The following is a 72,089-nucleotide window of genomic DNA, read 5'->3' as shown; positions in this document are numbered from 1 at the left end:
ATAAACCTCCTCTAATGGAGGTTTAGCCACGATTCATTGGATGAACAATATCAAAATAGTAAAATAAAGACATAATATTATAGAAATTGAATTGAGAATGAAACAAGCTTTTATTTGAATCGGTTCTAATGGTGGCTACACTACAACTAAACTAATTAACTAAACCTAAACTAAACTAAACTAAAGAGGGAGAGAGAGAGAGAGAGAGAACCCTCATTACAACTAAACTAATGGGGAGGAAGGATATCATAAGTTTAGCATTAACCCTATTTATATAGGAGGCGGTTAGGGTTACATTTTTGTGCATGGGCCAAAAAGGGGACTTTGGGCCTCTAATGTGAGCCCAAAGTCCATTAGGTTACATTATGTCTAAAGAGGCCACAGCTGCTCAAAATTAGTTAAGTGTCCTTTTCGTCCACTTTTACAGTTATGATTAGGGCAAGGTTGGATCCATTGGAAATTGTATTCCAAGCCAGTCGGTTTGACATAAAGTAGGCTCAATTTCGAGGCCTGAGTACAAAGATATGCCTATTTGAAGTTCTATTGACTTTTCTATATTTTTCTACCCAAATTGACTTTGACTTCCCAGCTTTGACTGGACTTGAAAAGACTTTTTCTTCTTGATTCTTGGGCTTTAAACATAGAACTCTTCTAGCAATCATCTTGACTCGTTTTCCATGCAAAATGGAGTCTTTAAGCACATAAACAACTTCAAGACCTGAAATACACAAAAACACGTAAACAATACTAACTCTTATTTATTATAAATATAATTGGTCTAAATGTAATACTATTAAGGGGTTTAAACTACACTTTTGGGTGTTTATCAATAAACCTTAAAAAAGTGAAACATATCAAAAAGAGATACTCCAAGGTTTCTAAGATTGATAAACTATTTTTTGAAATAGTAGAAATTAAAGAAGTCAAGGGGTATGATAACCGTCATAACACAAAGATAAAGAAAAGTTACACCCATGTAGATAACTTCATAACAAGAAATCTTTCCCAATTAAAATGTTAGAAAGTCATGGGAATTGGTTGGAAGTGTGCTCAGGCAGAGAAAAGTGCAGGCTATACGAGATTCTAAAAAGTAGATTAGAAAACAAAAGTAATATGTAGCCTAACATACACTACCAACTAAAAGGGGAAAATGAAGTAAATCACACAAACCGGCATATTGAGATTGAATGAAGGATTTAACAGATCAAAATGAGTTTGTAAGCCTCAATGAATTATAAGTATGCATGCAAAACAAAAACTTAGTCAAGAATACAATCAAATACCTAAATTACGATTGATATGGTTGAAATTGATTGGTTTTGATTTATCAGTGTGGTGCTTTGTTAGCTTATTAGTGTACGTAAATAATTCAAGAGTAAATATACAGAAAGTGGTAGAAGTGAAAAAATAATGAGTGAGAGTTATAAATATTTATACCCGGCTTGGTTATTGGCAACGTTGATAGCAACTTCAACCTGGAATCTCCGAAAGCTTGAAATCCCGGTGATAGATCGCCTAGAAGAAGAGAAAAGAGGAGAAATTTGGGCATGGACGAAAGTACAGAGAAGAGGAGACGTTTAAGTTTCCAACTTTTTCCCATTTCTTTAAGTAGTTTCCAACTTTCCCTCTCTTTTTAGCCTGTAAGTACTCATGTGAGAGAGAGTAGAGCCATGTCAACCAGTCACTAAAACGGGCTTAATTCCCTGTCTCCCTAGAATTATTGAATTGTCAAACTTGTTTTTCTTATTTTCTTCTTTGATTTGTGCTCCATGTTTTGTGCCATAATTTGCTCCATGTTTCATGGTCCATGTTTTGTGTCCCATGATTTGTGATAATTTGTCTTTGCCTTGCTTCATTGGCCTTGAGAATGGACAAACCCAACAAATAAACCAAAAGTCCAATGGGCTTTAGTTGGGCCTTGGTGAGCTTCTGATGGGTAAAGTAGGAAGACTTTATTTCCAAACAATATTTTGACATTATTCCATGCTAAAATACAGGTTCTGCTGAAATTTGAACGTTAATTGTTGAAATCTGTAAAAGCATGAAAATCAATTATTTCACATTTATTAAACACATAACCAACCAAAATACAATGTCTCTACGGGGTTTATATTACAGTTTTGGGTGTTTATCCCTTCACATAAGAGTCCTTTCAATTCATTTATACAGTAGTAATTAACATAAATTGTCTAGATTGATTTCGATAATAGATATCCATTCCATAAGTATGCACTGTGGAAATTTATACAATAGATTAACCAAATTTGAATGATGGACTGAAAGGGTCAAGGAACAACTTAATTAATATAGAAGGTAATATGGAGTTTTCTTCAAAATTTAATAGAAATGTCAAAGGTAATGACAATTTTTATAAATTTTGTTAGCTATGATCAAAATTGTTGAAAGAATGAAGAGATCCAGCAATTAGAGTAATGCCGACGAGCTACTGCACGGTTTGGGTTTCAGGAAGCTAGCACATACATGAAGCTCCTTATGGTCCATTTGGAACACACATAAAAAACAATTGCAATTGAAGCAGATAATCACATGATCATTGGCCGGTAGCCCTACAAATATGAATTTTAATAGATAATCGAAACATACATTAGTGACAATTATACAATGTTTTGTTTAAATTGAATACAATCATTTGAACAAGGCAATTGAAAGAAGCTAAAAACAATTTAAATAGGAATCGTACATCAAATTAAATTACCATGTATGTAAAATTAACATTTAAATGAGATACCAACTTAGACTACCAAATTAAACGGCGTGAAAAGTCACGTGCAATTTTTAGTAGCTAACTGTGGTGGTAGGTTATGGGACCAAGGAAATCAACGAGCGAATGCGCCCATGGCAACTTATGGTACAGAGCCGCGGTGCACAGGATCGGAATAAACGCATGGGGTCGCGGTACGGAAACCCTACGCGTGGAGTGAAGAAAGCTGCAAGATGGGGGGACAGATGGAGGGTGAGGAGGGAGTGAGGGAGGATATAAAAGGAAAGGCGAGAGGAGAGAAGGAGGAGATTCATTTTTCTAGGAGAGACAAGACCTAGGAGAGAGAGAGAGAGAGACAGTAAGAGAAGAGGAGTGAGTGAATAGTGTTGAAAATTGTAATAGTGCTGGAGATCTAGTGAATAGTGTTTGTAATAGTAACTGAGATACAATATTTGGCGCCATCTGTGGGGAACTGAGAGCAAAGCGACGTAGAAATGGCAACAGGTGTGAAGAGAGGAGTAGGGCGACCAAGGAAGGTAGTGGCACAAGAGATGGAAACGGAAATGGTGAGCAATGAAGGAGGAGCCCAAAGAGAGGAAAAGACCGCCGCAGAGTCAGACGCGGGAGAGACGAGACGTATGCAGGAAGAGATTAGGAGATTGAGAGAGGAGAACGAAGAGCTGAGGAAGGAAATGGAAACTGCTGAAAAAGAGGGGAGAGCGGAAGAGAGTGAGGAGTCGGAGAACAGAGAAGAGGAGCCGGTCCTCGTGGACAACTCGGTGGATGGAATTACAATGGAGCAAGTCCAAGAAATGATAAACCAAGATCGGGAGGCGAACCTTCAGCAAGTAAAGACTCAGATGGGAGCGGCTAGTCAGGTGGTGGTGGGGTTGAACCGTAATCCATTGGCGGATGCTATATAGACGTCGGAGGTGCCAAAGAGGTTCAACCAACCTAGGTTTGAAAGATATGATGGCAAGGGGGATCCAGCAAATAACATCCATCACTTTAGGCAACAAATGCCGCTCTGGCAAGAGGCGCGGTATGATGGACTGCGGTGCATGATGTTCCCGGCTAGTCTGAAAGGAGGTGCGTCAGACTGGTACTATCGATTGCCTTCGCGGAGTATAAATAACTTTCAGGAGCTAAAGCAGGCATTTATAGACCATTTTATACATCAGAAGAGAAGGGTGGTGGACATCGTGGCTCTGTTCAACGTGAGGCAGCGGTCAGCGGAGTCGGTGAGGGAATATCTATGTCGGTTCAAGGCCGAGACGTTAAAGGTAGAGAATTTGGATGAAAGGACATTGGTAATAGCATTTGGAAGGGGACTGCGGCCTAGGATGGGAGTACATCAATCAGTGGCTAAGAACGAGATCGCGACATTGCACAAATTGTATCCGCGAGTGGAAAAGTACATAAGATATGAGGATACGATGCATAAGGATTCCAGAAGGTCAGGAAAGGTGGTATTGTCATTGGAAAAGAGTGGGGACCATCGAAAGGTAGAATCATCAGACAAAGGAGAGGGAGGGTACCGTGGTTATCCATCATGGCCGGAAAGGAGTAGGGAAGGGGCAAAGAAGGGAGAACAGGGAAAGGAAGCCTTACCGTGAACCAAAGTGAACACCATTGACCAAGCCACTGAGTGAAATTCTGCCACTGATAAAAAATAGACCGGGGTACGAGGGACCGCGGAGTACACCGATCGAGATGCCAAACAAACCATACTGTGCCTACCATCAGGTATGAAACCATGAGACTAATGACTGCTATGCGTTGAAATGGTTGGTTCAGAAGTTAGTTGAAAAGGGAATGATGAGAGAGTTTGTAGCGGGTGCCCCAAATAAGGAGCAAACGCAGGCACATGGAAGAATATTGGGGACCATCAATGTCATTTACAGCGGGGAGGCTCTGAGCCATAATGCGCACCGGGAAAGGATAAAAAGAACCGCGAGTATTCAGCAAATCAATGAAGCTAATGGGGTTCCACGACCAAAGCCATGGTCAGCGGAAGGAAGGGATCGGATCGTGTTCACCAGCGCGGACCTGAAAGCTATTGATTCATCCCATGAGGACGCACTAGTGAGCACAGTGGCGATGGGAAACTACATGGTAAAAAGGGTGTTGATTGATTGTGGAAGCGCAGTGGATTTATTATTCAATGGAGCCTTGGAGGAGATGAGAATTGATCCCAAACAACTCAGAGCGCCGCGTACCAATTTATATAGGTTTAATGGGAGTGTGACAGAGCCAATGGGAGAACTTTTGCTGCCAGTAACCACGGGTCCGGTGACAGTGTTTACCTAGTTTATGGTGGTGGATGCCAGTTCCCAATACAATGCAATTTTGGGGAGGCGGTGGATCCACGAGATGAAGGCAGTGCCATCCACATACTACCAGGTAATGCGATTCCCCACTCCAATAGGGATGTATGAGGTCTGCGGAGATTAGGTGGCAGCCAAAAATAGCCATCAGGGGATGGTGAAACGAATGGTCTGCGGAACGGAAGGGGAGCCCTCAAACCCCCGAAAAAGGCAGGCATAACAATTACAGATCGCGGCCATGGACGAGGAAAAGGAGCTCGTCGCAGGGCCGAAGACTCTGGATGAGATCGAGGTAGTAAACTTGGGAGTCGGGGAGGAAGAGAAGTTCACATCAATAGGATCTACTTTATGGGATGAGTGGAAGGGAAAGCTAGTTCAATGTCTGATAGAGAACAATGATGTGTTCACCTGGTCGATTGAGGATATCACGGGTCTGGATCCTGACTTCACGTGCCATCGGCTGCACATGAAGGAGGACGCGAAACCAGTGAGACAGAAAATGAGGAGCGTGAGGCCGAGGTTTGCCGAAGGAATTCGGGAGGAGGTGGCAAGACTGAAAGGGGTAGGGATAATCAGAGAGGTGGAGTTCACGGACTGGCTATCTAATATTGTTGCGGTACCTAAAAAGAATGGCAAGGTACGGATGTGCGTTGATTTCATGGACGTCAACACAAAATGCCCTAAAGACAGTTACCCTATGCCGCGAGTTGATGAGTTAGTGGACAGAACGGCAGGATTCAAAATATTCTCATTCATGGATGCATCTATGGGATATAATCAGGTCGCGATGTACGGTCCAGATAAGGAAAAGACGTCCTTTGTGGTGGAAGGGGGCACCTACTGTTACACAAGGATGCCGTTTGGGTTGAAGAATGCGGGGGCCACTTTCCAGCGGGTGGGAGAGAAGATGTTTGAGGACAAGATATGGAAGGGAATTGAAATATACATAGACGATATGGTAGAAAAGAGTATGTTAGACGAAGAGCACTTGGAGGGACTAAGGGAAACGTTCAGCATACTACGGAGACATAACCTAAAGCTCAATCTAGATAAGTGCACATTTGGAGTAACTATCGGGAAATTCTTGGGGTATGTTGTTACCCATCGGGGGATAGAGGCTAACCCCAAGCAAATAAGATCTCTGGTGGAAATGCCCTCACCTCAGAATGTCAAGGAGGTGTAGCGGTTAGCGGGGAGAGTCGCGGCACTGAACAGATTCATTTCAAAGTCATCCGACAAATGCAGGCCCCTGTATCGGTTATTGAGAAGGACTTTGGATTTTGTGTGGACGCCAGAATGTGAGAAGGCCTTTCAGGAATTGAAGAGTTACCTAGGAAAGGCTCCGTTATTGTTGCAACCAGAGCAGGGCGATAAGTTATACCTCTACTTTGGGGTTACGGAATATGCTATCAGCTCAGTCCTCGTAAGGGTAGTGGACAAGGTGGAGAAGCCGGTGTATTTCCAGAGCAAAACTTTGCTGGATCCCGAGACCCGGCTGATTAGAGTGGAGAAGTATGCCTTGGCACTGATATTCTCTGCTCTGAAACTGAAACCTTACTTCGAGGCACATTCAGTAGTGACCACTCAAGCAGGCACTAAAGGCAGAAAAATCTTGGAGAATGCTTAAGTAGGCGGTAATGTTAAGTTCTTATGAAATTCACTATCGGATCCTGACCGCGGAAAAGGCGCAGGCAGTGGCAGAGTTTTTAGCGGAATTTTCGGTGAAGGACCCTATGTGGGGGAAAGAAATGCTCATGGAGCCGAACGAGAGGGAGGGGAGCGAGATCCTTTGTACCCTTGGGATGAGCGGAATGGATGGAGGGTGTTTGCAGACGGGTTGATCACAGATGCATGCAGCGGAATAGGTATCGTGTTGGTTACGTCGGACAATAACATAATAGAACAAACTATGAAGCTGTGATTCGCGGCATCCAACAATGAAACAGAGTATGAGGCTGTGATAGCAGGACTGAAAATGGCAGAGGATTTGGGAGTGGAGGAATTGACTGTATATTTGGATTCGAACTTGGTGGTGTGCCAAGCAAACGGAGGGTTTGCTGCGCGATGTCCTCGAATGATGAGAAATTTGGAGGTGCTGAACCGAAAAGCAGCTAAGTTCAGAAATATCATATTGGTGCATCTGGGCGGCAGCGAGAATCGGCATGCGGATGCCCTAGCCTATGTAGCCGCAACTATTCCAGGTTCCGAGGAAAGGACTATCAAGGTAGGGAAGCTGATGAAACCGAGTACCGAGGAAACATAAGAGGTGTTTCACGTTGCCCCCGAGGAGGGGGGATGGATGGATCCCATCAAACATTTTTTGTCTGGGAAAGATGTGAGCGACAAGAAAGAGAGGAGAAAGATATAGCAGACATCACAAAGATACACCTTGCTGGGTGATTAGTTGTATCGAAAGAACTTTGATGGGCCGTTGCTGAAGTGTCTGGGGCCGCGATTGGCACAGGAAATGTTGGCAGAGCTTCACGAGGGAGATTGTAGGAGTCACTCAGCGGGGAGAACCACAACACATCGGTTTTTAACTCAGGGGTATTTTTGGCCCCACATGAAAAGAGATGCAACGGAGTTCGCGAAGAAGTGTGAGAAGTGCCAAAAGTTTGCTCAGCTGATATTCGCGCCAGCAGAATTGTTACACAATGTGTCTAGCCCTTGGCCGTTTACCATGTGGGCCATGGATATAGTAGGACCGCTTCCCATGGCCAGTGGCAAGAGGAGATACATGCTCGTGGCCACGGACTATTTCACCAAATGGATAGAGGTCGTGCCGCTGCAGTAGATAAAAGAGGAGCAAGTGGTCAAATTTCTTTGGGAAAACATCATATGCAGGTTTGGGTTACTGTACGCTATCGTCGCGGACAACGGAACTCAATTCACGGGGTGAAGAGTTTCCTGCAAGCATACCATGTAAAACAATGTTTTTCAGCCCCATACAATCCAGAGGGAAACGGACAAACGGAGTCCTCCAACAAGACTATAATAAACAACCTCAAGAAGAAACTGGAGGATAAGAAGGGATCATGGGCTAATGAGTTAAATCATGTGATGTGGGCGTATCAGACTATGCCGCAGACTACCACAAGAGAAACCCCATTCTCCCTAGCCTACGGCATAAAGGCAGTAATCCTATTGGAAATGGTGGCAATATCCACAACACGGACCAGGGCTGTGGAGGAGGGTGAGAATTGGGGCATACTAGCTAGGGATTTAAATCTGGCATAGGAGACGAGAGACTCCACGCGCATCAGGTTAGAGGAGTATGACCGAAGATTGCAGAGACAGTACGACAAGAGAGTGAGACCGCGACGTTTTCAGGTGGGGATTTTGTGCTTCACCGAATAACCCCCAGTACCAAAAAGATGAGCGATGGAAAGTTAGGGCCAAACTGGGAGGGACCTTATCTGGTGGTGGATGCTAGAGGAGCTGGCACCTACAAACTACAAACCACAGAGGGGAAGTTGATAGAGAGGTCGTGGAACATAAGGATGTTAAAGAAATTCCACACTTGAATGTAATGAAAGTCTATCCTAAGAGACTAAGAGACTTGAGCTATTTGTAAATATATAATACAATGACACTTTTGAGGGAGCACTCATACTTATAGTGATTGGTCTTACAACCACAAAAAGTGAAGGGGATGAGCCCTTCGCGGACAAGAGATCCAAACTAAACTGGGGCAAAAAATGAGCCACCCCATTGTGGATAAGAGGTCCGAACCGAGCTTGGGGCAAAGTGAGTTACCCGAATCGCGGACAAGAGATCCGAACTAAACTGGGGTAAAAATGAGCTACCACATCGCGAATATGAGGTCCGAGCTGAACTGGGGCAAAGTGAGTTGCCTCGATTCGCGGACATGAGGTCCAAGGCCAGCTGGGGCAAGGGGAGTTGCCCCTCGACACAGGCATAAGCAATCGAGTTGTAGAGTCAAAGGGGGGAAGGCAAATCGAGTTGCTTTCAGTGTGAGGGAGTAAACGTGGGAACATGAGCTTCGTTATGAGAGTTGCGCTACCTTTTATTGGGCCCACAAAGAGATGACATAGGCAAAAATAGATTTTGCAAAGGGAATAACACAACAACCAAAATCAAATAGAGGCGATCAATCCTCATTAACGATCCCTAGGGTTGATAAAAGAGAATAAAGGTGTAAAGTGATGAGTGTAGCAAAACACAGAAACAGGGGGAAGCAAAATATAATATGATAATAAGAACAAGACAAGGAACACGGGGACTAAGTACAAAAACATCTAAGCATCCTCGCGGATCACTTCATCAGTGGCCTCCTCAATGGCGGCATCCGTAGCAACGTCAATGGCCCCAGCCACCAAATCCGCTACCTCGGGAGCTGAGACCGCAGTAGAGGAAACAGGATCCACGGGTACCACAACGATCTCGGATCTAGGGGCCGACACAGATGCTTCTAGAAGGAGTCGACCTTCCTTGATAAGCAGGTCATACTCCTCCTTGATCTTCTTGGCCACCCTCTTGTCTGCCAGTGCCCGGAAGTGATCCTGGAGTTCATCCATGTCACTCTCATGCTGTCTGAGAATAGGGCCGCAGTGTCTGCCTGGTGTTTCTGGGAGAGAGCTGAGGTGGCTGCATTGTGCTGCGAAAGTAAGGTTTCGCACTGATGACTCAGGCGGTCATTAACCTTATCCATATATGCTAGGTGGGAGGCCTCAGCGAACTTGAGCTCGACCTGGGCTTTGAGTTTATCCAGTTCCACGGCCTCATTCAGCTGTTTGAGTCGGCGACTTCTTTCTCCAGCAATTCCACTTTGGACTTAGCACCAAACAGGCCGCGGATCATGTAGGAGATGTCCAAGCTCATCTAAAAGAGAGAGGGAGAGTCAGACTACCTAGAGTGGAGGAAGAAAGCGTCCAAGTTAGAGGAAAATAATACCTTCTCCCAGCCTGTGTAGAACGAGGTTCTGTGATGATCAAATGAGCCCCCTTCCGCATAAGTGAGGTCCTTAGGAAGGTGAGACCCATAGAACAGGGAAGAGACCATAACAGGGTTCTCCAAGGTCGAATCATTGGTGTTTACGATGCGACTGCGAACCTTGAAGGTAGGGCAGAAGGCAGGGGCAGGGGCAGCAGGCCCCTTGCCAGATCTAAGAGTCGCCTCCTTGCCAGACCGCTGCTCTGGATGAGTAGGGGCAGCAGGTATTACAGTATTGAGAGTGGCGGGGAGCTCATCAAACATAGAGTGTCGCGGACGCTTGGAAGTCGGTCTAGGAGAAGAGCGGGCAACAGTGGAGGGGTTAACCTCAGTAACAACATCCTCGTCCGAGTCGCTGTCAAATAGGTTCCTCTTGTTAGCACCCATGTCGGAGTGGGGAGAAGCCGCAGATGGAGAATGAGTGGACAGATATTGATCTTCCCAAGTGGTCAGGGATTGGTAAGAGGGATGAGCTGCAGAATGGGAAGGGGAGTTGGAGAAATAAGGTGGGGGTCTGCGAGTAGTGGCCGGGGAGTGTCGGGATTTCTTTGTGTGGTGTCTTTTTGGGGGAGGTGGTGAGTTCCGAGGTTTTCGTTCTTTGGGTGGAGGGGGACGGAAAAAGGGTGCACTATACCCTCCAATGGCCTTCAGCTAAGGATCTGACAGTAGCGGAGTGGCGGTGGTGGGATCAATGCCAAGAACCGTGGATTGGGAGGGACCCAGATCACGGATCTTCTGGAAAATGGTGGAGTAGATATTCTCGTAAGGTCGCGACTTCGAGTCTGGCCTCCAACCTGGAGAAAAGAGTTACAAGATCAGATGGAGAACCATGACACATGCATATCGAATTGTAAATAAAAAAGGATACTCACCACTGGGAAGGAAAGCCAGATGTTTAGGAGGAAGATTCACGGATAGAAAGTTTCCTGAGACATACAGCGGATAATGGTGCCATACCTTATCTGAAGAGGTGACACGGAGGACAAAGGATTGTTTCCTAGGACGGACGCAGAAGGAATGATAACCGACACTGACGTCCTTTGTACTCTTTTTTATGTAATAGTGAGCGGTCATATCGCGAACCGTTATCTTGGGTACCCCAGATTCATTACAATGGTTCGCGGCATACATGACCCTCTAGAAGTTGCCAATGCCTTGGCAAGGGGGGATGTTAAAATGGTTGCATACCTCGACATCAAGGAGAGTGAGGGGTAAGCGGAGTCCAGTGATGATTTTTCCAACCGTGGCCACGAGACACCCCGGTTTGTAAAGGACTAAATGGAGAAAGTAGGTTAGGTCAGGCATGTGTTCCAAGGTGACGTCAGTAGGAATACCATAGGCAGCCTTGACCACTTCTAGATTAGGTCTATGGCTACGGGGTGGAGGTGGCGGAAGGGTAAAAGGTTGCCCAGAAGTGGATGGAGCCTCGATTGGATCGAGGGGAGGGGGAGAGGCCACATTACGAGAAGGGGAGGAGGAAGAGGCGTCGGATCTGGAATCCGACATCTGGGAAAGACTCAAAGGGAGAAAGCACGCAGTCCCAATAGAACGGAAATGGAGGAAAGGGAGAATCACAGTTTAAAAGGGGAATGCACAATACAAAAAGAAAAAGGAAATAGAGAAAGAAGAAGACCAACCTTGGGATGGGAGAGAGTGGCTGATACTGGAGCTTTAGCAGAAGGAAAACACAGGGGACAGCCGCACGCTTGACCGGAGCAACCGAAAGGAGAAGATGAGTGAGTGTTAGAGAAAATAACTCCAGAGAAAAGCAAGAGGCTAAATGAGAAAGAAGGAAGAATCGAGCGAGCTTTTATAAGAGGCAAAGGTAAAACTGTAACTTGAGGGGAACTGAAATAGAGGGGACACCGAAAGGGACCAGCCAAGGGATGACGCGTGGAGGCTCAGAAATTGAAGGGATGCAGGCAATATGCACGTGGGAGCACGTGAATCCAGTGATGCAAAGGAAGGGGTAAGCCGCGACCAGAAAATAGAGTGAGCCGGACTCTCGACTCCCCGATCGCATGAGGATCGCGGACTCGAGAGGGGGCATCTGTGGTGGTAGGATATGGGACCAAGGAAATCAACGGGAGAATGCGCCCATGGCAACTTATGGTATAGAGCTGCGTGCATAGGATCAAAATAAACACATGGGGTCGCGGTACGGAAACCCTACGCATGGAGTGAAGAGGGCCGCAAGATGGAGGGACAGATGGAGGGTGAGGAGGGAATGAGGGAGGATATAAAAGGAAAAGAGAGAGGAAAGAAAGAGGAGATTCATTTTTCTAAGAGAGATAAGACCTAGGAGAGAGAGAGAGAGAGAGAGCAACGGTAAGAGAAGAGGAGTGAGTGAATAGTGCTGAAGATTGTAATAGTGATGGAGATCTAGTGAATAGTATTTGTAATAGTAATTGAGATACAACACTAACATAATAGAAGAGACTAATCCTGAGGAATTTTAGTATGAGGCCGGATCTTCTCCGCACGGGTGTAAAAAGGAGCCTTTTACACCTTACAAAATTATATTGACACCTGTCTACTCATTTATCCCCAAAATTTTACGGCAACTAACAGTGTTACATAAAATCCAAAACAAAAAAAAAAATCGGCTACAAATTAGGAAGATTCAGTGCGTGGTTTATCTCCACATTCTCTCTCTCTCTTCTTCGAACATAGAACAATATTCAAATTCATCTTTCCACCCCAACAAAAACCCAATCTCAAATCTTATTACTCAACTCTTTTAACCAACCCCACTTCTTCAATTTTGCAAATTTCTCAATTGAGAAAATTTTCATCTTCTAATGAGAAGGGGGAGGAAGCCCAACAATTTAAACACCAAGAAATCGAGGGGCTGGCAGTGGAACGAGATGAATCGGCACTTGCAAATGAAATGAGACAAGTTTTGGAAGGTTTAATGAAGACTAGTTATGATTTGAGTAAAGTTATTGCAATATTGGGACTTGTACAGCTTAGTTGTGGAGCTTGGGTGGCTTATACTACTCAGTGTTTGCCACTTTCGGATTAGTACTTTGAGAGAGGAATTGTGAGCAAGGTTCTGTGCAGACATTGGCTATTCTTCTGGCATTCTAAGCAATTATAATATAAGGGCACACAGTCCAACTATCGATTTTGTAGGGGGTTGTTGCTGGCTTGCTAGTCCAAAACACGCTAAAATACTTGCTTCAGTTTGGACAAGTATCTCCTTACCTGGTGAGCATTTTATTTTTTGCTCTGTTGGAAGTCAATAGGGATATGTAAGCAGGAGCTTGTGCTTGCACAGTTGGACAGCTGTTGCTGCTCATGCCTATAAGGAAGTTAATAGGGATGTCTATGGAACTTTCTGATATGTCAATCGAGGACAAATTAGGAACTATGCAATCCAACTTAGAAAGGACTTGCATCCCAGTCTGTAGCGCGCATGTCTTAAACGTTGATCTGATATGTTTACAATTTTCCCATTGTTCACTTGGAATAGGACACGATTGGGTAGATGCTCAGAAAACCGGCTGGCATGTTTCCTTGCAGCTGCTGCCATCTTAAGTCTCTCTGCTACTGGCAACTTCAGAAGTTGGAGGATGGCATTAGCATACTCATCGGCATCTGAAGCAAGGAAACCCGTCTGGTGCCCATCTTCTTCCAAAACAATGTCCATTTTAGGGCCTGCAGACTTATGGGCTGGAGAGAACACCAAATAGACACTATAAGTGGAAAAGTACGTTTGCATTTGATACTCGAGTTGTCCTACCCTCTACTTTTAGCTAAAAAAAACACTAATTAGCTAGTAGCATCCCAAGGCAGTATAATAACGTCATCGGCAAGTCATATATGTCCAAAATACCATCGTTATAATTCAAGAACACAAGAGTTAGAGTGAAAACACTCAGTTTACAAGTTCACTGAATTTTAAACAAACAACAAATAAAAACAAAATGTAAGTACGTAAGTTTTCTCATTTAACTACAAATCAAGACTTCCTACATAAATGAAATATAAAGCAAGCACTATTTTTTTTTTTCTTTCCAACAACTAAAACTAATCTAGATAAACATATTGTAGCTTCTGCATATTGGTCGGAACTGATCCAGCCCACTTGTCCAACTTTCCTTTTAGAACAGTTTCCCACATTGTTGCTTCCGCCATCTAACGACCGATCGCCAACTGGGCAAACCGGAGGTAGAGGAGAATTATCCTTTAGCACAATTGGCACAAAATGTGTTCCTTCATTTATGTGGCAAACAGTGATTATCCGGAACATTTTTTCTGGACTTGTCCTCAATGGGAAGTACGTAACACATAATTTTGGTGGCGCTATAGTGACAAAAACAACATTAAAAGCACTTGCAACTAAGGAACCCATGTCGGGAGATCAAGCCATTCTTTCTCATTCATTGTAGAAGACTTGGTACACTCTAAGTTTCTTTTGTGGTTTTCAAACCCGTCATTACCGTACAACTCTGTATAGTAATCTGCATACTGCATCAACTATTCCAGCATAAGACCCCTTACTGTCGCCATGCTAAATCATCTGTATATCCTAGCAGTGTAGCTATGGATCTATAACCACAATGCCCATCCGGGGTTACCTCAGCCAAATCTTTAATCATATCGCAGATCAAAGGATTAAAGTTGCACAAAATATTTTCCCACTTATGCTTGAGGTCTTCATTTTTTAGAATTATCTTCGACCCAATTTTTTTTTTTTTTCTGTTTCTCTTCAATTTTCTTTTGGCCTATTCTCTTTTCTTGTCGTCATTATTGCTGACAATTTGAGAGTCTTCCAAATCAAATTTTCCGTCAAGGAGTTCTTGAAAGCTAAATGAGTCAAGGTCATCAGGTGATCCACTCAACCCCAGTAATACAGATTCATTATTGCTGAAGTCCAACCTTCTACATGGCGGTAATTGATATTCCTCAAATTTGAAAGCCTATATTAGTAAAGAGATTGATATAAGCTACATTGCTACAAAATGAAAATCTAAATATTGGTATGTAAAAGAGGTATCACAACAACAAATAAAATGATATCGGGATAAACATACCTGACTGTATTGAGTTCCAATAGTATTATATTTAGGATGAACACATTCATTTAAATCAGGTAGTCCCCACATGTTGGTTGATTGTGATTGCCCTCCAATTTAGTATAAACTACATTGCTACAAAACCAAAATATAAGTATTGGCACGTAAAACATTTCAGCAACAATAAATAAAATGATATAAAGATAAACATACTTGACTGTATTGAGTTCCAATAGTATTCTCTTTAGGATGAACACTTTCATTTAAATCAGGTAGTCCTTGAGCAATATTTATATCACCTTGTTATTATAAAAAAAAAAGATGAGACAAGTTAAAATGTTAGGCAAATGTTAGATGAGAAATAAATGAAACAATATATGCGATCACATGGGCAAAATAAAAATGTACGTGAATTATAACAAACCTTTCTTGTTTCTCTTTATCTTTTTTGAAGGCACTTGTGTTGTGCTCGTTTGTTTCTTTTTCTTTTTAAGTTCCAATACACCTTTCGGTCGGGTCTCGTTCATCGGTCTCCCTTTTTCAAATCCGGATGCAACAACCAATACTTCGTCATCATTTTCTTCAACATTTGTGGCAACACCAGATCTTTTGGACTTCGAACATTGTCATGGATATATTTCTTTCGTTGGTACAACCTGCTCAACTTCTTCTAACCCCTTTTGGAGTGCATCTTTAGCTTTTAGATATCCATTTTCATTTACTGCACCCTTTGTCACAAGCTTCATTGCCAAATGACATAACTCATTGTACCGCAAAGATTGAACTGCATTGCAATTTGACAAATTTGGTTTGCTACCATTGTCTCTTATAACTTCGACTTTCACTGCTTTAGTCCACCTCTATAGTATATATTGATTAGGAATCGTATGTATATTATTATGATAAAATACCTTCAATATGTGATGACAAATAAGGCCAAGGGACTCAAACTTTTTGCAGCTATACTCAGTTTGAAAGTTAGACATGTCAATTGCGACCTTTCTTACAGACCCTTCTCTAGTAACTTCATATGTGTATGTTGTACCATCAACACTGCATTCCTTGATGTTATACATAAGATGGTCCTTATACTCAACTTCAAATATTTCAAAAATAGCATGTGTGTACATATCAGACGATTGCTTTAGCATGGGTGTAGAGACAAATAACCTTTGGGACATCTGAGATGAATTGAAATCAGCTTCAATTTCTGCCTGTCGTCGAGACTCAAGTAGACACTCAAAATGATAAACAAACTTAGTCAAACTGTACTTTCTCTTCACATAATTTTTCAAGAGACTATTGGTACTTTCCCCACGTTGAGTAGTGGTCATGTCTGCACAAAAAATGTTTCGCCCATACACTAATGCCCATTTCTTCTTTATTTTGATCAATTCAACCAACCACTTATTTTCCAAAAGATCATAATCACGCAACATCTTGTCCCATCTTGATAAAAAAATATCCTCTGTCTCACAATTATATACACACTTATTGAAGTCATTTAGAAACCCAGGAACTCTGTATACATGGTGGAGGTGCTTTCCGGCATTTAGATATATATGGTACAAACAAAGACGATGCTGTGTTTCAGGAAAAACAATTGGGATAGCCTTCGCCATTGCTGGACACTGGTCGGTAAGAATAGTCTTTGGTGGTTTTCCTGACATTGCTTTTAAAAAGGTTTCAAACAACCATTTAAAAGACTCGGCACTTTCATCTATCAAAAGCGCACCCCCAAATATAATAGATTGCATATGATGATTGACACCAACAAATGACACAAACGGTCGTCCATACTTGTTTGTTCTGTAAGTCGTATAAAAAACAACAACATCTCAAAAGTAATTATAATCCATCACTAACGTTGCATCTGCCCAGAACATATTTGATAGTTGATTTTCATCGTCACACAACTCATCGTAAAAGAAACATGGATTCTCGGCTTTCTTCCTTTTAAAATATTCTATAATTGCATTCCCATCTCCGTGCTTGCCAAGTTCTTGCTCACGCTTCTTACGGAGATAATTTTTATAATCGATGTATGTAAAACCAACATTTTCTAGTCCTCCAGCTTGATGCGTCATATATTTATAACCATCAATAGGCACAATTCCTGCAACATCTAAACTACTAATTTCTACTCCTTGTAGCTCTTTAACACGCCTTTGAGACCTCAACAGATATGTCTTGGATGGGGTTGCCAACTCGTGGTTATGTTCATGTACCACCTCAGTAACAACCCATTCGTTTTTCACATTCGAAACAGCCATGCGAGCTTTGCAACCAATTCTTGTGTCGTTACGATCATTTTTCACATTTTCATTTCACTTATCCTTTTTACGCACACCTTCCTTGAAACATACAAAGAATTGCCTCCTCACTTATCTGCTCTATAATATATTTTGTCCTTCCTAATACTAAAACCCATTTTACGAGCGTAGGAACTATAACTTGTATATGCCTCTTCCTCAGATTGAAAAACCAATCCCTCATATAATAAATCTTCCATTGTTAGTTAAAGAGATTTTCTTTTCTTTGGAGTATGAATAAAACCTCTCTTTTTCTTTTTTCGGATATAGAATTGAAGAAGAGGGCGAGATTGTGGAGATTTCCCTCCCCCCATTTTCCACGCACATAATCTTTCCTCACACACAGAATCTTGCCTTATTCTTCCTAATTTGTAGCGATTTTGTTTTGATTTTTTTGGTATCTTCTATCTAACACCGTTAGACCTCTTTGTTATAGGCGTGAAATAGGTGGACAGGTGTCACTATATTTTTGTAAGGTGTAAAAGGGCCAATTTTACACCCGGGCGGAGAAGATCTGGCCTCTTTTAGTATTAAGTGGCGGTCCGGATTTTAATAGGAAGTTTAATTTATGGCTAACATCTAAAAAAGTGCCTCGAGTTAAGTGTAAAATAAGCATTAGGAGTTTAAATAGGAAACAAATCCTTAATCAGAGCGAATCACATAAGGTCCAATATTTTAGGGGGAAATTCCATTGCCAAAGCCGAAATAATAGGAAAGCATTTACATATAAAAAAAAATCTCGTGCAATTTCTATTTAAGCAAACCCACTGTAAGGGAGTGATATCCTCCTTCAAGAATATCAGGTGTGTACTCAACATGATGGAAATACCTCACCGACCTGTAGAATCAGATCGCGTCCCCAAGATAAGAGAACGTTCTAGAACAGTTCGCGCCAGCACGCGAACTATAGGCTATAACGTGACTCAGCTTATCTTCTAGAAGCAATCATGAACAGAGATGCACATGTACAAATCACTGCCACCAGCTACTGACCACTGCCGCAAGCTACTTGCCCAGACTAATAATCCACATCATCACAACAGACCTATAAAGACAGTACTCGCACGCCTCCTTAATCGAGACCCCTCATTTGTGATACACTTTACACGTGGTGGGCGAGGAATCACTCTCAATATCTATAAATACCCCTCCTATGAACTATGCCAGACCTGATTCTTCTCTCCCTCCCGAATCGAGAGCAAGATACGTAGGCAGTTCGCTCCTAAGCCAAACTCGATCCCAATAATAGCCCTTTCCAGTTCCCATCCAACCGTATTTGTAAAGGAAAGCTGAATCACGCCTTTACATTGACGCCATCTGTGGTCTCGATTACTTGAGACATCATCTTCATATAAACCAAAAGAACCAAACACCAAAAACCAAATATCTCAAGCCCACGAAGCATGACAAGCCTCGAAGCTCAAGTTCAAGGCCTCGCAAACCAGTTAGGCTTAACCAACGAGAGCATTTCCTTGCTAAAGAAAATGCTGCTCTTCGTGCACAAGTTGACACTCAACAACAACACCCGGTAACGCCGTCGAAGCGGCATCAACGGTTAATCGCCAGATTAATGAGTATGCCGCGACGGATCAAACCGAGCCAAGACGCCTTAAAAGGCGTGTCCCAGATCGTCTAGAAAATGTTCAAGACATACTGCGCCTCCCCGTTCACCACATAGGTACTCAGTAAACCCTCTCCTCAGGATTTTGTCTAGCCACGTTTCCCAATGTACGATGGCAGCACATGCCCCGACCAACATGTAGCCCACTACATTCAAAGCCTGGCCCTTTACAGCTCCCCGGAGTTTGACCATCTTTACTGTCGGCTCTTTCCCGCAAGCCTCAAAGATGGCCCACTAGATTAGTTCTTTTCACTCGAGTCGGATTCAATCAAAACTTTCGAGCAACTCACTGATCTGTTTGCCAGCCAGTATGTGCACAACAGACGTAAAAAAGCAGATCTGGATTCACTCTTCCAGTTATCATTTGGAGAGAATGAAACCATTCGCCAGTTCCTAGGTCGGTTCAAAGCCGAACTGTTATGCATGGAGAGTGGCCTCAAAGAGTCTTTTGCCACACTGGCATTCTCCAACGCCTGTCGGGTGCGTAACACAGACCTCTCCAGGTCGCAGATGAGATCGCGTCCAGAAACCCTGTCAGAGCTGTATGCTTGGGTCGACAAATATATTAAGTAGCAAGAAGGTTTGCGACACCACGGTCTATCAGACGACTAAGAAGTCGCGGCAATCTCTGACGACACTCCACCTGCCAAAAAATGGTCCAGGTCGCAAGCTCCCAAATCAGGCAACCGCTTGGATAACAACAGAGAGTTCGCTGTCTTGACATGCTCTCCCAGCTACATACTGGAAAAGATCAAGCGAGCCTCATACTTCCAACCCTAGCATACGGCAACCCGCAGACCGACCTGACATGCCCTACTGCGCATTCCACAAAGCAAAATGTCACGAGACCGACGCTTGTTGGGGGCTCAAACATTATCTCCAAGATCTCATTGAAGCCGGACAGATAAAACAGTACACCAACATTACTGACGGCAACTTGCGCCACAAGCTTATGGCCCATCGAGTGAGTAGCAGATCTCCACCCCGCAGGGAATGCCAAAACATCCAAGCTCGCTCCTGCAGCAGAGGACGTCCCGTCGACCGTTCCCAGCATGATCGCCGCCCACACTCGTCAGATCGTGACAACGGCAGAACCATCCATATGATCACTTTCCCAGATGATTCTGTTACTTCTTCTAGAGAGAAACGAAGGCGTGTCGATGCTCTTCAAGAAGTCTATCATTTTCCTTCACAAGCAGCACACGCCCCGCAACATTCGGGTCGCCATTCAGGGGATATCACCTTCACAGAGGCTGACCTCACCAAGGTCTGCCTTCACAATGATGCGCTTGTCATCCACGTCGATCGGCCGACCGACGATTAAAGCGGCGTCCGATAGACCCTGGCAGCTCATGCGACATTTTGTTCTACCACACAATTCAGGAGATGAACCTACCCAAGTCAGTCTTCATAAATCCTATCACTCCTCTTTATGGGTTCAATGGCTCCAGAGCCGACCCAATCAGTGACATTATACTCCCAGTTTTAGTGGGATCAAGAGAGGATAAAGTCAGCTTCAACATGCGTTTCAACGTCTTGGACATTAAGTCGTCCTACAACGCCATCCTAGGACGGCGTTGGATTCATCAAATGCAGGTCGTACCGTCTACACTGCATCAAGTCCTCCGTTTTCCTGGCCCCAGGGGCATGATGGAGCTTCGTAGCAACAATCTCGAAGCCTATCACTGTAATCAAATCCTCTCAGCAAACAAGACCGTTGAGGCCCCAATCAACATAAGAGATGAGCCCACCAGCTACACTATGGACAAAGACCTGGTCGCCGAAGTCAGAGGCAAGGCACCAACTCAGAGCGCTGGAGGCTCCAACAAGAAGGCCTATCCATCTGAACAGACTCCGAAAGTCGCCAAGGCAGCCACTCACTCACTCGTCAAGACACCAGAGATCGCTCCCGTAACCAGTGCTCCACCTGTTCAGACCACAGAGGTCGCCCCACCAGATCCCCTACCGCCAAAACAAACCGCGCAAATAATCCGACTTACGTTGTCATAACCACGAAGTCATCCGCACTCGTGGTCATAACCACGTAAAACGCCCAACTCTAAACAACTCCAATCACTCATCAGACCAACAACGGATCCACAGAGCTCAACCCCCCAGAGGACGCTCTCTCAACACAAGCTATGGCACCAGCTGAAGAGAGGCAGTGAGTGAATCTAGGAACGGAAGATGACCCTAAGTTCGTCTATGTAGGGGCTAACCTCAACCCCACACTCAAAGCCCAGCTTGTAAACTTTTTGTCCATGAATAAAGATGTTTTCGCTTGGTCGTATATTGACGTGCCAGGTATAGATCCTAGCGTTGCCTTCCATAAGTTGAACGTCAACCCTAGTGCCAAACCAGTTCGACAATGACCTAGGAGACTATCACTACAGTTCCAAAAAGCAATCAACAATGAGGTCTATAAACTCAAGCAAGTCGGGTTCATCCGAAAGGTCGACTACCCAGATTAGATCGCTAACATAGTGGCGGTTCCAAAAAAGAATGGCACGGTCCGCCTCTGCATTGACTTCACCAATGTCAACCAAGAAACACCCAAAGACAGCTTTCCGTTACAAAGGATTGACCGACTTGTGGACTAGACCTGCGGCCACGAGCTCCTCTCCTTCATGGATGCTTATAGTGGGTACAACCAAATACCACTTGCTGAGGAAGATCAAGAGAAAACATCCTTCATTACTGAACAGGGGGTTATTGCTACAACGTTCTCCCATTCGGCCTCAAGAACGCAGGAGCGACGTATCAACGAGTGGTAACTGACATGTTCCAAGACATGTTAGGAGACACCATGAAAGTATATATTGATGACATGGTCGTCAAGAGCAAAAAAGCAGGTGACCACCTCACTCACCTCGAGCAAAGCGTTCTCCAGTTACGCCGAACTTCGCGATGAAGTGAACCCGGAAAAATGCCTTTTCGAGCGTCCTCAGGCAAATTTCTGGGCTATCAGGTCTCACGGCGGTGGGATTGAACTAACCCAGATCAAATTTGCACGTTCTTGGATATGCCCGACCCACAGACAAAGAAGCATATACATAAGCTATCAGGCATGGTTCTTTGCGACTTAGCCGATTCATATCGGGGCATCGGACAAGTGCCGACCGTTCCTGCAACTCCTCAAAAAAGGAGAGCAGTTCTCATGGAATGATCAATGTCACCAAGCCTTCTCCAGTCTCAAAGAGTATCTCACAACACCTCCCGTCTTAGCCAAACCAACAGACGGTGAAACGCTGGGGCAGTATCTAGCAATATCAGACTCCGCTATTAGTTCGGTTCTATTCAAGGAAGACAACAACTCAGAAAAACCAATCTACTTTACGAGTAAGACACTAACTCCAGCCGAAAAGAATTACTCTTACATCGAAAAAGTAGTTTTAGCACTGTTATACTCTGTAAGGAAATTCAGACCATATTTCCAGGCACACCCAATCAAAGTACTTACCGACCTCCCATTGAAGAAGATACTTCACAAGACAACTCGCATGGCGGTTTGGGCCGAAGAGCTTGGCGAACATCACATCGAGTTCGTCCCACGCACCTCGCAGAAGGGACAAGTCGTGGCCGATTTCCTTGCCGACTTCCGTGTGTACGATCTACATTGGGAGCCGGTCGGACATCCTACCCCCAAGGCAAATGACAAGACTGTTTGGTCCCTCTTTGTAGATGGTTCCAACAACTCCGGCGGAAGTGGCGATGGCATCGTATTAGTATCGCCCGCCGAAAAAGTAATGGAGAAATCAGTTCGCATCGACTTCGTGAGAACGCTCTCAGCGAGCAATACGCCTTGAGAGGTCAAATACGCTCTTCACGAGCAGCATGCTCTCAGGAGCTTACAGGCTCATAGCCTCTCCAAATCTCGCTAAGTTGAGGACCTATACTCCTAGGATCAACTTCGTGAGAACGCTCTCAGTGAGCAGTACGCCTTCAGAGGCTAAATATGCTCTTCCCAAGCAGAACACTCTAAGGAACTTACCAGCTCATGGCCTCCCTAATTCTCATTAGTTGGGGACTTATACCTCTAAGATCAGGTCAGGGAGGTTGCTCTCCTGAGCAATAATTCACAAGCATAACGCTTTCTTAAACTAAATCTCAGAGGCGTACCACAAGTGCCATACACAAAATAATGACTACAAGCAGGCAAGCAAAATATGGCATTACATATACAGTCACCAATCGAACTGCCCGGCCAAGGCCAGGAAACCAGTTCCAATCCACCGATCTGCTGTGTCTACCCAGAAAATCCAGATCGGTTCTTTGAACAATGGGAGCAAAATTAACGAACTGCCACTTCCGTGGAAACCAGTTCTCAGTATCAACTAAAGTGAGCGGTTCAGGCAAGCCTGAAAACACAGCTCTATTGTTTAAAACTCTCATAGAGAGGAGAACACACAAAGCAGTTATCCAACTTAAACTTTTGTCAAAAACAAGATGAGAAGTCACCATCAAGGAGCAACCACAACATGTTTATCTTCTGGGGAAGCACTGGTCGACGAAGCGGTGCCTTGCCGATCTCAGCACAACGCGCATACCCGTACCCTGGTCCCCTTGTGCCTTCTTCAACTGGAAATATTTATCATCCAGTTCGGCATACTGAGCACAGGCCGTGGTATACGCATCTTGAGCTTTGCGCGCAACCCCCTGACATTGCTTGGCGTACTCGGTGACTTCCGCTAACTTTCCTTGCAGATCAGTCATTGCTGCAACAAGCTTAGCGTTCTCATCTGCAGCCACACGGTACTTATCTGTCATCACGTCCAACTTCGTCTTGTCAACTCCCCACACAGCTCGCAGACATCCCAGCTCCACTCGGGAGTTGACATCAGTATCAATGTGCTGCACAGCGCTCTTCAATTTGTCGTACCCCGCCAGAAACTACAAGGACAAGTTCAAGGTTACGATCCCTTACGAAACAGAGTGACAAGCCTAGCAAGTAAACACTCACCAAACAAGTAGCCATGTCCATGGTGCCCAGTAGCGTATCCATATCTTCATCCTCAACCTCAGCTTTGTCGCCATCGGCAAAGATGATCCCTTCGCCAGACCGGTTTATGGGCACCGAATGGAAGCTTCTGATCGAGGCGTTTCATCGCACGCTTCTTCCCCGTTCTCCCCATATAGTAGATTTCACTCCCCACATCCCCGATGCGAGGAAGCGAACTATCACCAGCTGCGTGATGGCCCTGCCCCAGGTCGCTAGCTCCCTCAGCAGCCCAACCAGTGTCGTTAGCTTGCCAAGGCGACCTGAAGACAATGCCACCCATCGAGCGACCTGAACTCCTGGGTCGCTTGTGGCTCTTTGCCCCTGACGCTACAGCTTTTCTTTTGCCACGATCTCCAGGAACGTGCGGATGGAACTCCATTTCCTCCATTATCAAAGGGGAGCTCTCTCTCAAACTCCCCTCTCCCCTGACATATTTGCGGCACCTGGCCATAAAGAAACCTACGCAGGACGCAGGTTAAATAAACAAGCCTCAGGTTCCCTTTCAACAAAACAATGGAGAGAGACAGTTAAACAAAGAAGCCAAACGTACCTGAGTAAACCGACGAAGTAAATGCACAACACAGGCGAGAGAAGAGCCGCGGCAGCAAGAAGAAGAGCAAAGGAAGAGCAAATGCCTTTGCTCTTCCAAGAACACTCCGACTTATGGTAAAGTAACGTATCTTCCCAAGACAGGTCATGATGGCATCGAGACACCAAAACGGCACGCCAACTGGCAGCCATCATGTCATGACTCCCGCCCACCCATATTCTTACACGTGCCACGCACGCGTTGTAGCTCAAGCAGCTCCAAAGTAAAGAACGCCCCTTGCGTCCTCAAGACATGTGCGACCTACACCATTTAAATCGGATAGCAAGCACGACAAACCAACAAAGTCACAGGTCATCGACACCGTACCCTCCGTACGACAAGTCGCAACAGCATACCCATACTTACAGAGTGCAAACATTCATATCATACACAATATTACTTATATAAAGCAAAGCAACATGTTTCACATTCACAAAAAGGAGCGAACTGATGACATCAGGGAAGCCTCAGTTCGCAGACTAACTGAGCTGCTGAGAATACTCAGGAAATCCAGCACAGTTAGCCACTAGTTATCATGATCACTGGCAAAGAAGAAAAACGAGCTACCCAGGTCAACCCAGGAAACCAGCTCTATTGTTTACGGCCAAAGGCCAATTACAAGCACAAACACCAACAACTTTTTCAAACGACATCATCAAAGTTTTCTGCAAGAACGACATTCAACACTGGGGCAGAGCTCGGATCACCAGTAGATGCCACAACTGCCTTAGTAGCGGCCACATTTAGCTCGCCAGAACCCTGAAGCTTATCACTCACCACACCAGTAATAGGGGGATGCACGACTGCAAGAACAGTGCTAGCATCTTCGAGTGGCCCACCCCCGCATTCTCCCGAAGCTCTTCGCTCCCGCTCCTCCTGCAGGTCATCAAATTTCTTCTCCAGTTCCTCCACCTCAGCACGGATGGTGAGATAGGCCTCTTTCGCTTGCAATGTGGAAGTCTTACATCGTTCAGCATAGGTTTTCGCTGCGACTAGCTGGCCCTTCAACGCCTCCACCTCATGCTTCAGCCCGATCGACTCATTCACTGCAGATGTCTTCAAAGATCAAGGCGAAGAAGTTGGGGCTTCAAAGCCGCCCGATTCTTCCTTCTCATCATTTGTTGCATACCGCAGATTCGAAAGTTCGTCCCTCAGCGACTTCGACCTCGTCTCTCTTCTCATTAACCGAAGCGGCGGCCTTCTTCAACCGATACCCAAAGAATCGCCTGCGACAACTTGCACAACATATCACGTTAGCATCAAACAACAGCATATAGCACAATAACATAGCTAAGTTTGAACGCAAAAGTTACTCACCAGGCACATCACCTTATCCATCCCCCTCAGATTCGACTCCAGCTCCATCGCATCCAGGTCTTTCCTATCACCGTCCAGCGTCATACTCTCCAGCAAACAAGCAGCTATGGGTGCGGACTTGTAGCTGCAGTCAGACCTCCTCACATAGCGCTTCTTCCCGGTCACTTCATCTATATACATCAGGTTGCGCTCTAGCTCGTCTTTCCCAACACTGGAGTGCCCCTTACCAGTCTCTCTCATACCAACCTTCCCCTTCATCTTGCCAGAAGCATCTGCAACAACCCTGGTCGGAGCAACCTCCGGGGCGTCCTCACCCAGGACGCTGAAGTCGGGCATCGATCTCGCTCTCGAGCTACGAGCCGCCCTTCCCCCAGTTCACCCTTCACCACCCCCCAGTGTGGTCTCAACTACTCTCGCAACCTTGGAAGGTCGAGACTCTGGGTCGTTACCCTTCCTCGTCGACAAGGGAGGTTCAGGGATTTCAAACAGAGAGTCCTCCAAATCGAAGGTAGAGTCCCTTGACCCGCCCTAACTCGACTCGACCGTGACGCACCCGCACCTCGGCGGGTCGCTTCACCCCGTGACGAATGGCGGTTCTTATCTTCCCTAGTCACCGGATCACTCGGACGTTTTCCATCCGACGGACTTCTTCGCGTTCTCCGCCACCTTACCCCGCTACCTGCTCTTTTGCACCTCCCTCTTCTCCTTAATCGCAAGTCTGCCCTGTTCTTTAAAGAAATGTGCGACTTCTAGAAGCTTCGCCTGCTTCTCAGCTCGAGTCAACCTAGCGAACTTCTCAATCACCTTTCGCCTCGTCTCCTTTTCTAGGGGGATATCTGCAAAGACAACAAAACAGCAATATCAATATACCTCAGTTAACGTAAGGTCAATATTCTCAAAGAGCATACCGGTACCCACCAGTAAAGTCGCATATTTTAGTTTCCACACTGAACCCGCTCGCGTAGTAGTTTCCCACAAGTAGAAACGGTCTTTTATCCCAAGACTCGTTACTCACACCATCCAGAACGCTCGACAGCTTAGCTCGGGTTTGCAAGCTAAAGTTAAGCAACCGAGATCGCTTTAGAGAGTAATGCTCAATAATATCAGCGACCTCTTATACGGTATTCACCACTTGCGTTCAGCAGGTCGAACACCTTGAACAACCGCCACGTGTTACCCACAAACTGAACATGCGCTTTGCCACAGTGGTTCAAGAACTCACAAACCAGCTTAGATAATGGGATCATCATATGCGCCCTCAGCTGCCCCTCACAGATGATAACCCCATAGTTCGGTGGGGTATGCCTATTGCTAAAAACCAGAGCATGTTGTTCGGGCTCATGGATCTCCAGACCGCTTACGGTTATCCCATATTTTTTCCTTAAATGGGGGGAACTCCTCAAAGCGTGTCCGTCGGCTCCACAGGTGGCGACCGCTAGACGCCGACCCTCCACGGCTGACTGAAGTGCTCTTCAAAGCACCTGCGATGCAGATTGAGCCTCATCTTCCCCACTTCCAGCCTCCTCAACTGCTTTATCTTCATCACCAAACTCACTCACCCCACATACCGACTCATCTTTCTCTTCCTCCTCATCAGCCCAACCAAGAGAAGCTTCGCGAACCTCATCAGATCGCGTATTATCTGAGTAAGACATCTCTCTCTCACCCTAACGATTCTAGCCGCTAATAAATAAGCAAACGTCCTAACAACTCTAGAGCAAAGATTAAGCACGAAGCAAGAAGCAGGAGTTCAACAATGGCAGAAAACTAACCTGAAGTTTGTTGCGGTACTAACTTATTTTCTACAAGGCGAAGCAGCAAAGCGATGTTTCAAAAATCGCAAGCATAATCTTTGAACAACCGCCCCTCCAGTTTCCAAGGCACCATGATTACACCCTAGCCCCTAACGCTACACGACTTCTAACAACCGTCCCGTCTTTTCAAATCAAAAAAACGGGCGGCATCTCGCCCCCGCAGAATCGCTTAGATCCTCTCACGTGACGGACATGTGTCAAACATCCGTGCCCACCAGCTCACAGGATAGCACAAGTTGTTCTCCTTAGCTCCTCAGGTATTTCCAACTCTAAACATGCTCCGCACGCGCTACCATTTTCTCTCAGCAGCTCGCTTCCATGACCAGCACGCCCTACTAAGAAGGGTTGTGTAAGGGAGTGATATCCTCCTTCAAGAATATCAGGCGCGTACTCAACATGATGGAAATACCTCACCGACCTGTAGAATCAGATCGCGTCCCCAAGATAAGAGAACGTTCGAGCGATTCGGCCAAAGACGCGAACTAGGCTATAACATGATTTCGGCTTATCTTCTAGAAGCAATCATGAGCAGAGATGCACATGTACAAATCATCGCCACCGACTCGACCACCCGCCAAGCTACTCGCTCGGACTAATAATCCATCATCATCACAAAGCAGACCTATAAAGGCGATTGCTTCGACGCCTCCTTAATCGAGACCCCTCATTTGTGATACATTTTACACGTGGTGGGCGAGGATTCACTCTCAACATCTATAAATACCCTCCTATGAACTACGCCAGACCTGATTTTTCTCTCCCTCCAGAATCGAGAGCAAAATACGTAGGCAATTCGCTCCTAAGCCAAACTCGGTCCCAATAATAGCCCTTTCCAGTTCCCATCCAACCGTATTTGTAAAAGAAAGTTGAATCACGCCTTTACACCCACCAAGAGCAGATCTAATATCCCGTGCAATTTCTATTAACCAAGAACACGCCAGATCACTTAAATTGTCGAATAAAAAAGTGGTTAGTAAGAGTTTAGCCTCCAAAGGAAACATTACTTGCTTAAATTGATATGACATGTGAACTTTAGATCAATTACAAATTACACATAAAAATCCCGTGGCAATTTCTATTAATCAAGAACACATCATATCTAAATAAATTTAGATCACCTAAGTTGGTCGAATAAAAAATTGGTTACTGGAAGAGTTTAGCCTCCAAACATTACATGCTTAACATGTGAACTTTAGATCAATTATATTGCAAATCTTTTATATATAGAAAATTGTGGGGTTGAGTAATAGTGTTTTGGTGTACGTCACAGGGGTAATTTAGTAATTTTTATTTTTATTTCTTTTTGAGGAGTAAAATAGTAATTTAACATTTATAATTTTTTTAAAAAACTAAATCCACGTGCTTAACATGTGAACTTTAGATCAATTATATTGCAAATTCTTTATAAACAAATATGCTCTCTTCTCAAACTAAAGCAAAAATATAGATTTGACAAATCCAGTTCGGCAAAATTGTTGCGAGTTTGTAGAATATGTTATTATAATGGTTTAGTAATATCAAAGGTCTTTTAGGATGGTGACTCAAGCTAGAAATTGTGTACAGGAGACATGCTCTTTGTTTAGTGCCATAGGAATTAGGGAAGCAAATTTAGATGTGACAAGAAATTGCAATTATTATTATAGCCAAATAATTTAAATTAATTTGGCCCTAAACCCTAATCCGACCGCTAAAGCCCTATAAAGCCCTCCACAGGAGTTTAGGGGCGGCCGGCCCACCCAATGCCTTCTAGAGGGCTAGGGGCTAACTAGATTCTAAAAAACCCCTAACCAAGCCTTAACCAAGCCCTAACCGCCCCTGTTTCACACTTTTCATTTATAAATACACATCCATAATTGTCCAACTCTTTGTTAAATATTTTCAATTAAAATAACATTGTCATTTGTAATTTATCACTTACACCCAGGGTACTTCCAATAACTTGTCTTATAAAATGTACCATGAAGAACAATGAGCACTTAATAAAAAATAAGACTTTATTCATTTGATCATCAAGTCAAAGTCCATAACTTATTATTCTCAATTTCTTTTCTCACTTATTTCTTATAAATTATATTTTTATTCACATCCAAGCCAAGTCTAAAACTAAAGATTTTCTTCCACACCATTAAAGCAAAAAAAATACGGCGGACATTTGTAACATAAAACCAAAAACAACCTTTGTCGGAAAAATGACATTTAGGACTTGTTCAAAAAAGCCAATATTTTCATTTCCATGTCAAAGCTTGAATCACTTTTTAAATTAGAAGAAAGGTAATATTATATTTGTTTGAATCTATTATAGAAATAATTTATGATATTACAAATAGTTTAACAACTTCCATGACCTTAACCAAAACTATTATGTTTCTTCTTTATATCTATTACTTCTTCCTTTAAAATGATAATATAATTATTTGTCTATGTATTTCAATTTAAAATGTAATTTTAGTGAGGTTTGAGCATAAGGAAGAACAAATTCGAACTCTCGATGTAGAGTTCATTAGATTGTGGATGTGCATTTTGAATTTTGGACTTATACAAGATTATTACTAGATTGGTTGGACTTTGAGTTTGTAGATTATTGTACATTTTTGTAATATAAATGAGTTTTAAAACTGATGTAGTAAAAAATATATATATATATAGGCCCGGCCCTAAAGCCCGGCCCTAAAGCCTTTAAAGAGGGCTTAGGGTAGGGTAAGGGCTTGAGGTTTAGACTTGTGACCCGCCCTATCTTGACTTTAACCCGCCCTAATATTTGAAGGGCTTTAAATGTTTAGGGCCGGGCTAGCCCGACCCGGCCCATTGCCCACCCCTAGCGTAAATCACAGATATTGAGCCACATTATTCCGGGGCATACTATAAAATGTTGTTTTGGACAAATGGTTTTCCATAGGATGTTGTTTTGGTAATTTTATTCTAGGGCATACGATATATTATTATAAATGATCATCACATGTGCATTTGGTAGATAGAGGATTGTGTTTAGTTGCAAAAGCTAGGCTGCGAGCAATTTCTAGTCAATCTAACGTAAGAGAGAAGACTGATTTCGAGGAATTCGAGTGTTCAGTATCGGTCCTAATTGAAACTCCCAAAGTTAATTTATGACTTAGATCTAATTTAATGTCTCGAGATATGTATACATATAATTTAGGACTCCAAAATCCGAGGGATTCAAAATGGAATAAAACAATCAGAGTTTAAATAGGATACAAATTCATAATTAATGACTCTATAATTGTACTACGTTGCAATTATTAAGGAAATAAAAATCTCTCTTCTATCTCGAATGTAAAACTTCATGTAGGAGTCCTTTCCTTTATACAGTAGTAATTAATATAAATTGTCAAGATTGATTTCGATAATAAATAGTCATTCCATAAGTATGCACTGTGGATTCAAACAATAGATGAACCAAATTTGAATGACAAACTAAAAAGGTCAATGAATAACTTAATTAATATAGAAGGTAATATGGAGTTTTCTTCAAAATTTAATAGAAAATGTCAAAGGTAATAACAATTTTTATAAAATTTTGTTAGCTATGATCAAAATTGTTGTGAGAATGAAGAGATCCAATAATTAGAAGAAAAAAATGCATCGATGGGTAACGAACTATAGACGAAATCAAACATTGGGGCATAAACTTTTTTAGCAAATTTGGGTAATGAAGTGTACCATGTTTTGCAACATTGGCTTCTGTTACACTTCCGTCCATTTTTTTCACACGTGGCACATTATTTTTCATTTTCTCTAATTATTTTCCTATGTAGCTATGTAAAACTTGCCACGTCGTTGCTACACGGTATGCCAGCACGTGAAGAAAACCATCAGAACTCATCATCATCAACAACTAGTCGATCAAAGAAACTCCATTGAAGAAAATTTCTTCTTCAAAACATGAACCAATGAGCTCAATTTTTATTTAATTCAATTATCACCACTTCAATTTCTCATTTCTTTTCTCTCCCTATAGACCCTTGTTACAAAATCTCTTATTCCGGCTTTTGAAGAAGCAATTGTTGTTGACATCAATAAATCAACCGATTCATCAATCGATTATGAAGAACTTGTTAATCAATCACCTGATTTCTCAAAGGTAATATGCATATCGATCAATAATTTTGTTAATTTTCATTCCAATTTCTCATATTCTTTACTTAATTATGTGTTTCCAATTTCAGAACTCGTTAACTGCTTTATCAGATTTGACCAATTCAATTGTAACAAACGATTCCCCATCTGATTTCACTCCTACTTCAAAGCTCATCGATGATAGCAAACAAGAAAAAGTTGTAATCAATTGCTTTAATTTACTGATGACGGTCGTAAGATTGTTGTTGATTTTTTTCGAGAAGATCATTTTCAGTTAGTGGGTTCTTCTGGCGTTGATCTTACATCAAAAAAGGCTCTAGATAAATCGGTTAAGATTGTGATTGACAGTTTGTACGAGTTTCTCAAAGGAGAGAAGAACAGGTTTTCTGATTTTAGTATTGGTGATGAAGATGTGAATTGGGTTTATTTGTTTGTTTCTTTGAATTGTTTCAGTTTCAGATGTTTTGTTCTCCTACTTTGGTAAGCAGCATAGTTATTTTACTCACATGCCTCCTACGTGACTAGTTGTTGGGGGCTGTGTTTTGTGTTAGCATAACACATGACAAGTTTTACATAGCCACATAGGAAAATAATTAGAGAAAATGAAAAATAATGTGTCACGTGTGAAAAAAATGGACGGAAGTGTAATAGAAGCCAACGTTGAAAACCGTGGTACACTTTGTTATCTAAATTTGCTCAAAAAAAACGTTTATGCCCCAATGTTTGATTTCGTCTATAGTTCGTTACCCATCGATGCATTTTTTTCTAATTAGAATAATACCGACAAGCTAATGCACAGTACGTTTGGGTTTTAGGAAACACATACATTAAGCTTCTTATGGTCCATTCGTTCTTTTGAATACATAAAAAATAGTTGCAATTGAAGAACATAATCACGTGATAATTGGTAAGCCTACAAATCTTAATTTTATTAGATAATTGAAAATACATTATTGACAATTATGCAATGTTTTGTTCAAATTGAACACAATAATTTAAATAGGAATCAAACATCAAATTAAATTATCATATATGTGTAAATTAACATTTAAAATGAGATACCAACTTAGATTACCAAATTAAACGGCGTGACAAAGTCATGAGCAATTTCTAGTCACATTACATTACAGCAGAAGAAACTGAGATAGGAAGACACAAGAATGAGTAGAAACGAATAACTGATATGTCCATTACACATACATACATACATTACACGCCCGATGATATGCAACGAGCGACTTAGTGAAACTTGAGGCTAGTTAAGACGTTGTTGTTGACTGGATCGGCCAAATGATCTAAGAGATTTTGGAATGGTCCAACTCCTGTCACAAGCCCTTGAATAAAGTAACCCAAAATAGCCAACATGGCCAACCTCCCATTCTTCACCTCTTTCAGTTTCAACTCATTCAGCGACTTCTCATCCTTACCGAATCCGAGAGGATTAAATAACGGACCCCCTGGGTAGATTGGATTACCCGATCCCCCCAAGTACTTTTCAAAACCTAAGAAGTATTGTTTTCCCATGCACCCAGGCTTGGCCCAGTCCTGGAATCTCCTGTGCTCGGCAAATCCCATGAGAGCCATTTCAAACACAAATAGAGTGTAGGGGTCTGCCCAATAGTTGTAGGTTCCAGCAGGTGGAATAACTCCTGTTTGGAACCATGGGAGGGCTGTTTCTGCTGGAATCAGGCCAAGCTTGCCAAAAATCTCGGGTGCAATAGCGCCTACTGCTCCCAACATGGCGTAACGTCCATTAATGACCTCGCCATACGCCAACCAATTTGGTTCAATGAAACCTCCTGTGCCTTCAGGGTCTGAGAGACCAAGAGGGTCGAATCCATAGTCTCCAGGGAGGCTGTAAATATAATTTAAGGAGACAACATGTTTCAAACAATGTGTTTTTTCTTTGGGGAAATGTTTCAAACAACGTTGAATAGTGGAAGTTACAACTAGCAAAGGGCATCAGTGCATGACAATGGTAGAAGTGGAAATTAAAAAGAGTACCTGCCGTTCAAATATGAAAGGCTTTGTTTGGATGCAAACCAGAGAGGCCTATCTGCTCCTTGCTGAAATCAAAATGCAATAATAATGTTCCTACACTTATGATAATGTATAAGCTACTGGAAATAAATTAAAACCTATGAGTTTGAATGTTTAGAATTTTGTTTTAGAAAATCTAGAATATCTTGTATTCGATTATTGACACTTGGAATCCAAGAATCATGAAGAAGTTTGTGTGTACTGTGTCTATGAAAGTTTCTACTAAACAAGACTTTTGGGCTCTTAACTGAACCCTCACGACTCACGTTTAAGATCTCAGAAAACATTAGTTCGGTTTGAGACTTAACAGTGAAAGTAATAAAAGGTAGGAAATAAGCAAAAAATGAATGTTACAGCTAAGTGATTGAGTTTTGTGACCATTCAACTAAACAAGACTTTTCTTAAAAACTCACGTTTATGTTAGAAAAAAGTTCAGTTTGAGCATTCATTTGCAAAAAAAAAATGTTAAGTTGATTGAGTTTTGTGACCATTCAACTAACAAAAAAACTACGTATGTTAGAAAAAGCGGCATTCATTTGAAATAAGTTAGTTACCTTGACAGGAGGTGTAGCAGCGGCTTTTACAAAGAAGGAAGACTTCCTAATGGATGTGGGTACTACTACCCTCCCTCCAAATACTTGTCTCGCAGCTTCTACCGAAGAGGTCAGAGAAGAGGACACAAGTGCTTGGCTTGCCATTTTCCCTTTTTTATCGTTCTAGTTTTTCAACTAGCTAGTAGGACTTTGTTACTGATAAAAAAAAAAATAAAGAAAAAAGAGAAGTATGGAATGGTGGGAAACAAAAACAGTTTCTGTTAAGTTTCAGATATGAACTGAGAATGGAAGCCAAGAGTGGAGCATATGATACGAGTGAGCTTGTGGCTGTGGATACCAAATACGATATGATGATCCTATCTTCCAACCAAGAACTGACACTTGGCATATATGGCATCACCTACTTGGATAAGGCAATGCAAAGCCAACAATCCATATTTGGGTCTTCTGTTCTACTATCTGCTGCCATCTGAATGATTCTGAACCACATTGTTAATTCATTGCTCTTTTTTTTTTTTCTACCAAATAATTGTGGCTTGGGGAAGTTGGAATGTAAGAAAAAATTTCGAGGGTCTATGGAATTATTTTGGGTGACCTACTTAATTTTTATAACGACTACAAACAATATTTTTCAATGTAATCAAACCCAACTTATAACCCAGCTTAACTTTTTTTTTTTAAAAAAAAAAAAAAAAACCCAACTTATACAATATGAAAACCAAAACAAAAAGGAAGTTACAACTAAAACTTACCCTCAATGCTCACACAAACCACATATCGTCAGATACATCATACATGATTATCTCTTAAACTCTCTGTAGGATACAAATACACTAAGGTCTCAATACAAACTCTCTCATACAAGAATATCTTAACTGAATACGAAGAGAGCATCAGTAACTCCTCCTATTGCTCTGAATGCTGCTCTGAGCCTACACCCTACCAGGGTAGACCGAAGCACAACCTGGGTCAGCTCGTTAACCAAACGAACTGGTGTGAGTGTTTCCGGAAAACCAGGAAACATCCAGGTAAAACTAGCTTATAAATAACATAAGAGACAGCTCGAAGTTCCTCCAACCTAGACCTAATAAATAAACACAAGAGAAGAACATATGCCGTGTAGAAGTTCTTTTTCCTCGTACAATTTGCACTTCCAGGTGAAAGATAATTGACCAATCAGGGGGTGAAATGAAACTATTCAGTTTTACAAAAAATTAAATTATGGCAGTTATTTTCTACTGTGTCATCAAAGAAGAAAAATAAGAAGACACTCGGAGACTAGCATGGATGAATTGAGGTTTAGACCCACCCTTGCGGTGAGTTCCAGTTGGAAATCACAGACAGTCCCAATGGGTGATTTTAGCTGCCCTGGTGTTGCTGTTTGGTGAAATCGATGTACACAGAAAACTAGCCATAATGCAGCAATCACCTGCACTTCTGTAAACCACACTAACAAAAGTGTATGTATTGAAATATCAAATGTGCATAATTATAACCAACCCATAACATCTTTTAGTCAGTAGTTCTTGTGTACTCCTCGCTTATTCTGTTGACATGTGCACTCCAAGCATATGGTGCACATGAGAGAAGAACTACAGAGAAGCAGTGAACTATGGTCTCCCCCAAGAAGCCTTGTAAAACAACAAGGATATCTGAAAGCTTTATGACTGGAATGCAAGTAAAAAACACATATGTCGCGCCACCACCCATTTGCAAGCAGAAGTAACAAGCACTGAGGGCGGAGCAACTACCTGCAATTTCTAAGTAAAACTTGATTCGGACTTCTAATGAACAGAAACATTTGAATCCATCCCACCCAACTATCTATGGAATCACAAAACATGATCAACCCTAACAATTTGCAATATTTTCTCAATTTTATGATTGACGCCTTTAAGCAAGATATTATATATAAGGACGGCTAAGAATGCCATTGCTCTAAGCATGACTATACAATTGCAAACGGTTACTATAAGTAAAAGTATCATCAAAGCAATTATTTACGAGATTACTGGACACAAAGATCTCATTCTAGTACTTCTGACTGTAAGTCCTGCAGAGCATATCAACCAATGAACTTTTAACTGTGAAAGGCAACTCCATAGGAGTAAATATACTCTCCATATGAGTGCACCCAGCGCAAAAGCAGTAACTGCAAACACAACACTAAGCAGTAAAGATAATGTGGTTGCTGCTTGTTCTCCACCTCATGGTCCCATTCTTAGGAAAAGCTCTTAAGAAAATTTCTAAAACATAACAGCAGGTCCAGAATTCATTCTACACACAGGAACTTGTTGATCAAACCCAACAACGTAATCTTTTACCAAAACAAACTTGGTACTTTCAGGTGGACATGGTATTGTAGTTACATTTTAGAGATACCAATTCCAACAACAAAAATGTAGAAGACTTCATGTCTCACAACTCACTATATATTATGAACTGTAACAGACAGGGAGATGCTACAGCAATTATTCTATCACTTAGTTTGATTTTGCTAAATTGCACTATCAAACAAAATGCTTGCTCATGAGTTCTGAGAGGTCATTTTCATTTTGTTTTCTGAGTACCACCGCTATAACATTCCCCACAAGGACACAAAAGAGGGTATCAAGGCATATTGTTTGAAACAAACTCTGTTTGTTATTCACCTTTGCTGAATGTTCCGAACTTTGCCTACAATTGAATTCTCTTACTTAGCAGATTGATAATCCAGGCATTGCTGGCTAGCCTAGTATTAAGTACAATAAGCTTCTTCTTAAGTGCTGCTGGGTACTTGTGAAAATGGAGAACAGAAATGGCTATCCAGATGTTCGCCACAATCCTGAGATACAGGGGAAATAGAGAGAGCTAGAGCTGAAGACAAGATCTACTACAAAGAGCTAGTGCACCTGAGCTTATATGTTTTCGCTGCCTCCACACCTCAAGGACAAGTTCTTCACCTCGTTGAATATGGAGATACTCATCCATGTCGAAGTATGATTCTTTCGGCCGTCTAGCAGGAGACCGACTGATGTAACTTCTGCAATCACCAAATCTGTTATTAATGTCATCCCTGGTAAACACAGACAGGTTGCCACCTTCAATACTACAGCTCGGGCGGCTTGTGGTGAAAAGATTACTTCCATTGCATGCAGTCCTCTCTCCCTAAAAATATGAGTTTGTACACAATAAAACAGATATCAGGGGACATTATTAATCACAACATACCAGAAATAGTACATAGATTCTCCGAACAAACATAAATATGAACATGCCACATCGTCAAGGACCTCCACAGAATTATCCACGATCAAAAGTACAGAAGAGTACCACACGTAATACAGCGAACACTTTTCAAAATGATGAAAGCACCTACATCCATATGATAAGACGCCAACTAAAAAGCAAGTGCTGCATGAAATTCGACATGGTCTGGTTTGGACTGATTCTCAGCGAGGTCAATCTATCCACAATCCATCCTATGATTCCTATCCACAATCTATCCTATGAATTAAACTACAAAAGCATCATTTCCAGCCAAAACTAAAGTGGAACATGTGAAACACATGTTAATAACTAAATATGCATCTGAAATAATAATTTTTGTCTTCACATATGTGAACAATTAATATCAAGGAATAAAAGAGCAAAAGAAGAATTGAGAAATATGGGAAGAACTTTAATATTCGACCTCCCCACATTGTACTTGTACTAGATTTACATGTTCAAACCTAAGTAACAAGGACACCTAATACTAAAAAAAAATCTGTGTCGGACACAGACACACGGATACTTGTGTCGGACACACAGACACGTGCATACCATTTCAAACTAGGGTTTCTTATACCCTAAAAGACTACGAAAATAATCTGTTAACATAGTTCCAACTCCATGATATGCCACTTTCATATTTATTTATCTGTAAGGAGCCGCTTCATAAGGTCTTGAGCCCAAGAATTAGTTGTGTAACTAAAGAATAATGACAGTTTCCTTTTCTTATATAGATGTGTCCACGTGTCCTACTTCATATAAGTCCCTTGTCAGACACCCCGTATCAGTGTCTGACACCGACACGCATATCCTTGTCAATGTGACTTAGCTTCAAACTAATGTTATGCAAGCAAAGCAACTAAGCACCAAAAGAGGTAACATGTTTACTATGTCATATTGTTGACACATGTTAAATAATATGGATCAAGCCTACTATGTGGGTCTAATTCTAAGTTTCTGCCTCACAAAAGCTTTTGGTCTTATTCAAAGTAGAAGATGAAAAGACCATGGACTAGAAGATTAGGAACAAGAAAAACAATAATTACATGTTTCTTTTAAAGAAAGGAGAAGAAAAAGAAAAGAAATTTTATTAATTGTTTCTACAGTGTCCTAAAAAAAATGCAGGGCATATGGTGTACCATACATGAAAATCCTAAATCAGATAAGGGGACTGAAAATACCCACAATACCTTACAAAACGATGTGCATGCATTTTAGTCTGAGATGTAATTGGATAGAAGTACAACTGTTTTGATAGACAACAGCCCAAATCAGATAAAAGGGACTGCAAATATCCCCAATAACAAGAAATACCAAGATTAATTAATATCCACAATGCCATTAACAATGCTATGCCTAGTAGCCCACAGTGCCATTAACGATAATGCTACAAAACTCCTAAACAACGTTCAAACACAGTCATCAAGTCTCATTTGGTATGATGAATAATGGACAAAATCCAAAATAAACACGGAACCAATATCATTTTCTAAGCTTAACATGACTAACAGAGTAACAGTTCATCTGATAGCCCCTCTCACTTGGTATGATTAGAATAACATATCGAATCCAACACAAACACAGTACCAATATCATTTTGGCAGCTCAACATGAGTAAAGAATTGTTTTTCATATACCCCCATCATTGGTTCCAAGTCAATACAAACAAAAAAACCTCTGGAAAAATAATAGCAGTTGTTTGGAAAAATAATTACCAGAAGTGAACCATATGAAATATCTTCTGGAAACTGTGAAACTTCCTCCTTACTCTTGCACAATAGAGGAGAGCCATCATTACTAGTCTCCCACTGCAACCATGGCAAAACAACACCATCCATTTCAACAGGAAGAGAAGTAGATCTTGTAGAGCACCCAGCAGCTTCACTTTCCCCATAATGCAATATAAGGTCCTTTGGCTTTTTTACTCCTAGTGTTGAGCTTGCATCACTCCTTTCCCCATCAAATGAGGAAATATCTGTGTCTTCAACATTTGAAAGGAAGTCATCTATGTATCTCTCTGCATCCTCGGTCAAGCACTTGGACATCCAACCTCTATCATTATTCTGGTAAAGAAGGAAAAATACACCAGGCGTATCAGGAGAAAAAGAACCGAGTGAAGTAACGTTTACCACAGTTCAAATCCTTAAGTCTTGCTAGCAGCTCATAGTTCAGGACGGAAGATTACCGGTTTGAAATCAGTAGCTTTAAAAGGCTCATAAAATAATTGGGCCAAAAAAGCGCCAATCAACAATGGGTCGAACTAAAAAAAATTCATGTTAGATTCATGTCTATTAAATTCGGAATTAATGAGGATATATACTTGATATTGGAAATCTATCAAAACCAAACATACATTTTCTTTAAGTAAAATCAGAATCAGTACTTGACTGCTTGTTTTTGTGGTAAAAATGCGTATATAGGGCTCAAAAATTCGTTTGAATACTCCGTAGCCGCAAAATGCGTGTTTTTATTTGTATGTGGTAACAAACGAAAGAGTTAATTCCAGTATAATTGAATCAGTTCTTTGGAGTTAGATGTTTGTTCTTCAAAACACAAAATTCTCCAATCAGCTAGCTTTTCTTCAAAGAATTACCAATGCCCTAAGCTTCAAACATAACTAATAATTAAAATCAATCTAGATGTGTTATGAGAGGCCTACCTTTCTACCAAGTGACGACTTTTCTTGAACAGTAAGATTCTTTGGATCTGGAAGCAACTCCTTGACTATCTTAGAGAGCTCCCGACCGCGTTGCTCTTCAGCCACTATCTCAGCTAAAAGGTCTTGTTTGCGCTTCTCTGACTGGAATGTTCAAGATACTTGAATACATCATTAATGAAAATATAATGCTACAGTTACATTAATTTACAAGTATTTACTATAATTCAAAAAATAGATAAAAGGGTGCATTTCTTTTAACCAGGTGTGTCCATTTTTTTGCTACTTTCTGTTAGACAAGTGTGGTTTAAGATGCTGGCCAATTTTAAAACCAAGAGGGGTAGACATCACCAGTAAAAGCTTATATGCTTGAGTGGATAGGGGAACAAACACAAATATAAAAACCAAATCATTTGGGAATACTACTAATAAGAAATCAAACAAACAAGGAAGCCAGTAAAAATTGATATTGGAATAATCTCTAAAGACCAATTAGGCACATATAAACACTATATTAATTGTGCTTCTTGGAAGATTTTTCTTTTAATGAATTAACAGTTCCTTTTAAAGTCTAAAAGAAAATGAAAAGCCATACTACTATCGTATGATTACGCAGATTGATGAACCATAATGAAACATCCTCAACAAAAAAGGGTACCCTGACCAAATATTACGGTCCAACACGTTGATCATTGCATCACTATGAGAAACTTTTGAAATATTAGATAAAGGAAGAAACAGAGGAAATAGACATAAGACATCATAACGAAGAATAGTAAGAGCAAAGAGTCACGGAGATACAGTCCTCACTCTCTCGAGATAATATGGCACTAGATATAGGATGATCCAAACGGAGTAACCATAATGGCATGTGTAAATGTTAGATAGATCATAAAACATGGGCCAACCAGCCCAATTTGGCCAACCAAAACATAAAGCAAAGATAAAACGCCAAAGATGAAATTGCCACTAAGAAAAAAATATATTGGCATTGTCCCACCAAGATCAAACTCTAAAGTCTCATTCGACAAAAGTCTCTCCTCTATTCTTATGTTTCCTGCAATATAGAGTTCCTTACAATGTTGAGATATATAGTCCCACATTCAAAATTTAAAGCATTAATAGACAAGTTCCTAGGACGCTTCAGTCATTGCAAATTGGTTTTGAGTTGAGACACGGTATCATTTATTCTCACTTTGGCAGGGAAGAATGAGCGACGAGAGAGATGTCCACGTCAGTGTATTTGGGTTCAGGGTTAAATTAAGAAGCAAAAAAAGAACTAGTTGCAAACTGTGTTTTGGAGCCTTTGGAGCAAAGATGCAGGGAGTGAAAACTCTTCTGCAAAAAATCGCATCAAGCGCACAGCGCATTAAAAAGGGCATTAAGACGTGTCAATGTATGGGGATTTAATCTTCCTCTGCCAACATTCACACCAGGGCACATGGTGGATAACAAGGGACATTGACATGTGCCAGCCTATTCGTAGGAGGATTATATGCATGGGCATTACTAGTATCATATATTAAGCATCCGATTCTTAAAAGAAATGCGCAAGAATTAACGGAAAGATGCAACCATCGTATATTCCCTTGTAACCATTATTATAGTATTTAGTCTCTTTCTTAGAAACTCAAAGTCTTCTGAGAAATTATAATAATAGGTATACTTTGTAATTCATGGAGAGAAAGAGTTTCTATTGTCACGGGCTAAAGCTCAATACATCCCCCTTAAATTCTATTAATGTGTGTGGTGTCCAAGTCTGCCAAATCATCCACTGGAGGTGAAACTAATAGACACATAATCGTGGCATGGAGTTTTGCGTATTTTCCTCTATGACATATCTTTTCTATCTATCCTGCTGTCATGACTCGAGAGTACCTTCTGTTATGATAAGATCGTATTATTGCACAGGAACCATCTCTGTTTATTCTTATCCCCTTCCTTCTGTTACCTATTATCATATGTTATCCCACAAACTCACACTCAATAAAATCTATACATAAAGATTAAAAAACCTACATACCTGTTCCAGTTTTGCAGTATAGTTCTGTCTGATCACAGAAACAGCCTGGAGAACATCCGAGTCTTGTGACTGAAAGCAACTATCAATGGCTAAAACAGAATGATTTGATTTCACTATTCCCTACAAGATAGGCGAAACAAGAAGAGCACAAGGTCTTACAGAGGTACATATATAGATGATGCAAAGTATGGAAGGGTAAAAGCATTGCATACCTGTTCGATTTCAGTCCTGATATCTTCAACAGCATGTCTAAGTTGTTCTCGCATAACTTGATACATCCCAGTCTGTGCTCCATCACTAGTAGGATGTTCTGTCTACAGATAATCAATATATAAATAAGCATTGAGTCTTGAGGATTAAGCATGACACCTAAAAAACCAAACCTTTTTCTGTGAATAAACTGCTCGTATCGTTCTCTCGGTCCCATTTTTATGAGCATGAGTATCCCGTGGTTCCTCATCGGTTAGTGCAGAAGAGTGACTCTGTAAAATTTATAAGTTAAATAATAATAATAATAATAATAATAATAATATTAATAAAAAAAATACAACATTATTCTTACCGAGTAGCCATCGTAGGACTTTGATAATTCTGTTTGTCGATGGTTGACACTAGAGTTGTGAGTATGATGATCTATATCATCACTCTGTCGTGATTAAGAAGAAATAGTTTAATATGTTGAAAAACAGAAACTAGTAAATAAACTGTTTCATACCTCTGAATCACTAAAATGATTGTATCTGGCAACAGAGACCGAACTACGCCTTTGATTATTATTATTATTATTATTAGTGTGAGGCCTGGACACGGACCGACTACGCCTTTGATTATTATTATTATTAGTAGTAGTAGTAGTAGTGGAGGATGAAGAAGGTGGAGCTTCGAAATGACCGAATGATCCTCTGACAGTGTTGACGAATCTGCCACGTGATGGGGATGGGCCACGGCTTAGACTTCTTGAGCGGAGTAGACGGCTTGAATTATTATTAGTGTTGTTTCTAGAAGAAGATTGAGAAGATGAAGAGTTGGAATTACTGCTTCTCTTGGTAGTCGATTTGAATGCCGACGTGGCCATTTCTATTTTTATTAGCTTTGAAGAAGAAGAAGAAAAAATTCAATTTTTTCGCGAGGAATTTGGCGGAGAAATCTATTCTCTGTCTTCATTTTTGAATGTTGAATAATTGGCCAGTGGGTGGACGTGGACCTACCTCCTACGACGTCATCCTCATTTTCATTTCCTAAATATCTTTATTCATTATTAATTTCGCATGCAACATATGATTTGCTCACTTTTTCTGTTTTTCACCGTACCAACCCCAAAGGGAGAACAGTACGAATAATGTCGACCATTGGACGAGTGCTAATTAGCCACATTGCATGTAATTGTGGTAGTAAATTCATTAAGTGTCATTTTCATGAACGGAGTAGATTATTTCTATGCAAGGCCTGATTTTCAATTTTCTTCAGGGTGTCCTGTGGAGTATGGAGTTCGTGTTGTCTTACATCTACTTTTTATAGTTTTTTCTTCACAAGTCCCCCCCCTCATGAAGTACAAAAATGTTGGATGGATTTCACAATCTTCCGTCAAGTGTGGAGGGGGAGTGTTAATTCACCCTTTATTGTTTCTTGAATTTGATCAGAAAGGCGTATTAGTTGCCTTCGGAGGAGCAAGGTAGGTTATGTAAGAACTTTAAGTGCTCATGAAGTCAGTGTCAAATGCAATCACATTCCTAAACAACCTTAAGAATTTTGGACGAACTATTAGTAGCCTATAGCAAAATACAAACGTCTTCGGTGTAATTAAAGTCGCATTACTTCCAGCCCAGTTGACAGGGAAAATAAATTACTCAGATCTCATCCTTCACAAGATCTTGATGTGCAAATACAGTTTCCAATTAAAATTTAGTGCTGAAGGGATCCTAGAGTTCATACATCAAAGCAACTCAAGAGAGTTGACACTTCAAGAGCAACATAAACAAAAAACACATCAACATTTTAATGCAAGAAAAAAAAGACTTTCTCGGTACACCAAAGTCACTAAACCACTTGTCCCGGCCAGTTCTGGAACCAAAATAAGAGTCATCAGTCTTATAAGCCAAAATAACAATATCCCTCATGCACCATATGTAGACCAACTCAATGTCGAACACACGCCATGCATTCCCTAGTACTGATTCATTTCCCTCCTTTTGCCTTGAATTTCCATTGCACATCCCTTCTTTGTTTTTGCATTTTCATCACTCTGCGGTCTTATTTTTCTTCTTCTTCTTTCTTTTCTTTTTCTCAGAAGTATTCTCCCCAGCAACAAGATTGGTGGCTATTGCAGTATCATCAATCCTGTGCAGTACAGAGGAATAAGTCAAACCGTGGCTATTTAAATACTTCAGGTACAGACAACACCCCACACTAGGTAATTTTCAATCTATCATTCTTCTACCCCACCCCCCACCTTCAAATAGTGAATACATCCAAGATCAGTAATATTAAAAGACCACTAACAAGAGAACGGTACAAAAAAAAAAGGGAGTACATACAATTGTAATGTCCTGTATTACACCAAAGATAATAAATAGAAACTGCAAATATCTTCATTATCCAAGTAAAAGAACCGAACATTTGAGTTCTTTCTAGAGACTAAAGAACATGTCCAACACCTTGTTGGTGATGGGATTGGGGGCAGCGGGGCAGGTGTCTCAATTAAAAAAACCTCATATAAGCTCATTTTAATTCTCAATTAACACTCGTTAAAATTTGTTTTCCACAGCTTTACAGGAAAATTACTAAAGAAAAATATTAGAACCTGCATTCTAGGAAAAACCAAAACCTAAAAAGCATTATAACTGCAATTCTGCAAATCCTTACCTCTCCGTTTCAGAGTCTATAACATCTACAACTTTCCTTTTTGTGCCTGTGACTTGATCACCACCATCAGCAGCTTTCTTCTTGCTACTGACTTGATCACCACCATTGCCAACTTTCTTCTTGCTTGCCTTAATTACTTTCCCATCAGATTTCTCTTTTAATTCAACACTTACATCTTCGGTCCTGAATAGACAAGATATTGGCAAATCACTTCCAGAGTTAGATTTTGCTCGGACATACTTTGAGACAGTTGAGAAGCTATCACAATGCACTAAACCAAATTTTTCTGTTTTTTTTTTTTTTTTTTTTGACAGTGGACTTTTGATTCTATAACCATTAAATCCTCGGACATGTTCTCTCTGATAATTAATAGCATATACCTATTAACTCCTCTTTGGAATTTATCTTCCATAGCTTACAACCACAACAATAACCGGAAAAAAAGAACATAGAAAAACGACAACAAACCATAACCCCGGAAAATTGGTACAAATGTCAATCCTTGCCTCTCTAATTCAGATTTTTTAGCGTTTGCACTTTACCTTTTCGCGTCTGTGACTTCATCAACGCAATCTTTATGTTTCTTCTTGCTTGCCTTGACTACTTTCTTATCAGATTTCTCTTTTACTTCAGCACTTCCATCTTCAGTCCTGGAAAGGAAAAAGATATGCAATCCAAGTGAGGCTTTGTTAAGACCTACAAAACTAAAACAAGATTGAGGGAAAAAAGCACATGTCTATATGCAAGTGTGCATGTCTAATGCATTAGCAGGATTACAGGAAACTACGAAAGATCATCATCCCCTTCACCCACACCCAAAAAAACAAAGAAAAAAGAACAAAAAATGAATAAAAAAAACAGTGATAGGAAAAAAGGAATAAAGGTAAGAAAATATCAGTGATATCAGCTGATCATGTAAAGGGCATCTAGTGAACTGTCTAGTGAACAAACAAAGATACGAGTATGATAAAACATAGTTCGTACGCTATAAAAGAAGAGATACAGAGTGATAATCAATTCTCACTTATGAGTGAAAGGCTTCTTGTTGACTTCATCTTTAACAGGCTCCTCCTTCGAGACGTCATCAGTCTTATCATCTACCAGTACGCCAGTTTTATCTTTGCCCCGTTCTTTCTTCTTCCTTTTCTTCTGTTTCTCATTGGTTTCATGTCCAACCTCCGAAGATGGAAGAGAGGAACCATTTGGTTGTTCAACCACCCTGCTTGCACATATTACACATATTAAACCACACAAACAAAAAATAGCATCTTTAAGCTGCAAAAAAATGTTAACTTTAAACTAACATCATTTTAACTTGGAAATCGCCTTGTTTTTTTATTGTATATTCAATGCATTACATCAGTTTTTTCTTTTTTCGAATGATCAGCCAAAACAGATACTATTAATAATTGGCGTACTACACAGAGTCTAGTTTCCTAAATTTTAGCACCAGACTTCACCCTTTGAAGCCCACACACACTATGCCTGGTGCTATAAAAAGACTTCAACTATATTTACCTTAAACACTTCACCTGCTTTAGCATTAACCAGTCATAGGACGACAAAGACGATGGGGACAAGGCAACACAGAGAATTACAAATCCCAGTATCCAACTGCTGTTACCTTCAATAAACTTCCAAGTAACAAATGACAGTAAAAGAAGACCAAGTCCCCAAAACAATGTCCTCTGCACTGCAGATTCGTTGTGGTCCATGCCCATGTCATTGGTTTCATATTTGGTGATAATCTTTTCAATAAAAGAGCACCAAAGTCATACTTCCATGTACACCAAAGAATTAACAGCGCATGCTGGATCCATTTTTCCTCATTGACTGGAATATATCAATAAGGAAACAACAAGTTCAATGGAAACCACAAAGAGATAAAAATCTAGGGTAACTACTCATTGATTCTGAATTTTTTAGATTTTAAGCGTGAACACAGGGCATGAATCTAGGCCCAACACCAACAGAAGAGACATTGAAAATATGACATGAGCACAAAAGTATGCATCAGCTCACACACACACACACAAAGATTGACACATGATTTGGCCATCTTCTGAAATGGTTGAGATAATCAAATATTGGCATATCATCCACACGTGCACCAACACCCACCCAAACAGACACACGTGATGAATACCGAAGTATCAGCAATATACGACTTGTTGCAAACCTTTAAGATAGTGAAGTATGATACTTTGATCCCTGGTACCTGTAAGCTTAGTGTTTTCTGCTCATTCATCAAGAGGTAGAAACAACACATGTATATATATTTGATGTACTGTGCCCAAGCTTAGGTTGTGTTCAAATCAAGAACTGTGACATCATTTAGACACTCTTTATCATGCCTTAATTCAAGTACGATTGTGCCTGTGTTTTTTCTATTCCTAGATTTTCTGCCCTGTAAACCCCTTGGTAAAAGGTTACAAAAATGAAAGCTCGCCTTTTCATAAATTACAACGGCCGAAAAAAATGTTTTTTTTATGTTGCCAAGGAACAGGGAAATAAACCATCATTTACAGCTTTAAATGTCCTATTTAGATATTTAGGACTTCCAAACAGAAACTATCTCTATTTGTCCACGTAAAGACAAAGAGCATACTACATTTTGTATTCTTTACACACGTTCGACTGAAATGTTAACTGCTGATCGAATAAGTTAATTATATATATGAAGAACATGTTCAAAAGTATGCTGTAGATGAATTTGGACAGTCGAGTATGGTGCCTAAAGCTGCTATGTGGCACTTGTCTAACAGGTGGGAAATGTGGATTTAATTTCATATGCCAGCCTCTTAATAACTGGTATCACACACCTATTAAGTATTAACCCTCTTTGAAAGTTTATTTTCCACAATTTCACCAAAAATAAATAAAAATAAAGTAAAATTGCATTCAAGTACAAAAGGAGAAACCAGAAAAATACTATGATGCAAGCTCTGACCTCTTTGTTTCACAATCTTGGAATTCTTCATTATTCCTTTTTGCACCTGCGACTAGATCACCAGCATCTTCAGTTTTCTTCTTACTTTCGATGACTACTTTCTCATCTGATTTTTCTTCTACTTCAGCACTTTGACCGTTAGTCTTAGATAGAAAAGAATTTGGCAAATCATCTTCATCTTCACTTTGTACATCAAAGACTTGCGTACTGCCCTTGACAACTATCCTTTTACCGTCATCACTATCAGAATCACTTACTTGATATGTCTTTCTAAGACGCTTACGATTTACATTCCATTTCACAGGCTTCTCATCATCTAGTATCTCCTCAATTACAACTGATAAAAACAATTTGAATAATCAGGTAATGTGTTGCCAAAAAACAAGAAACCAGCAACAAGAATAAACACTTTAGTAAAAATGTTTTTTCAAACAAAAGTGACTCCAACTGAAACTACAACAAATAAGTCTTCAACTTTTGGCACACTCAAGAAGAACTGTCTTTGAATTAAGTCATTACAGCTATCTAGAAAATGGAATATAGGCAGACCAAAAGATCCTTAAGTCCTTAAGGACAATACATAAAGAAGGAAGATTGCAAAGAGCTCCTGCCCACCCAATCTAAGAACTATAGATGGCAAAGGAATGATTACCATAAGAACTATACGTTGTTCTCACTTTAGAGGCAGTTGAAGTATACTCAACAAATTAGAGAAAAAGTTAATAACTGAGTCATAAAAGGAAAGCTAAAAAGAAATACCCAAAAGCGACATCCAAGACTACATTTACCTGATTGCATACTTCTAATGACAAGTTTTCTACTCTAATGTAAGGATCGGCAAACTTACACACAAAAGTTTTCTAAGGAAGAGACTACACTACCTTATAGTTGTGTTTAGTTTGATTTATAAAGCACACATCCAGGGGAAAGACATTGATAAAAGGTGAAAAATGCATAGAACGAAACTTGCAACTAGACTACCTTTGCTTTTTCGCATTGGAGAAGGTGGGCTTTCAAGTTCGCCATCATCAATAAAGTCATCCTCGTACTCATCTTCTTCAGAATTATTAGACTGTTCACTCTCAGTATCACGTATATCCTCACCATACGAATCACTAAAGCACACAGTCAAGGAAAACCAGCAAAAGAATCACATTCTAGAATCTACTAAACTACCAAAAAAGGATACGTATCATCGCCATCCCTATTGCCACTGCCATTACGAGAACCTTTACCGAGATAGTATCCAGTAAGGTGTACACTTCGAGAGCCAAGAACAGAGAAGACGACTTCATCGTCCTCCTCAAACTCAAGATCCAAAGTGCAACACTCCGTCCTATCTGGTATCAAACGACATAAGAGAACAGGGCTCTTATCACCGACATTACACTGAACTATACTCTTCTGTGGATTCGAGCTAATGCCTATCGTAGCCTACAAACATAAATAAATAAATATCATATAAAAAACAAAATGATGAGGGACATTTAAGGGAAATCGAACCTGAGAAACATGAAGCCTTCCTCGAGATGCATCAAAACGATGAGAATAAGGCTTTCCTGGTTTTACTTCAACACCTGAGACAGACAGACAGACACTGAATAAGTCTCTTAAAAAGAAACTTGAAAAATTATAAATAAAATACATACTTACCCCAGAAAGCCATAATTTCTCAGTTTGGTGGAGGTTAAACCCTAAAAATATTAGATCGTGTCTTAAAAATTGGGTTGCCGCGCAAGTGAAAACTTGTATATATACTGCTACTAGTCACGTGCTACGCGTGTTTTTATGTTAGACACTTATTTATTATTATTATTATTACTACAGCGTATCAAGTGTCAACTTCCAAATTTGAAATTTGATTCCATTTCATTTTCACCAATTTCAATGGGATGAATTTAATTTCGACTTAAATACGGGGATACGACTGGTTGTTCCCCATTTCGAATGGAGTTTCTATGTACTTTGGAAGATGGTCCTCTTTCCTATTTTTTAAAAATAAAATAAAATAAAGTTTTAATAGACTCTGATTTATTTCATTTTGCTACTTTGCTAGTGGTGAGCAACAATAGTTTGATAAAATGGAAAAAAAAAAAGGAATTACAGGAGACAATGTGCTAAGTTAGAAGTCTATGCAAATCATGCTAGGATGTACAATCCCACATCTCATCATTGTAAAACTCATCAAATGTACTTAAGCTTGTTGCCTTGTCAGTAATTGAACATTGTTAGAAGTTTTTGCAAATTGCAACTATTTAACCAGGTCCCATGGTATTGGATTGCCTCTCGCTAATGTGGTCGTTGCAATAGATATTGATTCAGAAGCTAGATTGCCTCTCAAGTTTATGGGATTGCTGGAACGCCTAGGCAGAATGACAGAATACGAAGTAGTTACGCACAAGGCCCAAAATATCGATATCGATTAATATATCAGTGTACCCAAAAACCGATATATATCGGATATATCAATTATTTTGGTGACCATTCCAAACTATTTAAAATATCATAAATATTAGAAATATATTGGAAATATCGGATTTATATTAAAAAATTGTCAAAAAGTCAACCGATATATATCGGAAAAAAAGATTTTATATTCGGTAGATATATATCAAAAATATCGATATCAATGTACCAAAATACCGATATATATCGGATATATCGGCGATATTTTGGTCCATGGTTACGCAGCACAGCAATAGCATTTGGTAACAGTTTTTCGTTCTCCTCGGCTTTCCAGGTAAATTCTATAGTTCACATAAAACAACATATTAATCAAATGATTTCTGGGATTCGTTTATTGTGCTGTCATTGTTTCAACACACCAACTCCAATTCCAACAGCCTCAGTTCTAGTTAAATCCACATGAACTTGATTCCGAAACACACGAGAGAAGACGTGCTCAGATCCAATATGTGCCTCGTTTGTTTTTCTTTTATAGACATCTCTTTTATACAACACCCAAATGCTAAAAACAGAGTAAAATAAAACAAGGTCTGAAGCCACCTAAGCCAAAGAAAAGCCCCGCTACAATGAATTTCCAAGTCAATTCATATTCTATAATTTTGCTGAAATATTATAGAATACAAACCCTTGTACAAGCTACACCCAGAGGGCAGAACCCTAATAACAATAGAAAATACTAACTACAACTCAGTAAGGAAGCAGTCAAAGCACACACTAACAAAATAGAATAAGATCATTATAATTATACACTAATGTGCCACGCAATGCCCCTCAGGGTCGAGTCCAGTGCGCGCAGAGGCGCCATGCCCAGTTGCGGTCCTCTATCTCCAGGCCCCACCGAAAACAACTTCTCAACCACTGAAATTATTGAAAGCAACCAGTGGTCATATCCCACATCACATTAAAGTAGCAAGAAACATTAACATCCAATGATACTTGATATCTCCTTGTAAATGATTGCTGGGTAGCAGAAAATGGAAATACGGCTGAACATAACATCCACATCTCCAAGTAGAATCTCCTGATAGGTTTCAGAAGAAAATCTATTGTAATGCACAAATTATACACAATAAATTTTAAATAAGCAGAGGAATTTACTTGATCAAGATAGCTGCTCCACAAGTATGTTCCCTTTTGGTCTCGCAGAACGTTGTCAAATATGGATCGCCCTCATGGAACTCCACATTTGAACTCACGTCGTGTGCAATAGGAATTTTATATGCTTCTTCTTCTTGGTCTGTTTCTTGCAGGCAATCCCTGAAAGGTTTTCACAGGCTGATTTACAATAGATTGAACTCGATCTTGGTCACACTCTATAATCTCTGCACCAGCCTTAACTGCACCTGAAAATCCATACAACAAAAAGCTTGATGGTTCGACACCACAGTCGGAAATCATAGCAGGAAATAGTCAAGATACCTTGCATGAATGCTTAAACTTCTTGGTCATTATGTCAAGTACGTCATCAGACAACTTACGCTGTTCATTCCTTTCATACATTCCCTACAATTCTAGATGGACCTTTTCGGGGTCATGGTACTGCAAAGCTCTCTGAAATAATGTTACAACAGACTCCTGTAGAGTAGAACTAAATTAAGATAGTTCCCAACTTATTTGTAATGACAAGCGAAAATGAAAAACTAAATAAAGTTGCTCAGACATTGCTCTTACCTCTGGAGGATTTCCATACTCGTTTTCTAAATTAAATAAGCAATCCAAATGTTCAGCCTCTCGGACTCTCCTTGGAAATTTATTTTTCTCAAAGCCCTTCAAAACCCAAACAGCAATTTCATCATGTCTAATTTAAAACTTGAAAGACAGTTATGATGCACAGAACAGTATCCGCATGTGCCTTTGAAAGGCTACATAACTTGATTATAAAATCTTGCATCAAGAGTTCTCCATGCGATAGATAACAAAGCAAACCAACAAATGACCAGTTAACCCTTCTGTAGTTAAGTACTTAAGTCCATAATGAAACTTTGTAGCAGGTTTTTCTGGGTGGGAAAAACCATGGGAAGAAAGAAATGGTCCTTATGTTGCAAACCTAAGATTAAAGGTGGCCTGGGCATTATTGACATCATTAGTTAGAACAAATCAGCTAAGAAGGAGCTAAGTTGGTGCTTTTAGGTACAGAAATGGCTAAAAATCACCACTTCTGGACAATGGATTAACTGAGACTGGTTCACATGTTTGAAGAGGTAAACTGCAATCCATAGATGAGGTCAAACAATAAACTTTGTAGAATATAGTAGATGGAAGAAGTAATAGTGTGTGGCATGACCCACGGGACAAAGGATAACAGGTGCTGCAAGACAGAGATCTGGGGCTAGAGATGCATCAATTGTCAGCTCACTCATTACTGATAACAAAGGGGACTTACCCCCTCCAAAAAATGAAGGCATAGCAGAAATGTGGAGAGACATATACTGAGATCCATAGTTCTGAAGACAATGATTAGGTGATCTGGACTCCACACCCGCAAGGAAGATATAGTATCAAAATAGCTTACAGATATGTAGGCCAAGATGTGAGAAGCAGACATGGACTGAGGTCATATGGAGTCAATTGGTTCCATACACTCGTTTATAATATGGCTGGTTGTTCAAGATGCTATTATAGAAGACAAGCATCCAAGTGTCACAAAGAATGGAGGCGGGTGTTTAAAACTCTGAAGCGTAGTACCGTACAGAATGAGATCATCAGAGCTTGTCTTCGTGCGACAATCTGTATGGAGGGGAAGAAATGATTGAATCTTCAGGCAGAAAAACCAGTGTTTAGAAAACCGGACCGGACCGGTGGTTGAACCGGGGTCCGACCGGAACCGGTAAATTTTCGGTTCGGTTCAGTTAAAACTTGAGTTTATGGTTGGATCCTCGGTCTAAGCTTAAACCGTGGTTGAACCGGCGAACCGATTCAGCTCTAAACCGGATCACCCTTATATAATTTTTTTTTTTTTTTTTTTTTTTTTTGAAAAATTGATAATGTGGGGAGTTGAACCTAACACCTAAACAAAATAATCCAAACTCCAAACCAACATACTACTATGTATTTCTTGTATAATAAATTTATTTTGATATATAATACCAATTAATATTGAATTAAAACATGTATTTATTCATTTTATTATTGTAATTATTAAAAAATTTGCTAAATAAACATCAATCGGTCTGACCGAGTCGAACCATGGTTGAACCATTTTAACAAAAAATCAGTTCGATCACCGGTTCGGTTTTCAAAACATTGAGAAAAAACTACTCCTTAGGGGCAGATGATTGGAGAAAGCAGAGCCGAAGCACATAGGAAGAGCTAAAACTTGAAGACATTGAAAAGGACATACAATATGTTGGTGATACTGATTTGCAGTCAACCTTTGAAGTTCAAGCAACCAGCTATTTCAAAATTAAAATAAATTAAAACATATTGTATGTCCGTTTACCATGGTTTTTTATACCATGGTTTATACCACGCCCATTTACAAGATGAGTTAAAAGTTAATATTTTGTAGATATAATCTCCTAACTATGGATAGATTTTCCACAAAAATTCAGCTCATTTGGAAATCTCTAACCTATTTAAAAATTGTTGACAACTTTAAATTTTTTTTAACGCCCAGATTTTTCAATTTTGCAATCATCTTTTGACATTGTTAAACATCATCAAAGGAGCTAAAATTTTGTGGAGGTGATCTTCATGGTTTGTTGGACATATCCACATAAAATTAGGTTCTAGTTCGTCTTGTGGGTGAAGTTGTGAGCCATGGTATAAACCATGGTATATTGATCCCTCCTCCATGGTATATTGATCCTCCTCCTATATATATATATATATATATATATATATATATATATATATATATATATATATATATATATATAGGGAGGAGGGATCAATATACCATGGTTTATACCATGGCTCACAACTTCACCCACAAGACTGTCGGACCATGGTATATATATATATATATATATAGGACTGTCGGACCGAAGACTGCTATTGCAATGTCTTCTAAAAATCTGGTTGTTACTACTGACTCAAAGCTAATTGTGGTCATATACTAATGAGTGTAAACCATCTTGGAGATGCAAACTGTTATAAGCCGAATCCTATTATATAGATGTCGACTTGATCACGTAATTTTTGGCATATGTCCTAGAGAAAAAAGCAGCGCAGTGGATATGATTGCTAGACATGGTAGCATTACTGATAACCTCAATGTTTTCTCTAACCCCTCCCTGAGGAACAGAGTGAAATTGTGCACCCGGATACCATAAGCACCTTGTAAACTAGAATTTAACTTGTTCCTCTGATTAAAATAATTGGTAATGGTCTGCCGTCCGCCTAACCTCAGCTTGTGCTTACAAAAAAGAAAGGCGAAGAAAAGAACAAAAGAGCAGACAAATAAGAAATGTAAACCATTGATAGGTATCAAGTTCGGTTAACTTTGTTTAATCACATCAATAATTTTGATGCAGTACTTTTATTTTCTAGCTAGTAGCTCTGAAATACTGCAATCATCAAAAGAGCAATGCACAAGGTGGTACAAAGCATTAAACCTCATTGTATATGGATTATAGGTAAGGGGGAGGATGTGTCATTAATGATGCAACCTTGGTTGTGTATTAATAATAAACTTTGTGCCCTGGGTGATCTGATTCCTACAAGGACAGATACTCAGACCCTTACTATCAATAATATCATGCTTGAGGATGGTAGTGGGTGGGACACAAATAGGATTGATCACCTATTCCCATCCACTATAGGAAATCTTATTAAGCAAGTACTAATCAGACTAAGATATGCAAGCAAAGACAAACTAAGGTGGATGGTAGGGGTGGGAATTTGGCCCTAACGACCCTAACCCGGCCCTGACCGACCCAACCCTAAGCCCTATAAAGCTCTCACAACTAAAGCCCTCACAGAGTTTAGGGCCGGGCCGGGCCGGCCCTAATGCCTTCTAGGGCAGGGCTAGGGCTAAGATTCTAAAACATAGGCCCGACCCTAATTCATCCCTCATTAGCCCGACCCTAACCAAGCCCTAACCGCCCCGTTTTTGGACTTTCACTATAAATACACATACCATAATTGTCCAACTTTTGTTAAATATTTTCAATTAAAATAACATTGTCCTTTGTAATTTATCACTTACACCCAAGGGTACCTCCAATAACTTGTCTTATATAACAAAAACTTGTCAACTTAATGACCCATGAAGAACAATGAGCACTAGCCTAATAAAAAATAAGACTTTATTCCTTTGATCATCAAGTCAAAGTCCATAACTTATTATTCTCAATTTCTTTTTCTCACTTATTTCTTATAAATTATATTTTTATTCACATCCAAGCCAAGTCTAAAACTAAAGATTTCCTTCCACACCATTAAAGCAAAATACAGAGCAGACATTTGTAACATAGAAACCAAAAAACAACCTTTGTCAGAAAAATGACATTTGTAATCTCAAACCTTTCTCCATCACTTGTTCAAAAGCCAATATTTTCATTTCCATATACAAAGCTTGAATCACTTTTAAATTAGAAGAAAGATAATATTATATTTGTTTGAATCTATTATAGAAATAATTTATGATATTACAAATAGTTTAACAACTTCCATGACCCTTAACCAAAACTATTATGTTTCTTCTTATATCTATTACTTCTTCCTTTAAAATGATAATATAATTATTTGTCTATGTATTTCAATTTAAAATGTAATTTTAGTGAGGTTTGAGTACAAGGAAGAACAAATTTCGAACTCTCGGTGTACTTCAGTCCATTAGATTGTGGATGTGTATTTTAAATTTTTTGACTTATACAGAATTATTACTAGATTGGTTGGACTTTGAGTTTGTAGATTATTGTACATTTTGTAATATAAATGAGTTTTAAAACTGATGTAGTAAAAAAAAAAAAAATATATATAGCCTAGCCCAAAAGCCTAAAGCCTTTAAAGGGCTTAGGGTAGGATAAGGGCTTGAGGTTTAGACTTGTGACCGGCCCGACCCGCCCTATCTTTGACTTAGGGGGCGGGCCGACCTGGCCCTAATATTTGAAGGGCTTTAAATGTTTAGGGGCGGGCTAGCCCGACCCAGCCCATTGCCCACCCCTAGTGGATGGGTACCCAAAATGGAAACCTGTTTGTAAAGTTAGCTTATAACAAGTTGAAGGAACATCAGGGGCTGGAACAGTCATCTTCTTTTAACACAATGACTGTGAAAGCTATCTGGAAAACTCATATACCAGCAAGTAATTAGTTGTTCATATGGAAGATGTACATGGGAATCCTCCCTACAGGGGATTTGCTTGAAACAAGGAATCTTAAAGGAGACTTTTGTTGTCCTTTTTGTTGGACTGAATAGGAGGATCCTAAACATATTTTTTTCCAATGTGAATGGACTAGATCCATTTGGTTTGCCTCTAACCTGGGAGGAAAAATACATGAGATGGGGGAGAACTCCATAAGAGATTAGATAGATCTTTTCATCAATTGGAGCAAGGTAGAGGATCAGGGTATTGCAGAAAAGGGAGTCCTAGCACTTATCCTCCTCCAGGAGATCTGGGACTTTAGAAATAAAACAAAATTTGAAGGGAAAAACAGCAACAGAGAAAGCTTGATCAGACGATCCTATGCACTTTGGAGTAGATGTCTGCAGGCCTATGAAGACAAACAGGGAGTTGGGAATAACAATAACCCAAACTGCACTCCTTTTATCTCTAATACTGATGCTAATAGAGATTTATTTCCTATTATTGAATTAGATACCATTGTTATAAAGTTTGATGCTGCATACTACAAATAATCTGGAAAGGCAGCAGCTGGAGCACTAACCTGGGACAATGAAGGGAACCTACGAGGGGCAGCCATCAGGAGATTCATAGCTCAGGAGGTTGAAGAAGCAGAAATGGTGGAACTGGAAGTTGCAGCAAAGCTAGCTAGGAGTACGGGAGGGAACTCGATTTTGTTTGAGGGTGACAGTAAATTAGTCATGATGGATTTATAAAACACTATTGAGTCTACCTCTCACTATTGGAGACTAGAACCAATTAAGTTAATGATTGAGGGGTTATATAAACCTTTTACTTTCTGTAAGTTCAAGTGGATTAGCCGTATGTATAACGATGAGGCGCATGCACTAGCAAAGTGGGCTATCAGGATGTCAGTCCACTGCCCAAACATATGCTTGATTGTAGTATGGTACCCCTTATGTTTTAATATATATAAGACATGTTTCTAGCGGAAAAAAAAAAAAAAAAAAAAAAAAAACCAAAGAGCAATGCACCATTTCCCATGAAAAAATGTATAGTAATGTGTTCCATGTAATGGGCATCCAACATTAATCTGTTACATTTCTTTTAACTCAAGCATTTTTGTTAGCAAGCTTAAATATCATATGCCTTACTAGTTTTGACTCTTTCTTCTTCTTTTTTTGGTTGGTTGGTTGTTTTTTTCCCAAACCCAAAATAATATACTGATGAATTGCAACTTTACAACCACTCATAAAAGGGGTTACAAACCTACAACGAATCTCCTCCTTGTGACCCTTAGCAAGGCACTAACGGATATAAAACAGAAAATAAACTACAAAACAACCAAGTCCCAACTTCAGATGATATTTTGAAATAGTACACTCTTGAACAACATACAAGTCCTCTTGGTTTTAAGATAAATAAAAAATAAAACTTCTTTCACATCTAAAATAATCCAATTGACCACCTTGTCCTCTTGGTTTTAAGATTAGCCTATTCAACACCCTTTATATACAGTAGAACCTCGTTAAATTGATACTTGATATAAATCAAATAATTCTATTCTAAGCGGATCCATTGAATAATTGATCTCAATGTCTTTAATTCTAGAATGATTAGATCTTGATCCAAAAGCACAACATCTTGCTCCAATACCACTATTGGGTTTCTACAACCCCTTGTCTCTCTAAGCAAGATCTTAGCTTCTGATATCAAGTCTAAATACTAGAACTATAAATAAACATTGAATGGAGTGAATACTGTAATAACACTTAAACAATTAAGCCATACCTAGTATTGCTAAAGAAAGAATCATATTGCTTTATTGATCAAAATCACTAGGAGAGTTCTTCACACCATTAACCCTTAGCTCTTGATGGGGAGATAATCACATGGGGTATATATAGAGTGGGACTTCCCCTCCTTATAGCCTACACTAAGATTCCCTTTCCTATAATGGAATCTTAGAGTTGGGGAAACTTGCCAATATCATCCAGTTATACATTAGAATTGTTAAACATATACTAGGACATATGTTAAACCAAAAATTGTACATATATTATTAGATTGGTTTCCTTATTCTCCAATATTCTAGAACAACTTTCGTATCCAGATTTTTAGTAAATGATTGCGTGTGGGACCATAAAATCCAACAATCTCCCACTTCGGCACACACAACACACTTAACATTTTAAATAGCTTGTTTTTTTTTTGGTAAGCAACGGATATATATATATATATATATATATAAGAAACTAATATTTCAGAGGTTATAGACACAGTGTATCATCCTCTAGATAGTGCATCAACCAACTAGGTGGCCTTGACAACCATTCAGAACTAGGAAGTAAATAATGTCCAGCAGATGCTAACTTATGGACTACGGTTAATGATCTATTGATCCACTTAATATTTACATTATCAAAAGTAACAAGCTCTTCTAATACATCCTCAAGTATAGTATTTGAAGACCAGGAAATGCTTGTTGGTTTATTTTTCAAAAAGTTGAGACATCTTTCGCATCCAGCTCTACTTCCACTGATGAGCTGAACTTCCGACACCATTGTAATCCTTTAAGAGCCCCTCTACATTCGCCTCTTACGCGCATTTCCGCTGCCTCTATTTGTTCCTGCTGCAATGAAACATCCATTAGAATCTCTAATTACATAACCAATGCCAATTGGATAGTGTATGTTACTCTTAAAACTTGCATCAATGTTTAGTTTTACCCAGCCTAATCTTGGTGGTTTCCATGTCTCAAAAGAAACAGGCTGTGAAATTATAAGATTATATGTTCTAAACCAGCTACCAAAGTATATATTTACAAAGCCCTGTACTAGACTATAAACATGTGTCCAGTTTGGTTTAGTATTATCATGCAAAACTCTACATCTCTCTAGCCATATAATCCAGTTTATATATAAACAAAATCTTGTCCAATCATGATCCTCAATCGGCCAATCCATTGGTGGTTTGTACCACATGTCTATCCATTCTTTCACCTGGAAATTCTCAAAATCTATTAGTCTGAAATTCCATGGAGTTGAAAACCAAAGTGATCTTGTGAAAGGACAAACCAGGAGTAAATGATGTACAGATTCTATAGAAGAGTTACATAACAAACAAGTTGTTGTGAATAAATAACTGCGAAAACAACGTTACCCACAACAAACGGATCAATCCAATACAAGGATCGATCCTTCTCAATAGACAAGACTTCAACACCCTCCAAGCAATATCCCAACACTTCTCAATATCAAATAACAAGCATATAAAGTAAAACAATTAATGTAAAGGAAGAACAAACCACAAGACGAGATATATCGTGGTTCGACAATTTGCCTACTTCCACACTGCGAGTTCCAAGCTTTACTGGATGTCCGGAGTAACAGATTACAAGTCTCTCAATTCACTCACAAAGAATGAACACTCAACTCACAAAGAATTGCTCTCTTATAATCTCTCTCTTTCTTGGTTTTGGAAAAGTTAGGTTTCTCTGAAGAAAAACCTAAATTTATCTTTGTTTGAGAAAAACTTTCAAACGGTGAAATTTAAATCTTTGAAATGGTGGGCGACTGCGCCATGTGAAGGCAAAATGGAGCGCAGGGTGCGCTGAAGAGCCTGGAAGTCAATCAATGCATGAGCGTGACCCGCGCCCTTGTCAAGGCAAAAGGGAGCGCAGGGTGCGCCCTATATAAAAACAGAAAATCATCCGTTTTCTCTACATTCTCCACCTCGGTGAGGTTTTAACACATAAAACCAAGCCGAACACATCTAACAAGAACACATCCAGTAGGAACACATCCAGCAAGGAAGACTCACAGTCAACTGCCCCGAAGGGCCATGCCCACAAAAGGCTCTATCAAGTATGTAGGATTTAGAGCAACTCCAAACAGTGTTGGACCTTAACTCCGGTGACAACCTTAGTCAGCATATCAGCAGGATTGTCATGGGTGTCCACTTTCTCAAATGTGACATCACCATCCTCAACGACATCCCGTATAAAATGATAACAGACATCAATATGCTTTGTCCGAGCATGATGAACCTGGTTTTTTGCCAAATGAATAGCACTCTGACCATCACAATGCAAAGCAACACTGTTCTGCTCAATACCCATATCATCCAGAAGACCCCGAAGCCATAATGCCTCTTTTCATTGCCTGCGCGCGCATGCGCCATATACTCTACCTCAGTAGTAGATAGAGCAATTGTAGCCTGTAGCATAGACCTCCAACTAACCGGTGCACCATGCATCATAAACACATAACCAGTAGTTGATCGTCATCTATCTAGATCACTTGCATAATTTGAATCAACATATCCACTGACATAACAAGTGCCTCCACCATAAACCAATCCTATATCCAAGGTACCCTTCAAGTACCTTAATACCCATTTCACTGCCTCCCAATGCTGCTTCCCAAGATTAGCCATACACCTGCTTACAACACTAACTGCCTGGGAAATGTCGGGGCGTGTGCACACCATAGCATACATTAAACTGCCCACTGCATTAGCATAAGGAACATGTGCCATATGATGTTGTTTCTCCACTGAACTAGGAGAGAACTTAGCAGAAAGCCTAAAATGCCCAGCCAAAGGCGTAGAAACCGACTTTGCATTCTCCATACCAAAACGCGAAAGTACTTTATGAAGGTATTTCTTCTGAGATACAACTATCCGTCGATTCTGCCTATCTCTGTCAATCTCCATGCCCAGTATCTTCTTGGCTCCACCTAAGTCTTTCATCTCAAACTCAGAGCTAAGTTGAGATTTCAACTTGTCTATCTCCACCATGCTTTTGGAAGCAATAAGCATGTCATCCACATAAAGTAGGAGATAGATGAAGTCATTACCACGAAGCCTACGAAAGTAAACACAACAATCATCCTTACTTCGGGTGTACTTATGTTGCATCATGAACGTGTTAAAGCGCTTGTACCATTGCCTGGGTGATTGCTTTAACCCGTACAGTGACCGATTCAATTTGCATACATGATCTTCTTTCTCAGCAATGACAAACCCTTCAGGTTGTCTCATATAGATCTCTTCCTCTAAGTCCCCATGCAAGAAAGCAGTTTTCACATCAAGCTGCTCTAACTCCAAGTTGAAGTGAGCAACTAAACTCAATAACACATGAATGGACGTATGTTTGACCACCGGGGAAAATACCTCATTGTAGTCGACTCCTTCCTTCTGTGAAAAACCCTTTGCTATCACTCTTGCCTTGTACCCAGTACTGTCGGACTCAGGAATGACCTCTTTCTTTCTGAACACTCATTTACTGCCGATAGTCCTTTTGCCCTTTGGCAATAAAACTAGGTCCCATGTGTGATTTTTATCAAGAGATTCCATCTCTGCTTGCATAGCTACCAACCAATATTTGTAATGAACATCTCTAACAGCTTCTTTGAAGCTATCTGGCTCATCATCTTCGATATTCAATGCATATGCCACTAAATCCACCTGACCATAGTGTTTCACCGACTTCTCGTGCCCATACTTGTGCACTTCTTTAACTTGTCTCTGTGGCCTAGGGTCAGCCACTACAAGTTGCGGATGCTCTTGCTCTTCTTCTAATTCTTTGTGTGGTTCCATGATTTGGTACCTCATCATGATCTAACCAGTCATCTACTGCATTAGACAACTCAAGCTCAGTAGCTTGAACTTCTATAGACTCACCATTCTGCCCAGCTACTTCCGGCTTACTGAAAGATAACACGGAAGTCTCATCAAAAGTAACATCTCTACTGACCAGGAACTTGTGGTCTTCTAGACACCACAATCTATATCCCTTTACTCCATTTGCGAAGCCTAAGAATATGGCCTTCTTAGCTCTAGGATCTAGCTTGCTTTTCCTCATATGGTAGTAAGCTGTCGATCCAAATACTCGCAAAATACTATAATCAGCTGGGTTACCTGACCACACCTCATAAGGTGTCCTGCAATCTATAGCTGGTACTGGTGACCTATTGTACAGGTAACACGCCATGGACACTGCATCTGCCCAATACTCTTTGCCTAGACTGGCATTAGACAACAAACATCTCGCTCTTTCAAGCAAGGTTCTATTCATCCTCTCTGCCATTCCATTCTGCTGTGGCGTGCCCCTGACTGTCCAGTGTCTGGCAATTCCCTGTTGTGCATAGAACTCTTGGAAAGGTCCATAGGTATACTCAGTACCATTGTCAGACCGTAATGTCTTTACCTTCCTATCTGTGCGATTCTCAACCCTTGCCTTCCACTTCTTAAATGTCTCAAACACTTCATCTTTCAATTTTATCATATACACCCACACATAGCGAGTATGATCATCAATGAATGAGACATAATAGCGGTTACCTCCCTTGGAAGCCACCCTGAAGGGTCCCCAAACATCCGTATGCACATAGTCAAGGATGCCTGTTGTCGTGTGCTTGCTTGACTTGAACTTGACTCTGCATTGTTTCCCATAGACGCAATGCTCACAGAACCCCATACTTGCGGCTTCTTCAAATTCTTCAAGAACCCTCGCTTGCACAACTCAGACAAACCATTTTCACTCATATGCCCTAAACGCATATGTCATATCTTAGTGCACTCAGAATCATTACTACATGCACCTACTGCTACATCGCCTATCACCGTACTACCTATCAGAGTATACAAGGTTCCATGTTTTTTACCCTTCATAACAGCTAAATAGCCATTAACAATATTTAGGACTCTACTTTCGCCCACAAACTTGTGGCCTTTGGAATCCAAGGTACCAAGAGAAATAAGACTTTTCTTTAGCTCAGGAACATGTCTCACATCGGTTAAAATCCTCACTACACCATCATACATCTTGACCCGTATAGTTCCAATTCCTATCGTCTTACAAGCAACGTCATTACCCATTAAAACGGAACCACCATCAATGCTCTCATAAGAAGTAAACCACTTTCTATAGGAACATCCGGAATCAAGAATCCACCTTTCGGTCATATAGTCTTGTGTGGACACACAGAGACTGAACTCATCCTCTTCAGAGCCTAAAGCATAAATTGCCTCAATTTTTGCCTTACCTTTCTTCTGACCATCTCTCTTGTTCTCTTTCTTCGGGTGAGGACAATTACTTGCATAATGTCCCTTTTCATTGCAATTGTAGTACTGTACATGCTTTAAAGGCTTCTTTGACTTAGACCTAGAATTCTCATTACGTGAATAATTATGTTCATACGAATTTCCTCTTGCCACCAGCCCCTGACCTACATCAATGCTATTCTCTACACGTGTCTTCTTCATCAACTCATAAGAAAAAAGTGCACTCTGAACTTCGTCAAGATCGATGACTTCTCTGTTCATGAATGTAGTCATTAGATGCTCATGGCTTTCTGGCAAGGAGAATATTAAACATGCCGCTTGATCCTCATCATCCATCTTCATACCAACATTCAAATAATCCGCTAGACGTCGACGGAACTCACTAATGTGCTCTTGAATCATTGAACCATCGACCATCATGTAACGATAAAGACGTTTCTTAAGGTACATCTTGTTCGTCATGCTCTTGGTCATATACATAGACTCTAGTTTGAGCCAAATACCGGCAGCAGTATTTTCTCCTATCACACTATACATGACCTCATTAGCAAGATATAACCGGATTGATGAACAAGTCTGAAGATCGAACTCTTCCCAATCATCATTACTCATATTCGCCGCCTTAGATTTAATCCCCTTTAAAGCCTTATGCAAACCTTGTTGGATGAGGATGTCCTTTACTTGGACTTGCCAAATCCCAAAGTTATTCTTCCCATTAAACTTCTCTACTTCAAACCTTGCGTTTGACATCTTGGGGAGCCATCTTTCAAGTTACACACAATAAAAAAAAAAAAAACAATTCACTTCGGAATTTAATCGAACACCTTGTCTATACAAATTTCGAGCACTAAACTCAAAATCCTAGGTCGTATACCTACGCTCTGATACCAATTGTTGTGAATAAATGACTGCAAAAACAACGATACCCACAACAAACGGATCAATCCAATACAAGGATCGATCCTTCTCAATAGACAAGACTTCAACACCCTCCAAGCAATATCCCAGCACTTCTCAATATCAAATAACAAGTATATAAAGTAAAACAATTAATGTAAATGAAGAACAAAACACAAGACGAGATATATCATGGTTTGGCAATTTGCCTATTTCCACACTGCGAGTTCCAAGCTTTACTGGATGTCCGGAGTAACAGATTACAAGTCTCTCAATTCACTCACAAAGAATGAACACTCAACTCACAAAGAATTGCTCTCTTATAATCTCTCTCTTTCTTGGTTTTGGAAAAGTTAGGTTTCTACAAAAAAAACCTAAATTTATCTTGTTTTTGAGAAAAACTTCGAAACAATTGAAATTTAAATCTTTGAAACAATGAGCCAAGCGACCAGCGCCTTCATGTGAAGGCAAAATGGGAGCAAAAGGTGTCTTTGAAGAGCACGGAAGTCAATCAATGCATGAGCGCGACCCGCGCCCTTGTCAAGGTAAAAGGGAGTGCAGGGTGCGCCCTATATAAAAACAGAAAATCACCCGTTTTCTCTACACAAGTTTTATCAGCTACATAGAAAAGAGTACTAAGATGGTCTCTTGTTGGGATAATAGAGTGGTAACACTTCCAAGCAAACAAAGTTTCTCTAGGTCTGAGATCCTTTCTCCAGAAAGCTATACTAGTTTTGTGATTCACATTAGTTACATATCTTAAGCTTAACTGGTGGTATGCAGACTTTACAAAGTGTTTTCCATTTTTGGTTAAGGTCCAATGTAGTTTATCCACAGGGTTATTCCTAGGAATGTATATATTCTGGATACTGAGTGAAGTTTTAATATAAAAAATGGAATTTAAGATACCTATATTCCAAGATCTAGTATTTACATCAATAAGATCAGCAACTTTACTATACAATGGATTATGAAGAGTGATAATTGGTACTCTACCATGTAAGACATTTGGAATCCATGAGTCTTTCCAAATATCTATATCCTTACCTGAGCCAACCTGCCACATAACATTTTCCTTGACTATAGTCTTGTAGACTGTTTGCATTCCCTGCCAAAACCAAGATGCACCAAAATTGTGTACAATAGGGGAATTATTATCACTATGATGATATTTACCTTTCAGCTGTGTGGAAAGCAAGGATTCAGGTTTTGTGATGATATTCCATAGGATTTTACTAAGATGAGCCAGGTTATTTGTTTCCATATCTCTAATACCTAGCCCCCCATATTTTTTTGATTGGCAAATAAAGCTCCAGCTCTTCAGATATAAAGGATGTTTTTTTCCATTATTTTCCCCCACCAAAAGTCTATCTGAATACCATTCAGAGAAGATGTTACAGATTTTGGTAGCAGAAAGGTACTCATATGAAAAATAGGGATAGAATAAGATATAGATTTAATAAGCACAGTTCTAGCCGCTTGTGATAGCAACTTGCTTTTCCATCCAGCAATTCTAATGTTGACCTTATTTATAATATGGTTAAAAATCATTTTTTTTTGTTTGACCAAGAAAAATAGTTGAACCAAGATACTTTTCACCAATAGTTATTTTCCTCATATTAAGCAAATTCATGATATTAGCTGTATTAGGAGAATTCATGTTTGGACTGAAGTGGATACCTGATTTTTCAAAATTTATTTCTTGACCTGTGATCTCACAAAACAGGTTAAGCGCATCCAAAAGTTTTGTTGCCTCATCCAAATTTGCTCGACAAAACATGAATGCATCATCTGCAAACAACAAGTGAGAAATAGGACTACTATTTCTAGATATTTTAATACCATGAAGCTTGCTGTTCTCAGTTTTTTCATTAAGGATTCTGGTTAACGCTTCCATATATAAAATAAAGAGAATAGGTGATAAAGGGTCACCCTGTCTGAGCCCTTTGCAGGACTTAAAGAAACCATGAGGTGTACCATTGAGAATAACAGAGAACTGAGGTGATGAGATGCATTGGTTGACAAGGTTGACCGAGTTATGGTTAAGACCAAGAGATGTGAGGATAGACGAGAGGGTGTTCCAATTAACCTTGTCAAAGGTTTTAAACATGTCAAGCTTAATAGCCATCAAGCCAAACTTTCCTTTTTTATGTTTGATAGTGTGCATAATCTCATGAGCAAGGATGATGTTACATGTGATCTGTCTATTAGGAACAAAGGCAGATTGATAAGGAGATATACAAGGCCCTATAATAGTCTTAATTATGTTAGCCAGCAGTTTGGATATCACCTTGTAAGAGATGTTATACAAACTGATTGGTCTAAAATCAGTACAAGAAGCTGGATTATGACATTTAGGAATGAGGACAATATTAGTATGATTAAGATGTTTGAGAGAATGACCTTGAGAGAAGAATAAATCAACCATATTTGTCACATCCTGTCCAAGCAAGTCCCAAGAAGATTGATAAAAAACAGTAGGAAACCCATCAGGCCCTGGGGATTTGAGACCCCCAATGTTGAACATATCCTTTTTTACTTCTTCAGGAGTGATAGGCCTAAGTAAGTCAATATTATGTTCAATAGAAAAAGAAGCGGGAAAGAGGGAAGTAATATGGTTAGTATTAACATGATTATTTACATTAAGAAGGTTAGAAAAATGATTTACAAGAGTTTTACCTATTTCATTTGGATTAGAAATCCAAGAATCATTTGATGTTTTCAACCATTCAATTTTATTGTATCTTCTATGCCTCAGAGTTTTAATGTGAAAGTACTTGGTATTCCAATCACCTTCAGGGATTTCCTTATCCCTAGATTTCTGTTTCCACAAAAGCTCTTCGCAAGTTAACAGGTGATCCAGATGATTGAGAGCTTGATTTTGAAGATAAGAATTGTATTTATTAGGTAACAAACTATTAAGATAATCAATCCTTTGATGCATAATGTTCATCTGAACATGAATGTTACCAAAAGTAGTCTTATTGCAACACCTACAAGCTTTTTTTTACAGATGAGAGATGAGAGACTAAAACATGGGATTTTGCAAAATTAGGTGTGCAATTAACTCTTGACCAAGCATTGTCTATAATATAAAAATAAGTAGGGTGTTCTAACCACATGGAAAGGAATTTGAAAGGTTTTGGTTGTGAATGAGTAGATGGATGAGTATTCAGAAGAAGAGGACAATGGTCAGATTGAATGGATTGTAGATAATAGAGGATAGAATTAGGAAAGATCATGTTCCAATCAATATTAGTTAGAGCTCTATCTAACCTCTTTTGGATGTTGTCAGGGGCTAATCTTTTGTTATTCCAAGTGAAGAGGTACCCTTTGAAACCTAAGTCAATGAGAGCATGATCTCTTATAATATCATGGGCAGGTTGTCCATCATTGAAGGAGTAATCTACTCCTCCAATAGCTTCATCATGCGACAAAGTTATATTGAGATCACCAATAATAAGAAGAGGAAGAGGAAGAGGATTATTAACAAGAGCTCTAATAGGATTCCAGCTAATGTTTCTAGTCTGAGGGTATTGACTCCCATAAAAGAAACAACCTGTCCAAGGTTTTGAATTTGGACCCATGAAAATAGAAGTAGTGATATGGTTTTGAGAATGAGAATTTACATGGATAGTTATACCAGCTTTCCACATAATACACAGACCACCAGCAGATTGAATAGCTGGTACATAAAAAAAATGGGTGGAGAAGGGTTTGAACAAGAGAAAACATTTTTTTTTTGTAGCTTTAGACTCCGAGAGAAAGACAATGTCAGGATTATCTTTATTAATAAGGTGTTTCAAGTGCCAAATGGTTGCTATGTTACCACAACCCCTACAGTTCCAGCTCAAAATCTTCATATATCTACTACTGGTGACTGTTCTGGTTCAGTTACTAACCCAAGAGAGAGCAAACTCAAATCCATATTAACACCAATAAGTAGAGCTATACTACAGACATCAACTCTTCTTCCCAAATTTATATAATTTATTATAGTGAACATCAAGCAGATAGCCGTTATGAAAGATGCAGAAAGGGATGACCATTTATGAAAAATAAGGTGATAAGAATGAAAAAGTGAAACTGTGAAAAGAATGGTAAAAAGGTAATACGATAAGAGAGAATAACAAAAGCAAGAGAAAAGCATATCAATTTTATAAGAACAAACAAAAGATTGGAAGGATATATACCAGACGATAGAGATGGGTTTAGCTTTTTGTACCTGTGTTACTTTAAGTGAACCAGTTGTATCCATCTGAGAGGCCCAAGGAAGATTTATAGCAGCTGCAGATATATTCTCAGGAGATTGATTAGGATGAATTTGAAGTGCTTCCACTGAAGATCCGTCATCCAGTCCCTGAATTTGATCAAGATGATCATAGAAATTTATTGGTGGCTGCATCTGGAGATTTAACTCAGTCATATCAACCCTAAGTTCAATTTGTAAAGTCTCAGTGTACCCAATAGCGGTAACATTGAATTCAGACCCCACTCCAGTTTCCCCCAGATTGAATGGAGAACAATTCCTTGAGAGAGTAAAATCTGATTTACTCTTGGGTTTGAGATCAAATCCCAAACTGATTCAACAGTTATTTCACCACCACTATGCTCAGCAATAGTATTTTGGATGCTTATGTCTTCCATCGGCGTATTTTCTTGAACAACTAGACATTTTTCGTTTGGGGGGGGATGGATAGTATGGTGTAATAGCTGCCTGATTTGAGGTTGCTAACCTTTAAAGAAGATGAGTGGCCATTCTATAATTTTGAAAAACTAGTTGCCATTTGCCAAGAATATAAAAGAATTATGTTCTTTAGACCATTGCTCGATTTCAAGAGCACCACTATTGGTTGGTCATGAACACAAAATGTGTTCTAATTAACACAAAGGTGACTCCAAGGTCCGGCCATTAATTAGTACCACTACTATCTTCAAGCCATCTGTAGCACTTTACGTGTCTTATTTGGCATAGTTATTTGAGAAGTACACTTCTTTAATACAATCTATCTGTAGGCTTGCTTTTGTGTACCCCTAAAAAATGTCCTTGCTTCATGTAATACATGTCATTCAGATAGATAACAACATTTTATCTTGTGATTAAATATTCACCTTTCTATCCAGAATGCTTCATTCTGTCTTATTGGAAGTTGTTGGAGAATACGTAAACTAATCTAATAATATGTGTACAATTTTTGAATTAAGGTATGTCCATGTATATGTTTAAAAAATATAGTGTGTAGCTGAATAATATTGGCAAGTATCCCCAACTCTTAGATTCCATTATAAGATGGGGAATCTTAGTGTAAGCTATAAGGAGGGGAAGTCGCACTCCATACCCCATGTAATTATCTCCATATCAAGAGCTAAGGGTTAATGGTGTGAAGAACTCTTCGATTGATTTTGATTGATAAACCAATTCAATTCTCTCTCCAACAATCTCAGGCATAGTTTAATTGTTATTATAGTATTCATTCAATTAAAATGTTTATATGTAGTTCTAGTACTTAGACTTTGTGTGTACATATTTTAGTAAATAAATATGTGACATGTGGCAACATCTTCTTAACACTCGGGTATGCATGGTCTTAGTGTGGGTAGGAAGTATCATAATATATTTTAAGTCTAGGTAATGACTAACTCACCTCTTAGGTTCGGGAGTGAAATAAGAAGAGGAGGTTCGGAATTGGTTGGAGTAGTAGGTTCGGATTGCTAACTCCTGACTAGGAACTCCAAATCCGGAACTACCAAGTTCGGAACTCTAACTCCAAATCCGAACCTGAACATGTTTCCTTGTTATTCAAATAAATAAAGAAGACTTATTGATTTAGAAAACATGAGTTTCTAGAAGAGTCTGGATAAGACTTGACAAGAGATTGTTTCTTAGTTAAACACTAATTACTTAATTCACAAGCAATTATGGAAACCTAATTTATTATTATAAATAGAATAGTTGAACTACATTTTGAGTTTGACTCCGGCCTCTTCACAGGATATGTAGGTAGCCATTAAAGAACTTGGTTCAACTCGAAATCTTCTAGTTCTCTTCTTCTTTTTTATTCAATACTTCTCATTGTTTTTTGATCATCGACAAGATATTTGTATTTTTAGATTAGGAAAATCCATCACACAAGACTTGATATCAAAAGATAAGATCTTTCTTAGAGAGATAATGGTTTATAGAAACCCAACAACCGTCTCAAGTCCCTTCTAAATGGAACATAGAGTTAAAGCCTATTTTTAATTGGTTTTGCTCTTATGAATGTTATGATGCAAGCCTACAATACCAAACTTGCTTTAATGACACAAATTTTCTTTTTTCTTTGTAAACGGGATTCATAGATATTTATATATTATACAGCACAAGGATTTCTGAAATATAAGATGTTAACTACGCAGTTAGGGCACTGATAATACCATTCAGCAACTAAACGAGCTTCTTTACGCGAAGTGAAATTGAGAAAAAAGAAAGAGGAAATAACTACCTTTCTTGCTTTGATTGTTTCTTTAGACACACTTATCCTCATCATGCATGGTTTGTGCATTTGTTGGACTAACAACAATAGTATTGTCAGACTCATCAACAGTGACCTCAAGCCGGAAGAACTGATGAGGCCCTTGTGTCATCACCAAGCTTCTTTGATATTCTCTTTTTATATTTTTGAGCTCCCCGTAATTTCAAGATAAGGTGGTTGATCAATTAACAACTAATATACTCTAGAGGAATAGGACTAGCGAGCATAATTAGTATTACCATCACCGCTAGACATATATAGGTGTTAAGACTTGGGACACCTTAGAATGTGTAAACAGAGTCATTTTTGTGCAATATATAAACAATGGTTAGTGTTTCAATCTAGAAAAGAATATGTTCCTTTTCTAACAAGTATGATTCCCTAGTTTGTATTCAGGATGATTCTTCGTGAGAAAAAGGTAATCAAGCACCTACTTCAAACAACTTACAAGAGCACCATTATGTGTATTAAACTCAACTTTAACATTAGAATAAGATTAGCTAGAGGGGATCAGGTACTAAAAAAGTAAAGGAGGAACAAAGATTTGCATAATTTTTTTTTATAAGTAAATAACTTTCATAAGTAATGGTGCAAAGATTAATAGGAGTCGGTGTTCAAGCATCTATACGCAACTAAGACACCACAACTAGGTTGACACCTTTTAGCAACTTATCATTTGTCATCCCATCTCTCACCCTTAGAGCAAAAATCCTCCCCCTCAGAAAGACGCTTAAGATGGGAGTGGCAGCACAAATACAAAGCATACTCATTCGCAAAATCACAAATGT

At 39.9% G+C, this 72,089-nt stretch overlaps 5 protein-coding genes and 1 long non-coding RNA gene across 10 annotated transcripts; all 6 read right to left on the bottom strand.

Annotated features, from left to right (window-relative positions):
- Positions 1-14,732: 14,732 nt before the first annotated feature.
- LOC147474411 (protein FAR1-RELATED SEQUENCE 5-like) lies at positions 14,733-16,693 on the bottom strand. The gene is made up of 5 exons (XM_086585072.1): positions 15,935-16,693; positions 15,680-15,883; positions 15,448-15,637; positions 15,237-15,322; positions 14,733-14,927 (listed from the first exon to the last, which is right to left on the bottom strand). Exons 1-5 carry the CDS (start codon positions 16,691-16,693, stop codon positions 14,733-14,735), a joined length of 1,434 nt encoding a protein of 477 aa, XP_086441198.1.
- Positions 16,694-16,861: 168 nt separating this feature from the next.
- Positions 16,862-17,296, bottom strand: LOC147474410 (protein FAR1-RELATED SEQUENCE 5-like). Its single transcript, XM_086585071.1, has one exon. The coding sequence runs from the start codon at positions 17,294-17,296 to the stop codon at positions 16,862-16,864; it is 435 nt and encodes a 144-aa protein (XP_086441197.1).
- A 15,515-nt stretch (positions 17,297-32,811) lies between these two features.
- On the bottom strand, positions 32,812-35,035 carry LHCA3 (PSI type III chlorophyll a/b-binding protein). The gene is made up of 3 exons (XM_086584976.1): positions 34,365-35,035; positions 33,775-33,836; positions 32,812-33,625 (listed from the first exon to the last, which is right to left on the bottom strand). Exons 1-3 carry the CDS (start codon positions 34,506-34,508, stop codon positions 33,010-33,012), a joined length of 822 nt encoding a protein of 273 aa, XP_086441102.1. The 5' UTR covers positions 34,509-35,035; the 3' UTR covers positions 32,812-33,009.
- A 1,949-nt stretch (positions 35,036-36,984) lies between these two features.
- Positions 36,985-43,765, bottom strand: LOC147474408 (uncharacterized). Its single transcript, XM_086584975.1, has 8 exons — positions 43,011-43,765; positions 42,858-42,941; positions 42,679-42,777; positions 42,508-42,609; positions 42,296-42,415; positions 40,276-40,416; positions 39,332-39,679; positions 36,985-37,511 (listed from the first exon to the last, which is right to left on the bottom strand). Exons 1-8 carry the CDS (start codon positions 43,368-43,370, stop codon positions 37,215-37,217), a joined length of 1,551 nt encoding a protein of 516 aa, XP_086441101.1. The 5' UTR covers positions 43,371-43,765; the 3' UTR covers positions 36,985-37,214.
- A 405-nt stretch (positions 43,766-44,170) lies between these two features.
- Positions 44,171-49,984, bottom strand: LOC147474407 (uncharacterized). The gene is made up of 9 exons (XM_086583417.1): positions 49,761-49,984; positions 49,611-49,684; positions 49,297-49,541; positions 49,089-49,222; positions 48,108-48,444; positions 46,182-46,376; positions 45,700-45,807; positions 45,158-45,340; positions 44,171-44,632 (listed from the first exon to the last, which is right to left on the bottom strand). The coding sequence occupies exons 1-9, from the start codon at positions 49,771-49,773 to the stop codon at positions 44,533-44,535; spliced, it is 1,389 nt and encodes a 462-aa protein (XP_086439543.1). The 5' UTR covers positions 49,774-49,984; the 3' UTR covers positions 44,171-44,532.
- Positions 49,985-51,075: 1,091 nt separating this feature from the next.
- Positions 51,076-59,001, bottom strand: LOC147474406 (uncharacterized). Of its 5 annotated transcripts, none has more exons than XR_015207847.1 (5): positions 58,613-59,001; positions 52,245-52,340; positions 51,993-52,148; positions 51,672-51,916; positions 51,076-51,594 (listed from the first exon to the last, which is right to left on the bottom strand). It is a non-coding gene; the product is annotated as an uncharacterized LOC147474406 (long non-coding RNA). The 5 variants fall into 5 exon arrangements; XR_015207846.1 differs by lacking the exon at positions 58,613-59,001 and adding an exon at positions 53,004-53,756; XR_015207848.1 differs by lacking the exon at positions 58,613-59,001 and adding an exon at positions 53,086-53,756.
- Positions 59,002-72,089: the final 13,088 nt, after the last annotated feature.

The sequence above is a fragment of the Coptis chinensis genome, chromosome 9 (assembly GCF_015680905.1).
Source record: "Coptis chinensis isolate HL-2020 chromosome 9, ASM1568090v1, whole genome shotgun sequence".
In the NCBI taxonomy this organism is placed as follows: Eukaryota; Viridiplantae; Streptophyta; class Magnoliopsida; order Ranunculales; family Ranunculaceae; genus Coptis; species Coptis chinensis.
This window is presented reverse-complemented; position numbering and strand designations above follow the sequence as displayed.

Coding starts and splice junctions, on each gene's coding strand:
- LOC147474408 (XM_086584975.1), bottom strand. CDS start 43,370: ATGGCCACGTCGGCATTCAAATCGACTACCAAGAGAAGCAGTAATTCC. Junction 42,778..42,857: donor AGTCCTACGATGGCTACTCG/GTAAGAATAATG, acceptor TAAATTTTACAG/AGTCACTCTTCTGCACTAAC. Junction 39,680..40,275: donor AGTCGTCACTTGGTAGAAAG/GTAGGCCTCTCA, acceptor CTTCTTTACCAG/AATAATGATAGAGGTTGGAT.
- LOC147474411 (XM_086585072.1), bottom strand. CDS start 16,693: ATGTCAGGAAAACCACCAAAGACTATTCTTACCGACCAGTGTCCAGCA. Junction 15,884..15,934: donor TTTGTCATCACATATTGAAG/GTATTTTATCAT, acceptor TATATACTATAG/AGGTGGACTAAAGCAGTGAA. Junction 14,928..15,236: donor TTGGAACTCAATACAGTCAA/GTATGTTTATCT, acceptor TTACTAATATAG/GCTTTCAAATTTGAGGAATA.
- LOC147474410 (XM_086585071.1), bottom strand. CDS start 17,296: ATGGCTGTTTCGAATGTGAAAAACGAATGGGTTGTTACTGAGGTGGTA.
- LHCA3 (XM_086584976.1), bottom strand. CDS start 34,508: ATGGCAAGCCAAGCACTTGTGTCCTCTTCTCTGACCTCTTCGGTAGAA. Junction 33,837..34,364: donor CTGCTACACCTCCTGTCAAG/GTAACTAACTTA, acceptor TTTTGATTTCAG/CAAGGAGCAGATAGGCCTCT. Junction 33,626..33,774: donor CTTTCATATTTGAACGGCAG/GTACTCTTTTTA, acceptor TTATATTTACAG/CCTCCCTGGAGACTATGGAT.
- LOC147474407 (XM_086583417.1), bottom strand. Junction 45,808..46,181: donor AAGAAGCCTTTCACTCATAA/GTGAGAATTGAT, acceptor TTTCCTTTCCAG/GACTGAAGATGGAAGTGCTG. Junction 44,633..45,157: donor ATAGACTCTGAAACGGAGAG/GTAAGGATTTGC, acceptor TGTACTGCACAG/GATTGATGATACTGCAATAG.